This window comes from Leguminivora glycinivorella, chromosome 9, assembly GCF_023078275.1.
Source record: "Leguminivora glycinivorella isolate SPB_JAAS2020 chromosome 9, LegGlyc_1.1, whole genome shotgun sequence".
In the NCBI taxonomy this organism is placed as follows: Eukaryota; Metazoa; Arthropoda; class Insecta; order Lepidoptera; family Tortricidae; genus Leguminivora; species Leguminivora glycinivorella.
The window spans coordinates 22,308,864-22,380,952 of NC_062979.1; the positions used below are offsets into that span (position 1 = coordinate 22,308,864).

General features: G+C 39.5%; 2 protein-coding genes across 2 annotated transcripts; one reads left to right on the plus strand and one right to left on the minus strand.

Moving 5' to 3' along the window:
• Nucleotides 1–7,126: 7,126 nt before the first annotated feature.
• LOC125229350 lies at nucleotides 7,127–8,835 on the minus strand. Its single transcript, XM_048134171.1, has 3 exons — nucleotides 8,309–8,835; nucleotides 8,049–8,208; nucleotides 7,127–7,244 (listed from the first exon to the last, which is right to left on the minus strand). Exons 1-3 carry the CDS (start codon nucleotides 8,709–8,711, stop codon nucleotides 7,127–7,129), a joined length of 681 nt encoding a protein of 226 aa, XP_047990128.1. The 5' UTR covers nucleotides 8,712–8,835.
• A 22,264-nt stretch (nucleotides 8,836–31,099) lies between these two features.
• On the plus strand, nucleotides 31,100–43,127 carry LOC125229899. Its single transcript, XM_048134837.1, has 7 exons — nucleotides 31,100–31,236; nucleotides 31,651–32,292; nucleotides 32,416–32,493; nucleotides 39,597–39,659; nucleotides 40,332–40,442; nucleotides 42,016–42,108; nucleotides 42,994–43,127. The coding sequence occupies exons 1-7, from the start codon at nucleotides 31,150–31,152 to the stop codon at nucleotides 43,099–43,101; spliced, it is 1,182 nt and encodes a 393-aa protein (XP_047990794.1). The 5' UTR covers nucleotides 31,100–31,149; the 3' UTR covers nucleotides 43,102–43,127.
• The last annotated feature ends 28,962 nt before the right edge of the window (nucleotides 43,128–72,089 follow it).

The following is a 72,089-nucleotide window of genomic DNA, read 5'->3' on the forward strand; positions in this document are numbered from 1 at the left end:
CTGTCTCTTTTTTATGTTGCGCCTAATTTGTGTGTTTTAAATTGTGTATTGTATTGTGTGTGTTTGCAGTCTGCCAAATAAATGACTTATCTATCTATCTATCTATCTGTAGAATCCTTTCTACAAGTTAAACTGACTTTTATAGCAAATGAAGCACGGTGTCAATACGACAGGGTTCTAGAGTGGCCTATGATTCTAATTGGTTGACTGTACATGCGGCGATGGTCTTGGCCTCACTTTCGTGGTGTTCGACCACCAAATAGTCGTTAGCACTAAACTTTCATGACTGAACAATCGAATTGTCTTTAAGGTCCCCAAAAAACTCCAGAGCATTGAAAGCTACAACACCCACGGGTAGAAAGGGGTTGGTACATTTCTTAATACGTAACCACACGGACAAGTTAATTTCAATAAGTATTATAAAAACAGAGCCACCCCTGAGGATATAGACTCGACAAAAATGCCCTTTATCTTATCCAGCGCGATAGGTTACGGGCACTTCCAGTAATGACCGATTTCATTAAATGGTCGGCCAGACAGCATTGTGGCTCGTAACGATACTGGTATTGCAGTCAAGGTATTTACAAAGATACCTACAGAATCAGATACTTAGTATAGTCAAACACATTTCAAACTTCATACTTTTATTTGGTAAGATGCACGACGCACGTACATGGTCGAAATGAATACAAAGTATCAATGCATTGGTGTGTGGTTATGAGACGAAATAAATCAACTTACAAGAATTTGATTTGGACCCTGACAGGCGAAATCTGACCAATGTTTCCCATTGTGTACAGCGTTAACCACAGTTACTCTAAAATATTCAATTATAAAATAAAGTGATTGATTCTTAGCACTAAAAGAAAACCTAAATATATGTAATAATAACACCATCATTATTTTTGGTGGTTCCTGTGTGGTGACGGGTTAAGAATTTCACCACCCCCTTTCTTCCCGTGGGTGTCGTAGAAGGCGACTATGGGATATGGGTTAAATTGTGGCGTAGGCGAGAGGCTGGCAACCTGTCACTGCAATGTCACAGTTTCGTTTTCTTTCAACCCCTTATTTGCCAAAAGTGGCACTGAAGCTTTAGTAGTTTCATGTGTTCTGCCTACCCCTTTATGGGATACAGGCGTGAATGTATGTATGTATGTATGTATGTTATTTTTGGTAAACACTTCAAATTTCAACTGACACCTATAATTTTGCCGGTATCTGTTCCAACAAATCTTTAATAAGACTTTAAATACTTTCATAAAGTAAAATCCATAATTATGCTCTTGTTTGTATAACTGTAACAAATATCTTATTTAAGTAAATAAACCCTTAATAATAAAATCCTTATTTTAATTAAAAAAAAAAACTTAAAATTATAACACCAAAAAGCATTCTCTACAACTGCAAAACACCTAAAAAGGTCATGAAAGCAGTATTGAAAAACTCCTCGTTTAAAGTCATCTCCATAAAAACGGCAACTTGTTGAAAGCGCAGCATTCGCGTCAAATTGCCTAAAAGTCTGCATGTAAATAATCCTCGGCACTTTTATGCAAAATTTAAGGTATATTAAAACTACACTGGTACTACTATATCCAGGTCATATAGTCCAGGAGGTAGTTTAGTTTAGTTTAGTTTATTTATCTTGTTTATACAAATTTCACACAATTAAAATTTACATTTCAGCTTATATTACTATTCGTATAACGATCGTTACAAAAGAAATAATAAAATTAAAATTACAATTAAAAATGGAAAAAAGTAGTGTGAACAAAAAAATATTAAAATGTCATATTGGTAAAAATAAAATAAATACAGGTTTAGTACTACATAGTACAAATCAAAAATAACCAATGTCAATAATACAATATAGAATAATGAATAATGAGAAATAATAAAAAATAAATTACGGAAAATGTAAGAGTAAAGTTGTAGTACTATAATTAGTACATATCAATGTCAATATTAAAATTATAATAGAAAATCATTAATGTCTAAGAAAAATCGTCCATAATTTATTTTATTATTTGCATGTATTCTTTTACCGAGTATAGTTCCTTTTCCAACAGAAGGTTCTTCAGTCTTCGTCCGAACCTTTCCTCATTTTTTTTCATTTTTTATGTCAGCGGGTAGGTGCTCATAATAGGTGGGCCCTATGACTCGTGCGTTTTTTGCTTGTAGTGCTGTGCGACGCGGCACTGTACGAAGTTTTCCCGTGCTTCGAAGGCACTTTCCTTACTTTGAAGGTAGTTGAGAGAAAATGTATCTAAGTAAAATAAATACTTTACTCACAAAAATAATGTTGTGAAATCAGAGAAATTAGCTGTATAATTGACGTGGTTTTAAGCAATTTAGTAGATATTTAGATATATTTTAAAAATTATAAGTCAAATAGAGGAGACATTAGATTAGCTAATGTAATATATTCTTCTCAAATATGGTATGGCATATTGATGTTCAGTGTTTTTTTTTATTTATTTTTATTATGAATATTTAATATTTATACTTTTGACCACAGACTAGCCAAAGGCAAAGACGTGGCCTACGATGGAGTGAGCTCGCCCAGAAGATGCAGAAAAACCATTACATAAATAGACTGGGATGAAGGGCTTGTATGATGAAAACTTGCTGCCTAAAATGTAATACAGATAGATGGATTGTATGTAAATATAATAATTATTTTTCTGATAAATCTAATGTGTGTCCCACTGCTGGACAAATGCCTCCCCATACTTCCGCCAATTTCACATAAATAATAAATCCATACTAATCCATACTAATATTATAAATGGGAAAGTGTATGTGTCTGTTTGTTTGTCCGTCTTTCACGTCAAAACGGGGCAACGAATTGACGTGATTTTTTAGGTGGAGATAGTTGAAGGGATGGCGAGTGACATAGGCTACTGTCCGTCTCTTTCTACCCCCCCTCCCCCCCACAATTTTACGCGAGCAAAGCCGCGGGCAAAAGCTAGTAAATATAATACATTACATTGATAGAAAGCTTTTCAGCAATGCACAAATATTAAAAATGCAATGAAGTTTTAAAATGTACATAAAAATGGCTCCCAGTCCAGATTTCCATTAAAATATAAAAATCGGCTCCATACAACGCAAACGCGTATGCAAATGAGCATTTCAATACTCCGCCTGTATCGAAAAACCATTCCGACGTTACATGTCCGACAATAAACAGCAATTAATATAATGTTCTTTATTTTATTGAAACATAAATGGAATACATTACATTTTAATAGTTATTTGTTATACAAGGGGGCAAAGTTGTATTTTAACGCCGAGTGTGGAATTGAAAAACGAGCAAGTGAAAGGATTGTATGGTTGAACCACGAGCGAAGCGAGTGGTTCGAGAATAGAATCCTGAACTTGCGAGTTTTTTAACACACGAGTAGTAAAATACATTTGCACCCGAGTGTAACACAAAACTTTTCCCCTCACTATGGCGAGGAAACTACAACGCAAAAAAATGCGTTATTCACTGCTTCCAGCAGTTCCACAGGTGGTAAATCATCTTTATTACTAGATTCACCTACTTTTATCAATTTTAAAGCAGTTATTTTGACTTTATTCAAGGTCAAATTACTTTACCCACTAGTGGATAAAATGCGTTTTTACCCGCTGGTATTAAAGGACAAAACACGTGTTTCCGAGCTAGTGAGGGGAAAAATTCAAAAATTGGTTGTACAGTCAGCAGCAGAAGTTGCGTAGCGGGCAAGGTGTTCAAAATGAACTTGACACGATCTTATTTTTAAGACAATAAGAGCGTGTTAGGATCATTGTGAACACCTTGCCCGCTACGGAACTTCTGCTGCTGACTGTATTAACATTAGAACCCACAACAAGTAAGTTATAAGTTTGGTCCTAACTACCAGTGCGTAATTAATAAAAAAAAATTGAGCAGCAATGTGTTCAGTGTCCATTTGACATCTGGAAGACGCAGAACTAATTGACAGTCCTTACATCAAGTCAGCTAAGTATGACCACAGTATAAAACCAGTAATAGTTCAATCTTGTAACAAACGTACGCCGCGCGGTGCACACAAGCGCGTCGTGTACGTACGCAGCACATGCAAGCGGATTTGATTAAACGTGGATAAGAATAATATGCATGATGATATTTTTTGTGTTTTCTGACTGATATAATGTGGTATTATTATATACTAATACTTATAGTGAATAGTATTAAGTAACAACCTTACTTTGGACGATGTCGAGTAACATTGATAGTAATTTTGTTCAACCACGTGCTTTCGAACGCACCTTTCGGTACCTTTCGCGTCGCCGCAGCCGGAGATTAACTAAGTACTGAGTCGTCCTTATACTGTGGTATGACGTATTGAACAAATATAAATTAAAGTAGCAATACATTGCGTGCTGAATTATCTTGTATGAAAAAAATAAAAGTAGTATTTTTGTAATAAAATCATATGAAAATATGTACTGTGGGCCTTATATGTACTAATAACTCTTTAAATATGCGGTAATAACAAAAATACACACTGTATTTATAACACCCTAGCCCTCAGAGAAGGAGAAATAGTACAGAAATTTTGCACCTTAATCCCACTAAAGTACAAAGAAATTAACGCCCGCCGCCTTCCCAGCCGCAGTGACATTCGTTGACACTACGTGGGCGATCGAAGCGTAGTCTTGCTCTGTCGCCACTACAGAAGAGCGATAGAGAAAGCTAGCTACGATACGCTTACGAAGCGTAAGCAACTGTGGCGTAAGCTAGGTACCCACATATGTACAGTCAGCCAAAAAAGTGGTTTACCACTTTTCGACCTTATGTGTTTTAAGTAGAGTCGAAAAGTGGTAAACCACTTTCTTGGCTGACCGTACATATGATCCTCCTTCGAACAGTTACGTCTATTTTCCTTTACCAAAGAGGAGTTTGTTTTACCACACGTGCAAAGATATGAAGAGGGCTAAGGAACAATGAAAGCGAGATTTGGAAAAACATTTGATTCCGCCGAGAAATTAGAAACTGGCTTTATTTCCTGTTATTGGAGTGTTTTTCTTGGCGAAAGTTCTAGCCGTTTGAGGTTTTGAATATAAATATTTGGAGCGACGATTGAAATGAAATGTTTAACAAGAGTTTGATTTATTTAATATAACCGTAGTTTTTATAGCAATATGATTTTAACCATCAAAATAATGATGAATCACTTCCGAATATCTATACTGAAGGCCAATTTTTGTGTCAGCCATATTCAGATTATAATTATAGGATGTGACAACTATCCAAATCTAATTCATAATCTTTTAATAAACCCAGAATACGCCCGTGTGACACTGTAACGGCCCAGCCACGACATTGGTCTAAGCGCGGCAGCGGTGAGCGGCAGCCATACGTACGAATGAAAAGTCCCATCGCTGTGTCACGCTCCAATGTATGGCCGCCGCTCACCGCTGTCGCGCTTAGACCAATGTCGTGGCTGAGCCGTAAGGCGTTAGTGCCCGCTCATATTGAGCGTGCAGCGGTGCGGGTTTGCGGCGTGCATATCAAACAATTGAAGCTCATACAATTGTCCTGAGTCGACGCTGCATAGGGTGAACGCACGCTCGCCCGCTCCGCTGCACGCCCCAATAAACGCTCCGCTCCGACAGTAACGCCGTGTCTTGCGTGGGCGACGGTCGCGCGGCCGTCGCGTCTCATACTTCCATATCGATAAGGTTTGATTTCGTATGCGTCGCATCGCCGTCGCGCGATCATCGCGGGACCGTCGCCCACGCAAGCCACGGCGTAAGGCCACGGTCGTTTTCACCCGCCGCCCGCGGCGTGTAGTGTAAGAGGATTCACATACGGAATGAAACCTTTTACAGCATTTTGATGTTTGCTGACTGGCAGTCCCCGATTTGAATTGAGAATAATAGATAAACGTCAAGGAGAACGAATACTTGACGGGGGCATTCAGATAGAAGCAGCGATTGAGAGTGAACGCTTGTTATTTAGCTCCTAAAAATATAAAAAGATATTGAATCAAAGTATGGTTTAAATGTATGGATGCCCTTCACCAATAGGCCGTCTCTGTTACAGTAGCGTCTGACAGAAGACGCTGGACGACGCCGACAGCGGGTGTTTTGAGAACGTAGCCGCGGCGGCCAGTCGCGGCAGTTTCCGAGGATTTGTTTGCGAACGGACGTGTGTAGGTATGCTTCAGGAGGAAGAGGATGAGGATTTTTTAACAGTATTTTTTTATGGGATAGGAGGCAAACGAGCAGACAGGTCGCCTGATGGTAAGCGATCACCGCCGCCCATGGACACCAGAAACACCAGAGGTGTTGGAAGTGCGTTGCCGGCCTTTAAGATGGGTTAAGGTGGACGCCCAATATGAGCGTGCAGTCAGGCCTTACATTCATCCTCCTTGCGTTATCCCGGCATTTGCCACGGCTCATGGGAGCCTAGTATCCGCTTTGACAACAAATCCCAAGATTTGGCGTAGGCACCAGTTTTACGAAAGCGACTGACATCTGACCTTTCAACCCGAAGGGTAACTAAGCCTTATTGGGATTAGTCCTGTTTCCTAACGATGTTTCCCTTCACCGACAAGCGACTGGCAAAATTCAAATGATATTTTGCATATAAGTCCCGAAAAACTCATTGGTATGAGCTGGGGATCGAATCCGCGACCTCCGGATTGAAAGTCGTACGCTCTTACCGCTAGGCCAGGCCACCAGCGCTTGCACAAATGTACAGAATTAGATTTCCCGCTGACTCCTAATTACTCCGTCAATTTTGTTGTAATGCGGAGACGATGCAGGCCGCTGTACGAGTATAAATAGACGGTAACGCGCTACTTGTTTTACGTATTGTTCAGCACTAAGGTGCCGTAAGTAAAAGTTCTTTTATTACGCGTTTTGTTCAGCGTCAGCAAAGTGGAGATCGTCCGCAGATGGTGTTTTTTGGACATTGCTTACCATCAGGGTGGCTTTGCATTTATTTTCCACTGAAATAATTTTTTTTCGAGTCGAGTTGCTTCCAATTTATTTTTTTTATAAATGGGCTTACTATTGGCCACAGACTAACCAAAGGCAAGGGCGGAGGCGGGTCCATGTGCAAGTGATAATTTGCGACCGGTCGCTTCTTGCGGTGGGTCTGTCTCTATGTCAGCTACCTGTCCGGTAGCTGGCATGGTGGATGGTCTCGGGAGTAGCACAGGTTGCAGAGATCCCCGAGGCAAAACTGGTTGTGCTCCTTCCCGAGGTTACTGCCTGTTAACTGCCTGGTTCTACCGTAGAAACAGGTAAGAACGGAAACAACCAGTTGAACCATCGTAGGGCGAGTTTTGCAAGGGAGCGGACACAAGGACCGGAAGTAGGTGTTGTCATCCGGATGACTGCATCTCCAACTGGGCCAAGTGAGTGAACCATTGTAAAACACCCTTAGTGTAATCCCAACCTATCCATATCCCTCAGATGGGTCGCAATGTTTGCCAGCATGGCGACATCGCTATAGGCTTGACTTCTTCATGAGGACGAGTCTGTAGGGGTGGGGTGATGATGGCAAACAACGATCCATATCCCGTATAATCAGCCGTAGGCGATGACGTGGCATGTCGCAGCGGGCTTCCCATCCACAAAGAAGGATGGGAGGCGGTAGAATGCCACCCGCGTGTTTGTGCCGTGCGCGGGGACCCGTACGGGTGGAGAAGGAGATCCTGGGAGTCTAGGCGAAGCAGGGGTCTGCGGTCGTTATCCCTGTTAGGCGAAGCTCCTTTGGCTCCATATTCATCTCACACGGGCGGTCTTAGTCTAGCCAGCTAGGATCAATCGGCTGCCGTGTCCAGTCAGATGGCCACAAGGTTAGTTCTCTGGGGTGTAGGGGTCTGTAATCGGCGGAGCACGATTCACTGCGTCGGCTGAGGAGCTGACCAGGGTTTTGGCACCGTGCGGATTCACAGACAACGCATCCTGGATTACTATAGCAGACTTGGTAGCCCTAATGCTTCAATGCATTCCAAATGTGTGGCTCCGTGGTGGGTGGGGAGCCAGTTTGCTGAAATTTTTCAATGTTTGTATGGATACTAATGTACCTATAACGACGGGGGAGGGGACGCCGTACCCGTACGGGATGAGGCGAAGGCGCATAGCGCAAAGGTTGCTGCACCAGCGAATAGTGGGGCTGTCTGTGACAGATCCACGAGCGTTGGCAGCGGCAACACGTGGACGTCCGCAAGGACGGGGGCGAAGCGTAGGGGCCACGGCGGAGCTGGCCATCCCAACAGCACCAACCCGTCTCTTCCCTTAGGGTTGAAGAGTGGGGACGCAAAGCAAGCACCCCTCGGGGAGCCGACTAGCGCTGGTGCTGGGGGGATTGGCCGCGGAGCAACGGCCAACTGCGGGAGGGACGCACCGCTTCCAAATTCTGGTGGGGCGGCTCCGGGCGCCATAGACGACGCTACTGCACCCCAGGGTGCGGATGCGCAGTCGGGTGGAGGAGTAGCCCCAACCAGGAGGAAGAAGAGGCGTGCGAAGGCGCGGGAGAATAGGGACGCGCAAGTGGGGGCCGGACCCTCCACTAGTGGGGCGGGGAGGCAGCCTAACAAGAGGTCACTGGGGGCCAGTGGCGACTCTTCTCTGCTCGCTGGCGACCACAAGCGAACGAGGGTGGGGGGACGTTTGCTGAGGTAGCGGCGAGCGAGAAGATGGCTATCGTCCCAGTGGCCTTTCCTGGGGAAAAGGTGATGTTGGAGCATAGGTCGGCCATAGTGAGCGTCCTGCTCGTAGCTTTGGACGAGGCGGCCGATCCTATGCCCGACATCACACTAGGTGCTGTCACGGGGGGTGCGCTTCACATCACCTGCGGAGGAAGCGACGCAGTGGGATGGTTCCGCTCGGTGATCGGAAGAGGAGAGATCGGCGGGCGGCGCCTGAAAGTCGTGGCTGCTAAAGATCTGCCGAAGCCGGTCAAGATGGCCTGGCGTACGGCGATCGATGGCAGCCAGGACGTGTCGCTGGCTCTGCGGGTGATGCAGAGGCGCAACCCTAAACTCCGCACCGACGAGTGGAAGGTGGTCGACACCGTGATGTCGGAGCTGAACACCAGGCGCATCGTTCTGATGGACCAGGTGTCAGCTGACGTCATCAGGGAGGCCGGCTACGTTCTTCACTCGGGGCTCGACACCAGCCACTTCAAGCTCCTGGAGACGGGGAAGGAGCGTGAGCATGAAGAGGCTGGGGTGGAGCCCGGCGCGGACGGGGGGGAGGGGGACTCGGTGGCCGATGAGGCTGCGGGCGCCGCGGGGGCGGCGACGGGGGAGGACCCGGAGCGGGACGCGCCGCCTGGCCTGGCGCTCCTGCGGAGGTGGCTCGGGACCGGTCAGAGGCGGGGGAAGTGGTGCTAGTCGGGGAGAGTTTCGCCGGGCTGCGCTGGACCCGAGAGTCGTCACCGATCCTATCGGTGGCGGGCTCGGAGGACCTGCGCGGTCTGGAGGAACTCTACCTGGAGGGCACCACTTCGCCCATGTCCTGCGACAACACGGTCCAGGAGGCGGCCGCTGATCTCAGCACCGCCAAACACTAACCGCCGTAATGGAGGGGCTAAGGTGTGTACAAATAAACTTACAACACAATAAGGCCGCCACTGCCCTTCTGGCTAGGCAGCTAAAAAGCGACAAGTTCGACATTGCTCTTATTCAAGAACCATATATTTACAAGGGAGAGATAAGAGGCTTAAATGGTACTGGCGGGACGATACTGTATATCTGCCCCGAGAGTAATATGAGGACATGTATTTATGTTAAAACCGGCATTGATGCTATGCTTCTAAATGCTTTCTGTTCCAGGGATCTGACCACGGTCAAGATCCTGAATAAAGGGGGGTAAGGCACTAGTCATCTCATCAGCCTACCTTCCCTACGAGGCGGCGGATCCCATCACCACACAACTGCGGGATCTTGCTGACTACGGCAGCCGGGCGAACACTGACCTGATCATCGGCTGCGATGCGAACGCACACCACGTCATCTGGGGAAGCTCGGATGTCAACAGAAGAGGAGAGAAGGTACTGGAATTCCTGGTAAGCTCTTCACTACAACTCTTAAATAAAGGCAATGAGCCGACATTCGTCAATGCTAGGCGAGGTGAGGTCATTGATATAACGCTAGCGTCCAACAACGCAAGTAATAAAGTTAGTTCATGGCATGTCTCTGGGGAGATTTCTTTATCGGACCATAGATATATATGCTTTAGGTATACCACTAAAATCAAAGTAGAAGTTATACTAAAACGGAATCCCAGGAATACCAACTGGTTATCGTTCAAGGATGACCTTAAGGCGGACCTGGGAAACCCCAATGGTAAGCTAAACTCTATTATTGACATAGAACTTGAAGCTGACAAAATAGGGCAAGCCGTCCATACGGCTTGGACAAATAACTGCCCGGAAAAGAAAATCCTGGCGAAGAAGGTACCCTGGTGGAATCCGGAGATAGCAAAACTCAGGAAAGAAACTAGGGCTGTCTTCAACGATGCCAAAAGAAGTAATGATTTTGAGCTCTACGCGCGAAAACTCACATAGTATAGCAAGGCAGTGAGGAAAGCGAAAAGGAAAGCGTGGAAAAACCACTGCGATCAAATCGGTTCCATTCCGGAAGGCATGAGACTCACGAAGGCACTAGCCACAACGAAGTCAGTCCCACTCACCTCTATTAGAAGGAGTGATGGTGGAATGACTGAAACGGGGCTAGAGACCCTCAAGGTGATGTGTGCCACACATTTTCCAGGCTCGATAATAAATCAGAGTGTACCAGACGATGAACCAATTAGTGTTACGGAACAGTGCACTCGCACGACCAGGCATAATTGGGACACGTCGAAAAAGGTAGTAGACCACAACAAAATACAATGGGCATTATCGACATTTCAGCCATATAAAGCCCCGGGGCCAGATGGAATCTACCCCATACTACTACGAGAAGGCGCTAACGTACTTATACCCCACTTGAGTAGACTGTACAAAGCGTGTATTGCCTTCGGACATGTACCACGTGCATGGAGGTTAGTAAAGGTAACATACTTGCCCAAACCAGGCAAAGAGGATTACACAGAAGCCAAATCATATAGGCCCATAAGTCTATCATCATTTCTCCTTAAAACTTTGGAGAAACTGGTGGACAGACACATCAGGGATGGTCCGCTCAAGAGACATCCACTACACCGCTTGCAATGTGCATACCAGCCGGGCAAGTCCACGGAGACAGCACTACACCTGGTGACAACTAGAGCGGAGCAGGCCATAGAAAACAAAGAACTATGTCTTGCTGCATTTCTGGATGTCGAAGGTGCCTTTGATCGCACCACATATGGTGCAATCAATAATGCTGCACTCAAACATGGCATAGAACCTACCATCTGCCGCTGGATAGGTAATATGTTGAACAGCCGGCTAATTAAGTCCTCCCTCATGGGGGAAGAATTACTAGCCACAGCAACAAAAGGTTGTCCACAAGGTGGGGTTCTCTCTCCGACTCTATGGAGCCTGGTAGTGAACTCACTTTTGGAAGAACTAAATAAGGGCCCAGTATATACAGTGGGTTATGCAGATGATTTAGTGATACTCATAAACGGGAAATTCCCGGGAACGGTGTCAGAAATCATGAATACAGCACTGAGGCAAGTGGAGAGGTGGTGTAACCACCAACAACTCTCCATCAATCCAGGCAAAACAGTGGTAGTACCGTTTACCAGGAAAAGGGCCCTTACTGGCATGGAGCAACTAAGGCTCTATGGAAGGGTACTTGAACTTTCCAATGAAGTGAAATATCTAGGGGTAACACTAGACAAAGAACTGAACTGGAAAAGACACGTCGAACTGACCACAGCCAAGGCACTTAGAGTGTTTGGAATGTGTAGGTCAGCTTACGGCAAAACATGGGGTTTAAACCCAAAGGTACTAAGGTGGATCTACACCATGATGGTGAGACCTATAATCCTGTACGGAAGCCTGGCCTGGTGGCCAAGGACATTACTGAGCACATGCAAGGATGTCCTCATGAAGGTACAAAGGACAGCATGCATGGCTATAACGGGTGCGTTCAGAACGACGCCAACAGCAGCATTGGAGGTACTATTGGATCTCCCGCCGCTACATCTAGTGATACAGTCTGAGGCACTGAAATCGCTACACCGGCTGGCTTTAACAGGCCTCTGGAGCGATAGCATGCCGAAGACTAAACACACAAGCATGGAATACAACAATTCTATGGGAAGGCTGATGAGTATGGGCTGCGACAAAATGCAACCGAAATTCATCTTCCACAAAAACTTCAAAACCAAAGTCCATACTAGAGCCGAATGGAAGGAGGGTCTGGAGACACCCACCCCTGATGACAACACCATCATCTGGTATACAGACGGGTCCAAGATGGCATCTGGTACGGGCGCAGGCATTTATGCAAATGACTACAGTGGTAGTATCAGCATGGGCAATTATGCCACGGTCTTCCAAGCCGAGACATATGCAATAATTGCCTGTGTACATGAGAATATAGTTAGACAAATCCAAGGTAAGACTATCTATATACTCAGCGACAGTCAAGCGGCACTCAAAGCCTTCACATCGCCCAGAGTTACCTCTAGACTGGTATTAAACGGCATCCAAGCTCTTAACAAGCTTGGAAGGCAAAACAAGGTGCAACTGGTATGGATACCGGGGCACGAAGGCTTCATTGGCAATGAAAACGCTGATGAACTTGCCAAGGCCGGATCTGAAGACAACTTCATAGGTCCGGAACCTTATGTGGGCCTTTCACAAGGAACCATCAGAATGGCTATGAAAGACCAAACAAAGGCTAGTCACCAAAAAGAGTGGGATGCCCTGGTTGGTCTGAAGCATTCAAAGCTCTTTATGCAGAGGGTAGACTCTGGATGGAGCAAAAAGCTAGGGAAGCTAGGCAAAAGACAACTCCAAATTATAACGGGGGTGTTCACAGGCCATTACGGGGTCAAAGGAATTTTGGCCAAGATGGGACACGCCGACAACACTGATTGTCGCATGTGTGGCGAAGAGGAAGAGACCGTCAGACATTTAATGTGTGAATGTCACGCCCTCGCCAGACAAAGAATGAAGAACTTTGGAGCAGGCTACCTGGCACCGAAGGACTTCAGAGAGCTACCCATGAGCCTCATCATCCGATACGTGGAGATGGTCGAGAAGCTCCTGAATAGCTGAAGGATCTTAGGATCGTAGGGGTAATTGCACAAAAGATCCCGATGGGTCGAAGTGTATCCGTAAGGGCCCCCGCAGATTTAAGATAAGATAAGATAAGATAATTCTGGCGACTTGCTTATTAATTTCAATGACAATTCTCTGAATTTGAACGCGTGAGACTCAAAAATCGGCCCCCAGATGGCAGTCGCTTTGTGAAACATCGCCGTCAAATTTTGGGATCAGAGTAACTGATTCCAAAATTTGACCATTTGAATTTGCCATCTGGGGGCCGATTTTTGAGTCTCTCGCTTTTAGGATCAGTTACTTGTACTATTATATATTCTGTGATCAATTCAGTTGTCGAAACGGACCCTGCTCCCAAGAGCCGTGGCAAATGCCGGGATAACGCAAGTGTCTTCTCTTTCCATACTAGTTACTACGTTTTTCTTCCAATTGACTGTACAAGATACGAGGTTTTTTTCCCTAGTGATTTGTCTTTAGCCGATGTTACTCATTAGGAATTCTTCTGTCGGTATTTGTGTCACTCGTGACAGGGATCAGGCGATGTCGGGATTTGGGCAATTCATTATCAATTTGTAAGAAGGAAAGATTTCTTGTTAAAGTACAGATGGACCACAGAACTAGATTTACATAGAAGAAACAAGTTCATTTATTTGTATAGGGGCCGAGCGTGTCAGATTTTGTACTGAAGTTGTTACTTGCCTGTGATTTTAAATATGACAGGCCCTTGTGTGTTCATAATTTTTGTGTTTTTGCAATTATCATTTTTAATGTTTTTGTTGATTGATATACATATCGGTACCATCCTGGCAGGGTCGCCATGTAATAACAATATATGATGTGACAGATGAGTAGGGGCAGCTTCACGGTGTGAGGTGTCGTCAAATGATAGACACGAGTAGTAGGTAAAGTAATGAATCCAATCAATCCCCTTTATTGTATAAAGGTGTGCATATATATACATGTTTGGGTTGTCGCTGACCAAGCAATATGCGTTATGTCGCAGTAAACCATTGTGTTACTGCTAAACTCGGAAAGTGGCTAATATGCCATTACAACTTCAACTTATAAAAATTGACGCCAGAAAGCAGAGCTGCAAGCTGCAATTAAAGACGGACGATTCAGTGGATTTTACTGAGTTCATTTGACATGCTAAGTAGATACGTTTGCTTGATCTATGGTATATGTGACATTTGTGAGGTGGACTGTTTGTATTTTATGCAACTGGTACTATCTATCTATAGATAGAATATTTTTTTTGGCACACGTCAATAAAAATACAGCTAAGAGGAATAAGAATAAGTGTTAAGAATTAAAATTGTGATATTGTTAGTTCAAAACCAGGCAACTCTGCCAAGCCATGTTCTTAGTTTTTATCAGTAGATACAACAAACACGACGTGTTTAATTTCCCTAAAGGTATTTGTATTCAAGTTATTACCTTATTTATATTTTCTTATACCTTCACTTCCGACAAAACAATTTACCTACTGGATACATGTAGAACTCAACATCATAGTGTAATAATGGATAAATGGATCAGTTACAATAGCCCCCCAGTGGAGATTTGTCCCGCTGTACCTTACCCGAAACGGGCAATAAATGCGCGGCAGTTTGGGCCCGTCCAATGCTTTTAAAAGTTAATATAAGGTGCAGCCATTCAGTTACCTCATTAAAAATATCACACGAGGAATAAAAATAAGGCAGCTTCGTATAAATAACCACGGCCTCCGTATAAATCTTGGTTTGCAGTTGCTAGGGCTGGCCAAACGAAAATTTTTGACTACTTTTGAGTTTCCTGAAACACATGACTACACAATACTACTATAACTTCTACAATAATATGTACATTGAAGAAAAAAAATGGAAAAAAGAACGAAAAAACCGGCCAAGAGCGTGTCGGGCCACGCTCAGTGTAGGGTTCCGTAGTTTTCAGTATTTTTCTCAAAAACTACTGAACCTATCAAGTTCAAAATAATTTTCCTAGAAAGTTTTCATAAAGATCTACTATTGTGATTTTTTTCATATTTTTTGAACATAGGGTTCAAAAGTTAGGGGGGGGGGACGCACTTTTTTTCCTTTAGAAGCGATTATTTCCGAAAATATTGATATTATCAAAAAACGATCTTAGTAAACCCTTCTTCATTTTTAAATACCTATCCAACAATATATCACACGTTGGGGTTGGAATGAAAAAAAATATCCGCCCCCACTTTACATGTAGGGGGGGTACCCTAATAAAACATTTTTTTTCATTTTTTATTTTTGTACTTTGTTGGCGTGATTGATATACATATTGGTACCAAATTTCAGCTTTCTAGTGCTTACAGTTACTGAGATTATCCGCGGACGGACGGACGGACGGACGGATGGACGGACGGACGGACGGACGGACGGACGGACGGACGGACGGACGGACGGACAGACAGACATGGCGAAACTATAAGGGTTCCTAGTTGACTACGGAACCCTAAAAAGCGCATCTGGTGTGACTTGAACCCGCAACCTTTGGAATCCGTGCATTGCTTTTAATTAATTGAGCTACTGAGGTCCGATGAAACCTCGCAATTTGCGTACATGTCATGTCAGTACATGTTTTAGGATTCGTTTCCGTTTAAGATAAGCACGTAATAAGTTCATTATTTCATTAATTTGGGAAAAAAAACTTATTTACATGAAAACAGATATCAGAATGCCACCTATATGATGCTGTTCATATAATCTTGCATTTTACTCACATTTTTTTCAAGTATACCTACTTATATTGACGAGGAAGATACACCATACATCAATTCTACGTTTAAAATAAAATCTATGAAAATTAAACTTAACTCAAAATTAATAATTCTAAATGTTCCTTTCGAAGATATAATTAGATACGAAAATTAAATTTCAAAATTTCGTCGCTGCAAACCGCAATTTCTGCCAAAACTGGCAGTCGACAGCCCTAAAGAATTATGTATTTTGATGTTGATATTACTAAAAATTAAAACTAATTCAAAATCATAATTTTTCCCGTTAAATATAAAATTTCTGAAATGTCATAATTTGAGTCAACCAAACCAGATAATTTGACCGAGAAATATTTAAAAATGCTTGGAAAAGTGTGTCTCGATCCGAACGCTGCACCAAAAATTTCATAATTTCGTTCAAAACCGCAATTTCTGCCAAAATTTATCGTCAGCCCTACCAGCCTAGCGGCTACCCGCAATGAATACTCGAGTTTTGCCTCAACCCGGGTGTACGGGAATATGGGAATAAAATCCCGGATTTAATCTCCAAGTCACCGTTTAATCTTGCAGTGGTCGCGGTTAATAATAAATGTATGCAATCAGGTTATATTGCATTGTGGGGTGTGTTGCAAGTGATGGTGTTGTTTTGGGCGTTGGGAGGGTTAAGTTTTGGTGAATCATAAATTATTCTATTATGTGATTATGGTTGTTATAGTTGTCGCTATTTGTTGTGTATGAATTTCTCTATTAGTTTAACCATACTGAGTAGGTATCTACCTATATTATGTTATTATTCAATCAAATTATTTGCTACCTGTATTGTGTATTATGTATTAATAAAAAAAATGTATAACACTGCTACATTATAATTTATAAAAATAGTCCAGAGCGTTTGTACGGAGAATTGACCCCTCCTGTCCTGTATCGTCTTAATAAGTTCTTAAGTCACCTTTCTAAGTGATCTTCATTTTCTTTCTCACTTGGATCCACTCATGGAGGAAGAAAAAGTAGGTACCTTACCTATTGACAACTTATTCACGGCGCTGTAAAATATGAAATACTTAAACCAAACTAAAATTCCAAGATTTTCGTTAAAATTAAAATCCCAAATTAAAAAAAAATCCCAAATTAAATTACTATTTTAAATTAATTTAAATGGGTTAAATTGTGGCGTAGGCGAGAGGCTGCAACCTGTCACTGCAATGTCACAGTTTCGTTTTCTTTCAACCTTTTATTTGTGGCACTGAAGCTTTAGTAGTTTCATGTGTTCTGCCTACCCCTTTATGGGATACAGGCGTGATTGTATGTATGTTGTATGTATGTATGTATTAAAATCCCAGTTCCCGCTATTGCCAATATGGAACGTTCTGTATCAAACTTCAAAAGAGCATTCAATAAAAGAGCCAATATCTTCCATCCATCGCTAGTAAACAACCAGATATTAATACTAGTGTTTTAATATCTGGTCAAGTGCGAGTGGAACACACCTCCTAGGGATTCTACTCGCATTTTATTTACATCTATCTTACTTCGTTCCCTGGAAATTAAAAAAAATATATAGGCGTGAAAAGTTGCTTTGCTTTCTCGTACAAAACACACGCATTTTTGTACTAAGATTTTTTTAAAGTGAAACTTCCAATACGACTTTCAACTAACAGCGTTAAACGTTTAACGCTCAGTGTTGCTAACTCGAATTTTGAAAAACAACACATTACGAAGTTTCATTTCTTTCGCGATTTTTTTAAAGACATTTGTTTGATTTTATACAATACAATACAAATATTCTTTATTGTTCACCAATATAACAAAATTACATTAAAAAAAGCACATAACTTTAATTAACTATGGTAGACAACAGGCGGTCTTATCGCTAAAGAGCGATCTCTTCCAGACAACCTATCTTCTTTATCTTATTTTAGTTTGTAACATTTCGTTTTACTTGATGAGTTCGTGAGTTTTCCCGGCAGTCATTATTCTATAGGAACTCTAGCTATAATTATGTACCAGATATTACTTTTTGATGAATGAAAAGAGAAAACCAGACTGGACCGATCTCAATAAATAAATAAATAAATATTGGGGACACCTTACACAGATCAACTTAGCCCCAAACTAAGCAAAGCTTGTACTATGGGTGCTAAGCGACGATATACATACTTAAATAGATAAATACATACTTATATACATAGAAAACATCCATGACTCAGGAACAAATATATGTGCTCATCACACAAATAAATGCCCTTACCGGGATTCGAACCCAGGACCGCGGCTTAGCAGGCAGGGTCACTACCGACTGAGGCGTAGTTCTGTTTACCATTGCCATTTGACTACGCGAACTCTTAAGATTAATTGAAAAGTGGTTGGTTTGGTTTGGAAGATGATGGTGTTCCAAAGTGACGGAACCCTAAAAACTTGCGGAAACCAATAGGTTATCAATATTCATAAACAGTCTTGTTTCCGAGGCGAAGCCAAGCAATAAACAAAGACTTCAACTTCTCCAAACGCTTCCAAGAGCTCTTACTTATACACCAAGAGCTAGCCCGAATAGTGTGTTTATTGTTGACACACCTTCGTAAAAAAAATATAAAAAACAAACACTATGCTAAATGTAGATACAACAGGCGGTGATATCGCTAAGCTGGAAACAACTTTTGGTTAACGGTTACAGCAATAACTACAAAATTAAAATTGAAAAAAAAACCTCCGACCGCGATAGAGTAGACCGATTTTCATGAAACATGGCTAAGAACACTCCCGACTAACTCAGCTTTCTGACAAAAAAAAACTAAATCTAAATCGGTTCATCCGTTCGGGAGCTACGATACCACAGACAGACACCCACACAGACAGACAGACAGACAGACACGTCAAACTTATAATAACCCCGTCGTTTTTGCGTCGGGGGTTAAAAATGGAATTGTATATCGGAGGTTGCATAGAAAACCGGTGATCGTTGATGCTTGTCCCTTGTCCCCGTTTTTTTTTTTGAGAATCACAAATTTTTATATATTTATGAGTAACGGGTGTTTTTTTTTTGTCATTGTCTAACTTTGTCTTTGTAAGTGCGAAAAAAGTCTTCTGAAGCTTCCTTGGAACTTAGTCAATTTGTATAACTTAAATCATAGGAACTAGAGCAGTTTCGTTTCTTTTTTTTTTTACTAGCCTATTGTAGTGTCCCACTGCTGGGCAAAGGCCTCGCCTCGCTTCTTCCACACAACCCTGTCACGTGCATAATTCTGGAACTAAAACCGGACTAATTCCAATAAGGCCTATTTACCCTTTGGGTTGGAAGGTCAGATGGCAGTCGCTTTCGTAAAAACTAGTGCCCACGCCAAATCTTGGGATTAGTTGTCACAGCGGACCCCAGGCTCCCATGAGCCGCGGCAAATGCCGGAACAACGCAAGGAGGATGATGATGACGATATTCCGGTTACACCTCTTAGCCTATGGAGCTCTTACTTAGCGCGCTCATAAATTTCAGTTTCCAACTTGCGCTTGCATTGGCAACATTCGATCAATAACTTTTGTATGGCCTCTATATTTGCAAGCTAATATGCCATATTAACCTCCTGGGGTTCAATGTCCTAATACTAGGACAAAATACCTACGATGGAATTTGAATCTACGTTAAATAGAATTGAGTTGCTTTTGTTTTGATTCGTTCGATTTTAAAAAAAATTGAATTCAACCCTGTTTTATAGTACCATTGATTCAAATTTGATTGGCAATTTTTTTGTATGGTGGGTCGCTAGAGGTTAAAACTCCATAATTTGTAGCTAAACGTCTTAAGACGATACGGTAGGGGTCAATTCTCCATACAAACGCTCTCGACTATTTCCTCCCTGATTTTTGAAGATAGAGCAATGATTTTTTTCAACACAGATTGTTATTATTTTTATCTGTGTCGGACCGTTTTGATTGTTTTGATATACTGTTTTTTAAAGATTCTAGAGCCAATCAAAAATTTCCAAAAACGGACTTTTTCATTGTGGCGCAAAAAAAGGTGTGATACTCAAGATTGGTAACAATTAACCAAAAAAGCTAAACGGTCCGAAATAAATTATTTCATTGTTATTCAGATTCTCAAATTTCGTTCAGATTGATTAAGTTTTGAAGGAGGAAAGAGTCGAGAGCGGAACCTCGATTTTAAAGATTTTTGGGAAATATCTTTTGACTGAGTTGTTCTTAATATGTAGACAATTTTTTTTCGATAAATCTAGTTAATAACACTTGTATATTTAACGAAAATTCCCAAGTTGAAAGGGGGGCTCCTTTCCATTTTAGCATTTTCGCTATACGGTAGCTTCCATTTTAGCATTTTCGCTACCGTATCCTCTTAAGAAACTCAAGTTTTGATTGGATATCATGTGCCTTGTTGTTTAGACTTAAGGAGCTATATTGAAGGGAAGCGTTGTGTGACGTATTGATAATGGGAAAATGGATATGGCGTTGATGTAGTTTGATCACTGACTTCATTCTACTAGATGGCGTATTCAGTTGCCTATTTCTATGTTGTTGTTCCTTGGATCTCTTGGATTGACTCATCAGACAGAAACTAATTTCAGTGCTACTGAAGCAAATTAGAGTTAAGGCATATCTTGTAATTGAAACGCCAAGTAATGCTGATGAGACTTTGGCTTACATGATCATCGCAGTCGAGATAATCTTCATCAAATTGCAACCTTAGTTGCTGATGATGATGTATGATTCGCACTGTCATAATAAAATGCAAAATCTGCCTTTCTGCTCTTCATACTTATGATAGAGACAGTTTAAGTCTCCAAAAAATAACTAGACTGTTATACCAAACTAAAATCTTTACAAGATATTATATAATACATACCTTGAATAAGACGAACATGCCAGTGAACTTATAACAAAGTCACATCACTCTAGGTCCTTGGGATCGCAGCGCAGCGGGAAAAAGTTTTTCACAGAAATCGCGAAGCGTCTGGTTGAGGTAACTGGTGACCGAAGAGCTGGCGACTTCCTCGCGCAACGTATCAGCATTGCGACACAGCGAGGAAATGTCGCCAGTATCCTTGGTACAATGCCTCAAGGGCCTATTTTAGACATTGGCTAGTTTTTAAGTTTGGTTTTAGTTTCTTATCTAAATATATAAAAGAAGAAGCTGACTGACTGACTGACTGACTGACTGACTGACATATCAACGCACAGCCGAAACCGCTGGTCCTAGAGATTTCAAATTTGGCACGTAGGTTTCATATGTAGTGTAGAGGAGCACTAAGAAAGGATTTTCCAAAATTCACCTCCTAAGGGGGTCAAATGGGGGTTCAAAGTTTGTATGGAGAAACAAGATTAGTTTGACTATTTTATTCGAAACTTCACAGGAAGATTCCTTAACACATATGACTAAATACGTGTTTCAGGTTTTTTGAAAATTTAACCCCTAAAAGGGTGAAAAGGGGGTGATAAAGTCAAAAAATCAATATGGGTATCGTTTTTATGGTTTATCGGGTCGCTGATCACGATAAATACAACGTTTTTAAAATCTAACGAGGCGGAAGTGAAATACCTTCTCCCCTGTTGTGGTGCAATTGGGTTTAAATATCAAAAATATATATAAAAGAAGATATTGACTGACTGACTGACATATCAACGCACAGCCGAAACCGCTGGTCCTAGAGATGTCAAATTTGGCACATAGGTTCCTTATATAGTGTAGAGGAGCACTAAGAAAGGATTTTTCAAAATTCGCCTCCTAAGGGACTCAAATGGGGGTTTAAAGTTTGTATGGGGAAACAAGATTAGTTTGACTATTTTATTCGAAACTTCACAGGAAGATTCCTTAAGACATATGACTGAATACGTGTCTCAGGTTTTTTGAAAATTTAACCCCTAAAAGGGTGAAAAGGGGGTGATAAAGTCAAAAAATCAATATGGGTATCGTTTTTATGGTTTATCGGGTCGCTGATCACGATAAATACAACGTTTTTAAAATCTAACGAGGCGAAAGTGAAATACCTTCTCCCCTGTTGTGGTGCAATGGCGTTTAAATATCAAAAATATATATAAAAGAAGATATTGACTGACTGACTGACATATCAACGCACAGCCGAAACCGCTGGTCCTAGAGATGTCAAATTTGGCACGTAGGTTCCTTATATAGTGTAGAGGAGCACTAAGAAAGGATTTTTCAAAATTCGCCTCCTAAGGGACTCAAATGGGGGTTCAAAGTTTGTATGGGGAAACAAGATTAGTTTGACTATTTTATACGAAACTTCACAGGAGGATTCCTAAAGACATATGACTAAATACATGTTTCAGGTTTTTTGAAAATTTGCCCCCTAAAGGGGTGCAAAGGGGGTAAAGTCAAAAACACAATATGGGTATCGTTTTTATGGTTTATCGGGTCGCTGATTACGATAAATACAACGATTTAAAAATCTAATGAGGTGGAAAAGAAATTTTGTCCCCTGTCGTAGTGCAATAGGGTTAAAATATCCAAAATAGCCATAAGAGGAGCACTAAGAAAGGATTTTCACCTCCTAGCATGATAATTTGACAGGGGCAAGAACAGGGACAGGGACAGGGACAGGGACAGGGACAGGGACAGGGACAGGGATAGGGATAGGGATAGGAATAGGGGACGGGACGACGGGGATAGGGGATAGGGATAGGGGAGGGACGGGGACAGGGACGGGACGGGGACGGGGACGAGGACAAGGATAGAGATAGGGACGGGGATAAGAATAGGGATTGGGGTCGGAATAATCGGTCGGCAATCGATATCTAGGCAGTGTAAAATGCAGGTGGCTCAGTGGGAAGGGATTAGTAAGTAGGCATCGGCAAGTATCCTGCATCCGTGATAACTATTATATTCAATGTGCTGTAAGAAGATCGTTGTTTGCTTGCCTTTTATAAGTTTACGTTTGCAATAAGTATAAGCTAAATGGAAAAAATATTGTAAGCGATAATGCAAGGAAGTACTTTTTACCCTACCGACCATAGCGTCGAGATACTGGCTATGTGGGTTGTATGAAGTTTCCCGAGTATAAATATTTATATAGGAAAATACATACATATTCGTACCTACTACCTACGCTGTGGTCGCTGTGTAACAATTCTACAATCATTGCAAGATTTTCTTTTAAAACAATAGTAATATGTGTAAGGTACAGTCAGCCAATAAGCAGTGTAAGGTTCTTGGCTGACCGTACAGCAAATAGATCAGTTACAATGACCCCCCAATGGAAATAATCGCGGACAGATGTACCTACAAAGAAACCTACGGATCCAAATGAAAATCTTATTTTTTGTAAACGTTTCAATAAGAATACTTTTATTACGCGGGCGAAGCCGCGGGTAAAAGCTAGTATAATATGTTCATGTAAATAAAGAGTTATAGTCATTATAGTGAGAGTTCAATTTTGTCAATGTGTTGTTTTTTTTTTTCAAAATATATTCAACTGTGTCGAATTGCTGTCGAAAGCTTGCCAATAAAAAATAAAATTGAAGGTTACGCTCTATCTAGCAACAGGTGATCTGTCCTGAAGTCACGTGTCTTGTGTTACCGAGTTAACCCGTAGCTGTGAAAGCTTACAAACGAGGGAGTTTGATTCAGCGTTCATATACAGGGGCCGATTCGTATTGAAAAATATGTTACGGTATGATAACACTGTAACCTTCCTTTCTTTCTGTTTTCTTTCGTATTTGACGTTGTTAGCTAAATGAATTCGAGGTCACAAACGGATTTGTGAGTGTGACCTCTATTACCAAAAACGCAGCTTTGTCAGAAATCTAAAAAACCGCAAATTATAGTTTTTTTTTTTATCATTGGCGTTTGTAGCCGTAACGAACTAGTTTTTGTCTGCTTATTTTAATTTGATATTTGCCTATATGATGAAACTAGAACCACAGTATAATAAAGAGTACTATCGTACAGTATGGCCACTTTCGCTCCCCGCTGTAAGTGCCGCCCACCCCCTCTCGGTTACCTCACAGTTACCGCCTGTCAAAAACGCGAACAGTCGGCCTGTCATATTTCACTCATACAAGCATAGTACGCGTTCACCTACACGAGCTAAGACTGTGTGCTAGGAACGCGCCTGTTTCATGTATTTGATCGCCAGTGTCCGAGGTGTGCTAGAACTATCTCTGTAGATCTAATAGTTTTGGAGGCAGAGAAAATCAAAGTAAATCAGAATTCGACCTAATAAAACATTAATAACCATAAAGGATCTCACGAGAACAACATTATTACATAATCATGTTAATCAACAATAATACCTTTACCGGATTAAAAACATATCATTCACTCCTCTATTTGCAGGCCACCCGCATTTTGATTCATTATATCTATATCGTCCATACTGACAAGTATAAACCTTATTTCAAAGACCATTTAAGTCCATCTGTGATCAGTTATAAATGCTGATATTGCTGATGCTATTACCAACGTCAGTCAAGTGAACTTAAGTAACATATTCTAAGCTCTGTTAAAAGTGTATAAGGTGCAACTAAGACTGATAATTTTCAGTGTAGGTGGGCCTGAACTTTGGACAAAATGACCCATAATTTCCTAGTTACGGCTCAAGGGAGATAACTCGACCTAACGTATTAATCTGGAGCCATAAATATTGCTCAAAAAAGACCACTTTGTACTATCCATTTTCTTGATCAATGGTGAAATGTATTTCATTGTAATAAAATTCAAAATTATAAGTTTAGAACATGATATGGACGGGATCTCACTAGGCATATTTTTGATCGTTGGTGATTCTTATGATCTTGAAATAAGATTTATAATTGTAAATGTTTATGATGGTAGTGAAGAATTCTCAGGCGATGTTGAATAAGGTCTAATTGGAAATGTCAACGATAGAGTTAATTTATATTTTGATTGCATAGACTTATAGCCTGAAGCTACAGAAAATAGGTTTGCGTTTTACAGAAGTTATAAATACTTATTGAGGGCCGAAGATGGGCAAAAAAGGGACTATCAATATTTAAGCTGCTTGTAGGTAGACATAAGGTTTTGAAGGACAATTTACAGGATACGACTACATCATGTTTTTATTGAATTCCGTTAACTTTAAGGGAACATTCTTTAATTCAAATACGATCAATTTCTCAATTACAGTTATTAAAAAAATTAATTTAATTACTGAACACGTGTGTGGCATCCCTTACCACTTCCTAATGTTATTTTGTTTTGATATGTGCCGTCAAATAATTGACAATGACTTTAATGTTATGATTAAGGTCCTCTCATACTAATTAATCCATTTTTATGTATAGAAAGGAAAAAAAAAGTTTTTTTCGAATTTAACAAAAAGCGATATACAGAGTGGTTCCTATGATGATGAACCTAACTTCGTGTCGAATTTAACGGAAAACAAAAAAAAAACACGAATGGCGAATAAAAAGTTTCTTTCTGTAGCCACATACAAAACTCAAGTAGTCACGTAAGTTTATAAACTGGACCTAAATATTAAAACATGGACATTTTAAATGTGGATGTCAATTGCAATGAAACAAATAACTGATTACAGTGATCACATTTGGCCAACATCCTTGGGTTGCTCGTCCAATGCTTCCCAAATTCCTAAATTGTATCCAATTCAAGATAAACCTATTACAAACTTTCGCCATAAGACGAGATATCTCCATCGATCGTCATAATATATTCAGCAACAAGCACCCTTGTTAAACTCCGGTATCTGACGCCCCCGCCATTTGATCTCTGCCCCATCAAATATTTAGGCCATTTAATCCCGAGTGATGTTTGGTTCAAACAGTGACGTGTAAGGAAAGATGGAGTAGTTCTGTGTTCAAATGTTGAATTTTTCGGGTAGTATGCGAAAAGTGGCTGTGACACGGTCAGTGCCAACTGCCAACTAAGATACAGTGAATAACACAGAAACAATTCACCGAAAGTCTAATTACCTCTATGACATCCTGATTAACTTTACTAAATTATTTTTTATTTGTGCAGTTCGTGCAAATGATAACGTTTATTTATAGGTATTCTTTATACGTAGGTACCTAAGCTTAGAAACACATCTTGTTTTTAACTACCATTCTGTAGAGTTTAGAATGGTAGTTACTTCTAAAAAATTATGTGATCCGCTACTTTTGTTGCTAACTGTAGGTACTATAAATGAAATAAAATTGTCATTTGGAAATGATCTGGGTGTTAGGGATGGTTTTCCATTCATTCGGTTACCCTTGGAGTTAATATCAAAATCATAAACTATTTCAACATGTTGTTGTTGTTGTAGTCCTAAGGCACCCCAGAGGTGCAAAGGGCCTTCACAAGCTCGCGCCACGCCTTTCTATCTTCAGCGACCCTCGTGGCCTCGCTCCAGCTCAGACCAGCCGCTCGCAGCTCATTTTCGACGGACCGCTTCCATGAGTGAACAGGGCGCCCGGGGCCACGGCTTGCATTCTGCGGTTTCCAGTCGAAAGCAATGCTCGCGTTATTTCTTCCCCCTCTCCGAAGAGTGTGTCCAATCCATCTCCATTTCAACATAGACAGAATAAAACATGTAACAGGAAAAACATCAAAATTCGACCGGGTTTTGTAATAAAATAATGTAAAATGCCCTTTGAGCATTGTAGTCTGCAATAAATTGTGGTGCTTGGTGCTTAGGAATAGTTTACCAGTTTAAAACAGTTTCAATAGTTTAGGGGCGCCACAAATCAACTATCGCAAGAAATCTTCATAAAAACCTGAATATATTTTACCCTTCGTCCGCTATCTCATTCAAAAGTTCCCAAATGATAAAAATCTGGACCCGAACGATCTGTTGTGGAACGTCGTAAGCGCCATTAGCTTTGTATGGATATAGGATGTTTTGGTGTTAGGAGGGGAAGTGTCGAGTAAATTTGTTAGAGTCGTTATCCCGGGTCCAGGGTCTTTATTGGACTAATTGCCATTTGCATAGTGCTGCCATATAGGATATCATTGCAGATCCCTGACTCCATACAAGCACAGTATAATAAAGAGTACTATCGTACAGTATGGCCACTCCCGCTCCCCGCTGAAAGTGCAGCCCACCCCCTCTCGGTTACCTCAAAGTTACCGCCTGTCAAAATCGCGAACAGTCGACCTGTCATATCTCACTCATACAAGTATATTGCGTGTTCACCTACACGAGCTTAGACTGTGTACTAGGAGCTCGCCTCTTTCATATATTTGATCGCCAGTGTCTGAGGTGTGATACAAGCACAAATCACACACCACTGTTGGGATATATGCGTTTGGTGAATCTTACTGTCTTTGCGACCGGTTTGGCTAAGTCGGTAGTGACCCTGCCTGCTGAGCCGCGGTCCTGGGTCCCCGGTAAGGGCATTTATTTGTGTGATGACCGCAGGTATTTGCTCCTGAGTCTTGGATGTTTTCTATGTTATAAGTATTTGTATATTATATATATCGTTGTCTGAGTACCCACAATACAAGCCTTCTTGGGCTTACCGTGGGGCTCAGTCAATCAGTGTAAGAATGTTCTATAATATTTATTTTATATTTATTTATTTGTCAGTGTTTGGGGCTTGGTCGATCAGTACATAAAAGTGCAATACAAGTGCGTAAAAAAGGAAGTTCGAAACGAGTGGCGATAAATTAAAACACCCGAAGGGAGTGTTTTAAATCGACACGAGTTACGAATTTCCTTTTTGCACGTGTATCGTACGACGTTTTTCAGTACAGATGAGCCTCCGAAGTTTCGACCTGGCATATTATAATGAACCACTTCTCGCACTAGTGCGTAAAAAAAACTCCATCTGTACTGAAAAATATATTATTATTTGTAAAGATATAGATAGATAGATAGATAGATTTTTATTGGTATTAATCATACACTGTCAGTTTACAATCATAAATTACAAAGAAAATAACAATTCATTACAGTCACATTAAATGTTCATAAATTAATTAACAAATAATATTGTTGAAATTATATAACACAAAATTAAAACATACAAATTAATGACATTATTATTGTGGTATACATTAACCCGTGTGGTTACGGCTTAAGAATTTCACCATCCCTTTCTTCCCGTGGGTGTCGTAGAAGGTGACTGTGGGATATGGGTTAAATTGTGGTGTAGGCGAGAGGCTGGCCACCTGTCACTGTGGCACAGCAATGTCACAGTTTCATTTTCTTTCAACCCCTGCACCTTGTGGCACTGAAGCTTTAGTAGTTTCATGGGCTCTGCCTACCCCTTTATGGGATACAGGCGTGATTGTATGTATGTTGTATGTATGTATATACATTAATTATCAGTATTTTATTATGCATGTGGTAACAGTCGTATTGGAACTTACTAAGGTAAGATAATCGCATATTTTAGTTGTCCAAAAGAATCTGCTTTGCTCTTTGATACCGTTTTATTTCATAGTATGGCGGTAAGCCCGCATTTTTTAATTCTGGCTTGAATATCTAAATAAATAACCCCTCCTGAAACTATAATAATAATTAAATTGATCTTGGACACGGCGCGGATAGTCCGACGGTTCCTCTCTCTGCAGCCCTAACCACCGGCAGCTTGGGCCCTGCCCCGCTGCTGGCGGCACCCTAGGTTAGGTTTTTTTATAATGTGTTTATATGTTTTTTATATTGTTTTGTATGTGTTTTTGTATTTTACTTTTATATACATATTATAAACAGCCTAGCCTAAGAAAGAAAATAAATACTGATTATAAACTAGTATTTTACATATAACATACATATAATCACGCCTGTATCCCATAAAGGGGTAGGCAGAGCACATCGTTTCTGTGCCACTCTTGGCAAATAAGGGGTTGAAAGGAAACGAAACTCTGACATTGCAGTGAGAGGTTGCCAGCCTCTGGCCTACGCCACAATTTAACCCATATCTCATAGTCGACTTCTACGACACCCACGGGAAGAAAAGGGCTGGTGAAATTCTTAGCCCATCACCACACGGGCCACTAATAGTATTTTACGTTTGGTATTTATTTAACAGACAAACCACTGCTTATAGTGCTTATGTATTTTCTGTGCACGAGTCTCTATTAGGGGTCATCACTATCTGTTTTAAAACAAATATGGGGTGGCGTCGGACGTATTATATGCGCAGCGTGCGTAGCCAAATGGCACAAACGCTCACGAAACGAAACGCTCGTAGATATCTATCTCTGTCGCTCTTGTGTATTGACAGAGCCAGACTACCTTTCGCGGCGTTTCGTTTTCGTTTCGCGTCGTAGAAATGCCATTCGGCTACGGGGCCTGGATTTGCGAGATGATTCCAGAATTTAAATATGATTTGCGGCGCTCGATATTAATGCAATTAGTAACACATGTGCCACTGAATTAATGTTTATTGAGCCATTGTCACATTTTCCAGCTTCCAACAATAGATTGTGTTGGATTTGATTTTGAATTGTTGTTGAACACAAAATAATGGAACTCAATGAAAATGAAATGAAACTATAAAACAATCCTGGTTGACTAGTAAAGAATGCATTAAGGCATTAAGACCGCCAATTGTACAACTTATGTCGTGCAATAATGTTTGAATAAATAAATAAAACAAATAAATACAAGGTACGAATATTAATTCCGGTGACTTTGAATTACTAGCCGATCACGAACTGAGATATCGAAACCAACTACCACTAAATCATTCGTAAGATTTTGTATACGTTTCAAAAGAAAACATTTGAATGGTTCTATGTCTTAAGTAGCAGCAAATAGAAATACGAAGGAAAAAACCGGCCAAGAGCGTGTCGGGCCACGCTCAGTGTAGGGTTCCGTAGTTTTCCATATTTTTCTCAAAAACTACTGAACCTATCAAGTTCAAAATAATTTTCCTAGAAAGTCCTTATAAAGTTCTACTTTTGTGATTTTTTTCATATTTTTTGAATATTTGGTTCAAAAGTTAGAGGGGGGGGGACGCACTTTTTTTTCCTTTAGGAGCGATTATTTCCGAAAATATTAATATTATCAAAAAACGATCTTAGTAAACCCTTATTCATTTCTAAATACCTATCCAACAATATATCACACGTTGGGGTTGGAATAAAAAAAAATATCTGCCCCCACTTTACATGTTGGGGGGGTACCCTAATAAAACATTTTTTTCCATTTTTTATTTTTGCACTTTGTTGGCGTGATTGATATACATATTGGTACCAAATTTCAGCTTTCTAGTGCTAACGGTTACTGAGATTATCCGCGGACGGACGGACGGACGGACGGACGGACGGACGGACGGACGGACGGACGGACGGACAGACAGACATGGCGAAACTATAAGGGTTCCTAGTTGACTACGGAACCCTAAAAAGGAAAACATTTCAATTAATACTAAATTATAATACAATTTGGTATTAATATTTTCAAGGTATTTACTAGGCTGCAGTATATTATTGGACTATAGTTTTATGGTTCTACCTACATACATGAAGTAAAAGTAAGAACCGTAAAACAATAAAATATAACACTTCCGAATCTCGAAAACAGATCAAATAAACCCATAAAAGATTTATCGCACCCAAGATACCTCCTCGCGGTACACCTTAAAAGCGGTATGTAAAAAACTACAGAAATCGAGGATCATGTTACAGAAATCCATTAGGCCAGCAATAAAAATAGAACACGTCCCTAAATTCAGTCATACGAAATAAAATGTCGATAAAGGAACGCGTCACTGATTTAGGTGATAAGCTTCTAATGCATGATTAAGTTTTTTTAGGTACTAAATGGCGTCTTCTTATCAATTTTTTTGGTTTTTGGGCGCCAGATTTTTGCCAAATAGATAAATTTGGGATCTGACACAAGAAACACTAGGTCAGGATGCAAACTAAAATATAAAACCTAACCAGAAATGCATTGGCTATACGGAATTTCAAGTCATCTATTTATTTCTTAGTAAGTAAGGTATCGATCTGTCGCATACATGATACAGTCACCGGCATAAATAACTGATGATTTTTGTACCTTGTCGCTTTAACTTCGTGTATGAAATGTCATGCGAAATTGTCAAACGATTAAAAGCGACAAGGTACAGAAAGCATCACTTATTTACGACTGTACATGAAATTAACAACGCCTTCTTGACATAATAATAAAAGCATAACTCTTGTTTGAAACTCGGGATAAGAAAAACAATCAATTCTTATCAGTTCAGATATACTATATGTAGTCATATGCATTCCAGAAATGGTCTGTTAATTAAAATCCGTAATTGAAAACGCACAATCAATAAACACAGTTAGTTTAAGCTCACCAATTTCATCATGCGCTCTGTTACTTTGGTCGTATTTTGTGTTTTTTGTTCCATTTCGTTAGTCTCTAGTAAATATCCTATAAAATACAAGATATTGGTGAGATATATTTATATTACTGAAATATCTGATAATGTCCGTAATACTTGAATCATGTTTGATTATTACTACTACCAACCTACAAAACATGCAACACTTTAATGTTCATCTAAGTACTCGTTAAATTTGTAAAATGTTTCTTCTTCGTATATATCTTTAAGAGTTTGTGTTTATGTTATTAGTATATATCATCTCATCTGAGTTTTGCCAGAAGAAATGGCAATGAGGAGGCACACTGACATTTTATCTAGTGTCTAGGCAAGTCACTGTTACTCATATGTGTGAGAGACAGAAAAATATCTTCTTCTCGCTCTCACGTATGAAATTAGTTATCAGTGCAATAGACTAATAAAGTGGCGCCATCTTTCATAATCTTTGAGTGTGCCTCCTCATTAAAATATTATTTATTTACAGAGAACAGGAGAGGACGGTGATGAAGCTATTGATGATGATGCCAGCGGTGATGTAGATATCGGCGTTGATGATGATGCTGATATTGTCACGTTAAGTGGAGATAATGACCGAGATGATGGGGTAGACGACGATGACGATGGAATTAATGATAGTGGTGAAGCCAAAAAGTTAAGTAAAGGCAATGACGTCGCAGACGCAGATGATGAAATCGACTTAGGTGGCGATAAAGGTGTCGCTGATGATGATGAAAATGACGGCGTCGATGACGGTGAAGGTGGTGTTGCTGACGGTGATGTAAGTGGTGTTGCTGATGGTGAGAAAAGCGACGGGTCAGATGGTTTACACGGACATAATAATAAAGTTAGCGGCTTACTTCCTGAAGACGAACCTACTGCGATCCATGATAGTGTCGAGGACGAGGTTAACCAGGGAGTTGAAGACGATGAGCTTTTAACTAAAAAAAAACACAAACACGGCCCTAAGTTGGACCTTAGCAGTGAAGACATGGCATTACAGAAACAGTACGAAAAGGAGCTAGAAGCTGGTGATTGGGGAGAGTTTATGGGCAATAGCCATTATGACGACGCGAAGTATTATAAAGACTTGAGCCGCCGGTTTGTTCCTATCTACCCTTATTGGAAGGTAATACATAATCTTTTGTAATGTTTTTTATTAACGAAAGCAATTGGTGCAGATTAAAACGGTTTTCTAGTAGTAATAGTATTTCTGATGATGATGAAAATGGACATGCACATTTTGTTTCAGAGGAAGGTCAAACATAGCAAACATAAACATAGGAAGCCTAGGAAACCGAGTCCCGAGCAAATCATACAATATCTTATGGTAAGATAAATACAAATGTAAGAAATATAATCATCATCATCATCATTTCCGCTATTAATCGCCCACTGCTGAGCATAGGCCTCCCTTCGTGTACGCCACTTATCCCGGTCCTGTGCTAATCTCAACCAGAAATGCCCCTAGACCAGGAAAAATAGCTTGACCTGGACATAATTCGATAACCGTAATTTTCTTTTTCTGTCGTATAAAGTATCATTAGTGATAGTTAAAATACAAATTATTAATCAAATTAGGGTTCTGATTCAATTTTAAAAAAAATAAAAACGAACTTTGAATATTTTTTGATTTTATAACTAAAGTATTAAATGTAATCCGGAAAAAGTGCTTGTATTATGTTGTGACACCTGCATTTCATATAAAAACATCTAATTTTTATAAATAATTCATACAGAACTATCATTTATAAAGAAGGTTTAGTAAGTTACACATTTTCAGGCGTATTTCACTAGAAAATATTGTTAACCGTAATCCTGCAATTTATTATGAATATAATATTACGTGTGTTGATAAATTATTAAAACTTATACCAATACTTTTGGCGCTTGTTCAAAATCTTAAATATTGATAATTTTAGGAAAGGAAAAATACCTAACTAAATTGAAAGATGGTAAATTTTGCCGTTAATATATTCTTAGTACTATACGAAATCAATTAAACAACAAATATGTAAGATTCATTACTTAATTGATATTTTTCTTACTTGCGCTTTAATATGAACGTTATTACCTGCAGAATAAGGTCGTGCACAGAGTAGGTATAGCTAGTATAGTAGTAGCGGGAACGGGCGGCGAGTCGTCAACACGTGTTTCATATCAAGGGCGCCGCGTTTTCAAAACGCTTCGATAACAAATATTTCACCGTCCAGTATAAGAGAGCTCCCTTATTACAAGTGACAAAAGTCATACAAATCAATTAGTCCGATAGGTCACGTTAAACTGGTCAAGTCGTTAGCTCAATAATAGTACCTATCGAGCTTGACGAGATGCTTGGATCACAACAACGTAATATGTATGAAAGCTTGCGGCGCTTAAGACTGTATTCTTTCGAGTCGTGTGTAACGTATTTTGGCGAGGCAAATTTGAAGCACAGTGCGTGTCTGTCTCACTCACTCTTACGGTAAACCTAATGAACTGTTTCACTTTCAGAGGATTTTTGAAGTAATTTGGGTAATATGACATTGTCGCGGTGAGGTCTTTCCGGTACAAATTTATCGGTGGATCTTTTCGGATTTGTGGATGATGAGCCGATGCGATGTCGCTTCATTTTGAAGTGTCGACTCTCGCGAGGGAGTTCTTAGAGGACCGCGAGGAGCGCGTGTGACTGTTGAGTTTTTGAATGATTTGAAGTTTGTGAATGATTTTATTTTGTGTGTATTTGTGTGGGCATGAGGTGTTTGTGTTGCGAGAGTCAAATCAATAATATGAGTGGTACAAATTTTATTAGGGGGCCTCATGTGTGAGAAACTCAACACTCGAATGCTGCGTAACAATGCGAGCCGAAATCGCCTAATCGGAAGTGTCCGACTTGGTATCGACTAATCTATACACGTTGTAACATGAGAAACCAGAAATCAAAACCTGGTTTCTGGTATCTAGTACCCGGTAACCGGTAACCGGTAACCAGTAACCGGTATCCGGTATCCTGTATCCTGTATCCGGTATCCGGTAACCGGTATCCGGTATCCGGTAACCGGTATCCGGTAACCGGTATCCGGTAACCGGTATCCGGTATCCGGTATCCGGTAACCGGTAACCGGTATCCGGTAACCGGTAACCGGTATCCGGTAACCGGTATCCGGTAACCGGTATCCGGTAACCGGTAACCGGTGACGGGTCTCCGGTATTCGGTGACCGGTAACCGGTAACCAGTAACCAATGACCGTTAACCGGTATCCGGTAAACGGTGACCGGTAACCGGTAGACGGTAACCGGTAGACGGTAACCGGTATCCGGTAAACGGTAGACAGTAACCGGTAACCAGCATCCGATATACGGTATCCGATATCCGGTTTCCCGTGTTCGGTTTCCCGTTTCTGGTTTGGTTTTGGTTTTAGTTTTAGTTCTGTTAGTTTAAACAAAAACAAAACTGAAAACGAAAACGGAAACCGAAACGGGAATGGAAACGAAAACCGAAATCGAAACCGAAACCGACACCGAAACCTACACCAAAACCGACACCGAAACCAAGACCAAAACCGAAACCGAAAAAAATATTTAAGTTCCTAGAAGTAAAGAGTGACAGAGATAGCACTATAATCATTTAAGTTCCTGGTAGTAAAGAGTGACAGAGATAGCACTCATGTTAGTCAAACTCGTGGTATGTGCACTTCCCGTACACAGTAAAGAGTGACAGAGATAGCACTATAATCATTTAAGTTCCTGGTAGTAAAGAGTGACAGAGATAGCACTGTAATAATAAAATTTATGTTCCTGGTAGTAAAGAGTGACAGAGATAGCACTATCATAATTAAAGTTCCTGGTAGTAAAGAGTGATAGAGATAGCACTCATGTTAGTCAAACTCGTGGTATGTGCACTTCCCGCACACAGTAAAGAGTGACAGAGATAGCACTATAATAATTTAAGGTCCTGGTAGTAAAGAGTGACAGAGATAGCACTATAACAATTTAAGTTCCTGATAGTAAAGAGTGACAGAGAATAGAGATAGTACTATAATAATTTAAGTTCCTGGTAGTAAAGAGTGACAAAGATAGCATTTTTGTTATTTAAATTTCTGTTAGTAAAGAGTGACAGAGATAGCACTATTGTTATTTAAATTTCTGTTAGTAAAGACGTAAAGAGTGACAGAGATATCACTCACGTTGGTCAAAGACGTGGTTTATGGACTACTATTTGGACCCCCCAATGTCACGCTTTTTTAATCCTTTAACATGGATTGTCACATTTAGTATGACGTAATATATGAATGACGCCTAAAGATTGAGAGGGACAGCAATATTGTTCTTCAAATTCGTGGTAGTGAGAACAGGGTGCGTAGCCGAATGGCACAAACGCTCACGAAACGAAACGCTAGTAGATATCTATCTCTATCGCTCTTGCGTATTGGCGCGACAGAGCCAGACTGCGTTTCGTTTTCGTTTCGCGTCGGAGAAATGGCATTCGGCTACGGGGCCTGAACAGAGACAGCACTATGTATCGCGCGGCCGCCGACTACGCAAGTCGCCGCGTAATTATAATAACCGTTCGGCTCCTTTTTAGATCGTGTACAGTCAACAACACAGCTGGCAAGACAAAGTGCCAAAAATATGTATAGAGTATTTTATTTCCTGTACAAGTGTTGGTACTTGGTACATTAAGGTATGTGTATACATATATTTGGCACTTTATCTGTATTCACAGCTGAGTTGCTGACTGTACCAATAACGATCAACTATGAACTTTTGTGGTTTGTTTTAAATAGTTCTATGCAGATATAGATTAGAATACCTATTCTATCGGTACTTTTTGTATAGGTTATTATAATAACTGGACAAAATAATTATAATTAGTGCCGGCGCACTCCGCGATCACGATTCTTTCGCCGAGCTACAAGGCCTTGATATATAGGATGTATTATTTTATCAGCAACAAAAATATGTGATGATATTGAATTAAGGCAAAACAAGACATATAAACGCTCTCCATTATTTCCTCCCTGGTTTATGAAGCTAGAACAATGATTTTTAACACATACGAAATTCGTACACTGTAATAAAGTGATGATACTATAAATATACTCGACATTCAAAGTCGATAATCTAGTGACGTGAGAAGTTATTGATATAACAGAATTTTGCACAAAATAGGCTCACCCTTTGATGTTGAAAATGCCGCCACTCTATAAAACAAACAGACCGCACACGAGCAGCCGACATTAAATTCTATTGCACGGCGCGAAGGTCGAAAGCCGCGCCCGCACCTGGGCGTAGGTAGCGAGATCGGGTGCACGTGCGCTTACCTTTGAAATCGCCGACACACAGGTGTCGCCGTTCGCCCTCTCTTTTCATTTATGTTTCTGTTTCAATCGGTTAGCCGTTTGCCGGCCGGCAATAAAGGTTGTTTTTTTAACCGACTTCAAAAAAAGTAGGAGGTTCTCAATTCGACTGAATGTTTTTTAGGGTTCCGTAGTCAACTAGGAATCCTTATAGTTTCCCCCTGTCTGTCTGTCTGTCCGTCCGTCCGCGGATAATCTCAGTAACCGTAAGCACTAGAAAGCTGAAATTTGGTACCAATGTATCAATCACGCCAACAAAGTGCAAAAATAAAAAATGGAAAAAAATGTTTTATTAGGGTACCCCCCCTACATGTAAAGTGGGGGCTGATTTTTTTTTTCATTCCAACCCCAACGTATGATATATTGTTGGATAGGTATTTAAAAAAAACCGGCCAAGAGCGTGACGGGCCACGCTCAGTGTAGGGTTCCGTAGTTGTCCGTATTTTTCTCAAAAATTACGGAACCTATCAAGTTCAAAACAATTTTCCTAGAAAGTCTTTATAAAGTTCTACTTTTGTGATTTTTTTCATATTTTTTAAACATATGGTTCAAAAGTTAGAGGGGGGGGGGGAACGCACTTTTTTTTCTTTAGGAGCGATTATTTCCGAAAATATTAATATTATCAAAAAATGATCTTTGTAAACCCTTATTCATTTTTAAATACCTATCCAACAATATATCACACGTTGGGGTTGGAATGAAAAAAATATCAGCCCCCACTTTACATGTAGGGGGGGTACCCTAATAAAACATTTTTTTCCATTTTTTATTTTTGCACTTTGTCGGCGTGATTGATATACATATTGGTACCAAATTTCAGCTTTCTAGTGCTAACGGTTACTGAGATTATCCGCGGACGGACGGACGGACGGACGGACGGACGGACGGACAGACAGACATGGCGAAACTATAAGGGTTCCTAGTTGACTACGGAACCCTAAAAATGAATAAGGGTTTACTTTTACTAAGATCGTTTTTAGGGTTCCGTAGTCAACTAGGAACCCTTATAGTTTCGCCATGTCTGTCTGTCCGTCCGTCCGTCCGTCCGTCCGTCCGTCCGTCCGCGGATAATCTCAGTAACCGTTAGCACTAGAAAGCTGAAATTTAGTACCAATATGTATATCAATCACGCCCACAAAGTGCAAAAATAAAAAATGGAAAAAAATGTTTTATTAGGGTACCCCCTACATGTAAAGTGGGGGCTGATATTTTTTTTCATTCTAACCCCAACATGTGATATATTGTTGGATAGGTATTTAAAAATGAATAAGGGTTTACTAAGATCGTTTTTTGATAATATTAATATTTTCGGAAATAATCGCTCCTAAAGAAAAAAAAAAAGTGCGTCCCCCCCTCTAACTTTTGAACCATATGTTTAAAAAATATGAAAAAAATCACAAAAGTAGAACTTTATAAAGACTTTCTAGGAAAATTGTTTTGAACTTGATAGGTTCAGTAGTTTTTGAGAAAAATACTGAAAACTACGGAACCCTACACTGAGCGTGGCCCGACACGCTCTTGGCCGGTTTTTGATCATATTAATATTTTCGGAAATAATCGCTCCTAAAGGAAAAAAAGTGCGTCCCCCCCCTCTATATTTTGAACCTTATGTTTAAAAAAATATGAAAAAAGATCAAAAAAGTAGAACTTTATAAAGACTTTCTAGGAAAATTGTTTTGAGAAAAATACGATAAACTACGGAACCCTACACTGAGCGTGGACCGACACGCTCTTGGCCGGTTTTTTTGTTACTCGATATCTCCGAGAATCGTGGACCGATTTTCAAATTATTTTTTTAATCGAACGGGTATAACCCCGAGATGGTCCTATTGGCACCAAGTCCCAGGCGGCGCGGCGCGCGCCACGCCGCCGCCACGCCGCCTGGGGCGCGTCTTACGTCCTTCCTATACAAAATGTACTGAGGAGACGATTTTTGAATTACACTCAGGTGGCGTGGCGCGGACGTCCGTCCGCGCCCCGAGACACGCGACGCTCTGGTGTGGCCGGTACCTTACGTCCCTAACCTATTAACCGATCCGCCGCGGTGACGCGGCCGGTGCGCGGCGCGCTCTCCCAGGCCCGCGCCCCGCGCGCTCCCCCGCCCCGCGACAGCCGCTCTACGACAACTTTGCACCCTTTTAAATTACTGACATTTACAGTTTCTTAAGCGCGACCTTCACAGTATTAATTTTGATAAAATCATGATTATAGTACACAAAAACCTGGTCTTAAGCAAAAAAATCTCAGTTACAATTTATACCTACTGAGAAATTCATGTTTATTTAAGCGTTAAAAATATATGTTTAAGATCGGTGTTAAATGTCTATATATACTTAATACAATGCAAATTGATATATATATCATGGTCACCATTTTTACCTACCTAGATATTCACATTAAATGAAAACGGTAAAAAAAAGTACACAATCAGATTTATTTTCTGTGTAATATCGCTAATAACTGATCGCATCTGAGTGCACCACAAAGTTAATCTAACAAAGTTTTCGGTTAACTATTTTGCTGTTAGCGAAAAGTGGGATAATGTACTTTATCTCATGATTTTTATAAGATATGAATACGATCGTCTTTTTTTTTATCTATGTACATAATTACTATTTGATGCTTAATAATAATACCCAATAAAATATCAAAAAGGACGAGTTATTGAATTATGTCCAGGGTACCTTACTTTTACTCCACTACCCGTAGTTTTTCGAATGTCGTCCACCCAACCTACATACTAACTATAGGCTACATTTCTTCTAGTTAAATCAGCTTATTTTCAAGAATTCGAACGATATGCTAATATGAGTATAGAATTAATATGAAACTTAGTGACGTCACATCCGACTAAATAGAAATTGGGCTTTAAAATAACTACTGTCCATGTTTTACAATATACATATATACATACAATCACGCCTGTATCCCATAAAGGGGTAGGCAGAGCACATGAAACTACTAAAGTCTCATTGCCACTCTTGACAATTAAAGAGTTGAAAAAAAAACGAAAATTGTGACATTGCAGTGACAGGTTGCCAGCCATAATTGTAAAACATGAAGAGTAATATTACTTCAATTTTATTTATTTCAGTCCTCCAAAAGAATTCTAAGAAACAGCGATGCCAATGAAGACAGAGATATAGTACCAATAGAGGTAAGTAATCATAAAAACAAATCCTATCCCTCACTTTTCAGGCCAGTCTTCCCTTCTATAATTATTTTCATGGACTAAAATATAAATGACTAGTAAAAAGTGAAGATCATACTAATTCGAATGACTGAACTTACAGAGACAATACATATAGACATACCTATGATTGTAACCTCCTGGACGGAGATGGCAAATGAAGAAGAGGATTTTGTAAATTTTGTAAGGCACAGCGGGGAAAATCCCGACTGGGAGACCATTTTAACTGATCCATTTCTTTCATTATTACACATTGAGTTCCACATGTACTGAACACGCGTGCCACACATGGAAAATATGAATCAGTTGCATTTGCCCTCCAGTCGGAATTGCCCTGATGTACCTTAGACAAAATGTTACTCGCTCGTCAGTTTTTAACCCCCGACGCAAAAACAAAGGGGTGTTATAAGTTTGACGTGTCTGTCCGTCTGTCTGTCTGTCTGTCTGTCTGTCTGTGTGTGTGTCTGTCTGTGGCATCGTAGCTCCCGAACGGATGAACCGATTTAGATTTAGTTTTTTTTTGTCTGAAAGCTGAGTTAGTCGGGAGTGTTCTTAGCCATGTTTCATGAAAATCGGTCCACTATGTCGCGGTCGGCGGTTTTTTCAAAATTTTAATTAACGAATATTATTATATTTTAGGCGCCTCGGGATGTAGTTGTGGCTGTAATGAAAAACGCTACACAGAAGTATGCGTCCAACCCCAGCGAGTCTACGGAGGAAGTCATCAGATCGCGTATGTTGAGGAGCGGTGTAAGTACTCTTATTAACTCTAAGACCAAATTAAATTAGTTAATTAATTAAATTAATTTAATTTGGTCTTAGAGTGAATATGGTGGCGCCATCTCTCTTCGCTAACTCGTAATCACATGGTTTGATTCAGTTAGGAGGTCGAACTAGTTCGGTTCCTTAGCCTTCGGTAATTGTGTCATATACTTGAAAATTTCGACCCTTGCCGCCGTGACCGATTGGCCGAGTGGTTTGAGGCATCCGTGGCTATAACGGAGTACGCTGGTTCGAATCCAGAATCGGACACTTGGAGGCCTTGGTCATTTTTTCTTTGTATATGACATTTATTTCAGTTTATACTCTTATTAAGATGGCTATCATGTGAAAAATAGTGAAATCGCAACCGAGCGCTTAATAGTACTGTGTGTGGTATCAAATTAAAGGGCTTTGGGAGTAGTTTATAAATATATAACATATTATAGGACTTTTTCTACTTGGTCTAACAAAATATGAGAAAATGTGGTAATAATAGTGACGGTGAAGGCTCTTTTTCAAAAAATTGCCAAAATTTATGTGTGCACAATCTTGAAACATCCAGCGCGCCAGATGACGTCCGGACGTCCGTGCGCTCAAGGCCACGTCCACGGCTTACGTCCGATAGTTTGCACAATTCAGTGTATATAAATAAATAAATAAATAAATATTATAGGACATTCTTACACAGATTGACTGAGGCCCACGGTAAGCTCAAGAAGGCTTGTGTTGTGGGTACTCAGACAACGATATATATAATATATAAATACTTATATACATAGAAAACATCCATGACTCAGGAACAAATATCTGTGCTCATCACACAAATAAATGCCCTTACCGGGATTCGAACCCGGGACCGCGGCGCAGCAGGCAGGTTCACTACCGACTGCGCCAGACCGGTCGTCATATTCATTACCTAGATCGCAGCAATGGACGGCGTCCGCCGGACGCGTCCCGTAATTTGTACCTAGCTTTGTTCCACTATTAAGTTGAGTTCCATATAGTATCCACTACACACGCGTGCCATTATAATAAAACCGGTGGACACTCTATTTAATAATTTGCAAACATTTTCAAAAATTGGAACTTTTCATACTTAAAAAGTCAGAAAAAAAGATTCATTACATGAAATACTTCCAGTTTGAGGCATTCAGCTCCATATACCATTTTTTGGTTGCGATTTTTGTATGAAATGGCTTATGAAAGAATTTTTAACCCCCGATGCAAAAACGAAAGGGTGTTATAAGTTTGACGTGTCTGTCTGTCTGTCTGTCTGTCTGTTTGTCTGCCTGTCTGTGTGTGTGTCTGTCTGTGGCATCGTAGCTCCCGAACGGATGAACCGATTTTGTTTTAGTTTTTTTGTCTGAAAGCTGAGTTAGTCGGGAGTGTTCTTAGCCATGTTTCATGAAAATCAGTCCTCTATGTCGCGGTCGGGGGTTTTTTCAAAATTTTAATTTTGTGGTTATAATATTAAATATTTGAAAATTGGATCAGTTGCAATTGCCCCCAGTCGAAATTGTCCCGCTGTACCATATTTATTTATATTATTAATTATTACCAGGACTATTGGGACAGCGTATATACAGAAGATGGAAACTATGTGAAAAAACCTGTTCTAAGAACAAGTAATAAGAAACATAAAAAACAAAAACTGGTATGTTACCATGTTTTACTAATGCTAGAATAGTACATTGCGATACAAGTGCGTAAAAAAGGAAGTTTGAAACGAGTGGCGATAAATTTGTCGACGCAAACACGACGGGGTGTGATAAGTTTGACGTGCCTGTCTGTCTGTGTGTCTATCTGTAGCATCGTAGCTCCCGAACGGATGAACCGATTTAGATTTAGTTTTTTTTTGTTTGAAAGCTTAGTTAGTATGTTCTTAGCCATGTTTTATGAAAATCGGTTCACTATGTCGGGGTTTTTTTTTTTCAAAATTTTAATTTTTGTGGTTAGGTTATTGTGACGAGTGGCGGAAAACAGGGGAGGCCTTTACCCAGCAGCGGAACACACTATAGGCTATTAAAAAAAAAAAAAGTTTATTGTATATTTCATTACATAATCAGACGACGAGTCAGACGACGCAACGGAGCCACGCTGTTACGTCGTCGCCCAAATCTAATGTTTAATTTTTTGTAATATTTATCGTTTATGTCTTGTTTTTAACCCCCGACGCAAAAACGAAGGGGTGTTATAAGTTTGACGTGTCTGTCTGTCTGTCTGTCCGTCTGTCTGTCTGTCTGTCTGTTTGTCTGTGTGTGTGTCTGTCTGTGGCATCGTAGCTCCCAAACGGATGAACCTATTTAGATTTAGTTTTTTTTGTCTGAAAGCTGAGTTAGTCGGGAGTGTTCTTAGCCATGTTTCATGAAAATCGGTCCACTATGCCGCGGTCGGAGGTTTTTCAAAATTTTAATTTTGTGGTTAGGTTATATATTTTTTGGTTTCGCAGTGCCTTAGTGTAAACTGTAATGCTGTGTTACTTTTTTGATTAAATAAATAAATAAATAAATAAATAAATAAATATTTTCTTATTTTGCAGGACATGGAGCCATTCACATCAGAGCTTGTCCCTGGCACCAAATTGTATGATCTGCTTTCTAGAATAGTAAAGAAATCACCTAAACTTTTGTACTTTATCAACAAGTAATACAAATAAATAAGAACCGTACAATATTTTGTTTCTTCTTCTTCTTCCTCGTTCCCTCAATGCTGAGGATCGCGACCACAAGTAGCGTGTCTCCATTGAACGCGGTCTTAAGCCATGTGGACTGCTCGGTATAGGCTGCCGCCAGTCGACTTCTTCACAAAGTCAGACCATCTCTTACGAGCCCCACCCCAAGCGCCTTTACCATTCATTCTCCTCAAGATGATACACTTCTCCTTCTATTTTGTTTAGTTTCTCAACAAATAATATAACATTATATTAAAATCAAAAATTGCCTATCTATATACAGGCCACAGTTGCCACAGTTTCGTTTTCTTTTAACCCCTTATTTGCCAAGAGTGGCCCTGAAGCTTTAGTAGTTTCATGTGCTCTGCCTACCCCTTTATGGGATACAGGCGTGATTGTATGTTGTTATATACAGGGTGAAATAAAAAGGACTAAGAATGATCATGATGTAAATACTATCGATAGGAATAAATGACATCTTAAAAGGCTGTAAAGAATAAAACAGCGGGTATAAGGCCATATTAAAGCACTTAAAATGGAAACTTAATTTGATATTGAGATTTTTTTAATACCACGTCGGTGGCAAACAGGTATACGGCCCGCCTGATGGAAAGCGGTCACCGTAACCTATGGACGCCTGCAACTCAAGGGGTGTCACTGTCACATGCGCGTTGCCGACCCATTAGAAACTTGTAGACTCCTTTTTTGAAGAATCCCATACTGTAGTTCATCGGGAATACCTCGACGCTCATTCCACAGCCGGAGCGTTCGTGGGAGGAAATTCCTTTGAAACCGCACGGTGCGCGACCATTTAGGTTGCAAGGTGTGTGGATGAGCGCCCTGTCGATGGCGAGCGGTGCGATGAGATAAGATGTACATACTTAAATTGAAATGGTAGTAATTATGTTGATAAAAACGCTAGGAGTCTTCATAAAGTCTAACTTAACTTTGACATTGTAATATCAAGCCGTAAACCAAATTTTGAGTATACTTACAGCCAGTAAACATTTACAAGCACCTTTTTTATCATCATTATCAGCCTATCCTCGTCCACTGCTGGACATAGGCCTCTCCTAATGCACGCCACTGCTCCCGATCTTCAGCTAATCTCATCCAGCCAACACCAGCCAACTTGCGGATGTCGTCACTCCATCTTGTCACAGGGCGTCCTGCACCACGTTTACCGAGTCGCGGTCTCCACTCAAGAACCTTTCGGCTCCACCGACCGTCTGTCTTTTTTATATTTACATTTATTTATTCAATTACAATCATAAGCTTACAATGTGGTACCAAAGCGCCTATAATTATATACCACATAGTGGCAAATTGCATTGTAGCGAAGGCGAGAGGCTAGCCTGACACTGCAATGTCACAATTTCGTTTTCTTTCAACCCCCTAATTGACAGGAGTGGCACTGACACTTAAGTGGTTTCAGTGCTCTGCCTACCTCTTTATCGGATACAAGCATGATTGTAGGTATTTATGGTGGCAAACAAGCATACCCGCCTTGTGGTAAGCAACATTTAAAGTCAGTATCAAATCAAGTCAAACATTATCGAGTTCGACTCTTAAGACGTATCTTTAGAATCAACATGTCGCCACCCACGCCTGCCATAATGTTGTGAAGATCTAGGCGCCGTGATGTGGCAGTTTTGAAGCGGTACACGTGGCACTTTGTAGGCTTGTCTTGAGATCAATGTGAAGATTTTTGTCTTAGCAAATTTGACAAGAAAACAAATTGTATTTAAACATAATACAATCAACTTAAATTAAATGAAAATAACTGAACCCTTTTTAACCCCCGACGCAGTTTGACGTGTCTGTCTGTCTGTCTGTTTGTCTATCTGTCTGTGTGTGTGTCTGTCTGTGGCATCGTAGCTCCCGAACGGATGAACCGATTTAGATTTTTTTTTTTGTTTGAAAGCTAATCGACTAGTAGTCGGGAGTGTTCTTAGCCATGTTTCATCAAAATCGGTCCAATATGTCGCGGTCGGGGGTTTTTACAAAATTTTAATTTTGTATTTAGGTTATTAATGACAAGAAAACAAACTTGAATATAAAAATGTAATTAAAAGTTATGTGCTAAATAAATTAGTCAATAAGTAGTTCCTAACTATTTCTGTAAAACAAATTGCAAAACCTGTAAATCGCACTCACAGACTAATACCAAGACTCAGCCGCAGCCTAGTTTGGAGTCTGATAGACATGTATCGCAAATCTAGTAATAAGTGTTTGTTAAATAAACTATTTTGTTTTTTTTTTTTTAATTTTCAGTGTTAAGTGTCAATGTCACTGTGAAATAGGCCGCTGGTATCAATTTGGTTCAAGTAGTCTACTGAAATATTCTAGCTCTACTGATAACGTGGGAGCAACAATTTTCCTTTAACTGATAATGGTTGCAGATAGATTATCTAACATTTGTAATTTTTGATGATTGCTTAGATGATTTTGTGTTTTTCTTACAAATTCCACATACAACAATTCGGTGGTTTAGTTTCAAATTTCTCACAATTTGCTGCAACCCTTTCTGCTGCAGAAAGTATTTAATCCGCCTCTCGCAGAAGACAAGAAAATTAAAATAATGAAGAAATATCTTCAGACTTATCCTCAGATCCTCATGCAGCCATTGACGACAGCCCACTCGCGTCGTTGACAGTGACAGTCGACAAACAAACGTTGGTTCGTCCAACTTTAATTGATGACAATCGTATAATGGACAAGATAAAAGGAGACGCCATCTTAGGAAATAGTCATAAAGAGTCAATGACGTACCTATTTACAATGAATGTTGTTGATGGTAAACCCAAACAACGATGGATGGATTGTGTGAAAGAGGATTTTTTTTAATACTACGTCGGTGGCAAACAAGCTTACGGTCCGCCTGATGGAAAGCGGTCACCGCAACCTATGAACGCCTGCAAGTCAAGGAGTGTCACATGCAGATATATGTAGGAGGTAGGGCATAGCGAATGATATTCCGCTCTGTGTGGTAGGGCACAGCGCAGCGGATATCATCTCGCTCGAATCTAGAGCAGAGCCCAACTGGGGAAGTACCTCCGCCTTACAGAAGACCGCAGCCAAATAGCACTAGACCCTACTCATAGTGTTCTGTTCCTACCGGTGAGTAAGGCTGCCAGAGCTCCACAAAGGGTGCGGTGTGCTGGTGACGGAAGGATTTTCGGAACTAATTTGTTCCGTCTATTGTCCTTTGAGTCGTCGGCAACCCGAACCCTCCTTGGAACTTGTACACTCTTTTTTGCTGTGTACTTAACACAGCAAAAGGGATGTACAAGCTTTTAATGGGTTGGCAACGATATGAGAAAGAAAGAATTGAGAGCTGAAAGATAGAGGAAATGGAAGAGGAATACAAGTTGTACCGATTCCACATAACGTGGAATAAGGGTAGGAAGAAGAGAAAACATGTAACTACAATATTCAGATATCTTTAAGTGATGTCATCTTACTTACATCGCCAAGACAATGTTAATATTTTATGATTTGATATGAAGAGGGTTGTATTAGGAACCAGTTTCAGTTTCAGTTTCATTTATTTGCTTTATCAGGTACATTACAATACATAGTTGTTATTTGTAAAGTAGGAGGTACATGATACCCTGTCAGGGCATTGCAAAAACATCCTAAATACTGTAAGAGGTTTCGCATTCAGAATGAAACCTTTTACAGCAGTCATGGTCGCTGACTGGCAGTCCCTGATTTAAAATTGGAACAGTATAAGAACGTCAAGGAAAACAGACACTTCAATGGGGCATTCATATAGAAGCAGCGATTGAGAGTGAACGGTTGTACTTAGCTCCTAAAATATAAAAAAATATTGATTCAAAGCGTTGTTTAAATGTTTGGATGCTCTCCACTGATAGGCCGACTCTCTTACATGGTGGAGGCACTAACGTCTGAAAGTTTCCCCTAGTTTCGGTTTCAGAGTTTTCAGACAACGAACCCCAACCTCACAGCGCGAGGAAGCGCATGCCAAGCGATAAGCCAAACGCGCTTTAAGAAGAAGGAAAACAAAGTGACCATCGTCGCCAATACGAAGAGCTATTCCGGGTGATATATTTCTTATTATCTAATATTCAGTGTCACCCATTCAGTAGTTAGAATATAGCTGTGCAAAATTGACGTAAAAATGGAATGCGAGACATTCAACAGAGCAACGGGCGCTCAAGATTGTGTTATTTAAGAAACTCTACGACTCCTCTTCGGTGACCATGGGCGTCGACGCAAATTGCGTGAACATCAGCTCCATCATACCTATATACTTAATCATACACATATGCAGTAAATCTTCCTAGATATGTAGGTTACATTAGATAGGCAATGTAAATTTAGTTTCAATCTTTTAATTATACATTATAGTGTAGAACTTACGGAATAATTGTGATTAGTGAACTAAAATGTACATTATTTCAAAGGAAAAACGACTTGTGACAGAAAATGTCATTTGCCTATCCCTAATGTTAAAAAGGATAATTATTTGTAAATAACCACATAGAACAAATTATTTTGGCGCAATATATAACATGTAGAATACTATACATATTATTTATGCAATGTTTATATTAGAATAAAAACTATTTGATAGGCTTATTTATTCCATAATGTTTTCCTATAGCTACCAATAAGGTTAAGTTATATGAAAATATGTAAACTGTGGAATAAAACACACCCCAAACTGTAAATATTTAATAAATAGATATAATTGTTTAAAGTTATAGAGTAATACGTCACAACACCCTTATAATTTCCTGACTACAAAGAACAATGTTCATACACATTTTTTTTACATGTATCAAGACAAGGCCGACTAGATGACCAGTTGATCCAGCTGTTCACGGTGTGGCGAGATGGCTGGCGGTCATATGCAACCCCCACTTCGTCGTCATCACCAACGTGCAGCGCACTGCAGCTGCAGCAATCTTCATGAGCCGTTCGGGCTCCACTTCACTTCGCAACCGGCGCGGCGGGAAGATTGGCGGCCATGAGAAGCCCCCACTTCAACGCCACCGCCAACAAGAATCGGCATCTTCAAAATTTATTATGTTTTTTCATGTGAAATAAACGTTTTGCCTTGTTTTTTTACTTGAAGTTAGGTGAATTTGCTAACAGCTGTCATGTCAATGTCATCTAGTCATGGCCACAGACAATTAGCTGTCAGAAAGTTCAAAATAAAAGGGTTTAGTCGATGGGCAGGGGTTAGGTTTTTGCCATTGGTTTTCCTAACCATAGTCCATATCTGACTAATTTGCGAGGACCTTGGCTATAGTCCAACTATCCAAATTATGGCGGTCTCAACCGTGGACTAGGCAACCACGCAAAGAGCGTTAGATGTTGGCTACCTTGAATGAGGCTGTCACTATTGGGTGTTAGGAGATTTTTTTTTTTTTTTTTTTTTTGTGTGTAGGGGGGCCTGGCTTAGGTAGGGCCAACCGGTAGTTAGGGTAGAATAGGATAGGATAGGGTGTAGTATTGTGAACAATGGCTGCTTCTAACATAAGGGGAGGGATATGTAAGAGGTTTCGCATTCAGAATGAAACCTTTTACAGCAGTCATGGTCGCTGACTGGCAGTCCCTGATTTAAAATTGGAACAGTATAAGAACGTCAAGGAAAACAGACACTTCAATGGGGCATTCATATAGAAGCAGCGATTGAGAGTAAACGGTTGTACTTAGCTCCTAAAATATAAAAAAATATTGATTCAAAGCGTTGTTTAAATGTTTGGATGCTCTCCACTGATAGGCCGACTCTCTTACAATACTAAGTTTATATAAATATAAATATTATCATTATCATGCATTAAAAAGAGATAGAAAAAAAAATTATTAAATACTAAATATACATTCAAGGTTTTAGCAATAATTAAGATTTCAACTATACAATATGTCAGCAATATTTATAATTATTATAATTATGCACATTAATAAATATCAGTACAAAAATTGTCATTCATATATTCCTTAATTGAGTAATAAGCTTTATAAATAAGAAATCTCTTTAACTTTTGACTAAACATGCTCAGTTTGCTTTCCGCCTTTATAAAGTCAGGTATTTTGTTATATATTAATATTGATTGATAGTAAGGTCCTTGTTTGTATGGACGGTGTTATGGAATAGCGAACTAAGCGCCAAAATCCGAAAAAAAAGTTATGAATGCAGTTCGGATATAAATGTGATAATCTATAGTATTGACTATTTATTTGTTGAAAAATAATGCTTACAGCCTTATTTTAAGGGGTAGAATCAAGCGACACGTTAAAATTTGTATGGCACTGTGTACTAAGTCATTACGTAAAAACGAATTGAACGCCAAATTTACTTTTACAAATTATAATAAGCGTAGGGTAAACTGACCAGTAACTGGCCACTTAAGCAATTTGGCAACTTTGAGTTTATTTTTTACCGAATTTTGAAGATAAATTATTTTCTTTGTGACACTTATGTACAAAAAGGATCATGGTCTTGTTTTCTCTGTAAGTTGTTTTAAAATTAAACAAGGTTTTCATAGATAAATTTAAGTTTAATCAAAAATTGACCGATTTCACCAGTAACTGGTCACAAAATTTAGTAACTGGCCGTTAGTATACCATTTATTGGCCATATACACTATGATTGGACAATTCGCTTGTAATTATTAAATTATTTATCTATTATCACAACATGCGTATGAACTGAACATTATATAAGTCACTCTTGGGTTATGATGATAAAAATATAAAGAAATACGTATTTAGCAATAGTAATAATGGCTCACTTGGACCACTTATACTGTATTTACTTTAGCATCGTTATTTTGTCAAGGCCTAGCTAAATACCATGTTCTTTGGCTTCTTTAAAAATTGGTATAAGCAGATCATTGACATTAACGTCTGTTGGGTCTGTGTTGCTTTCCTTGTAGCACTTATGAATAGGGAAAAAAAATGAAACGATTCATTCAGCGGGTACAGAATGCGTGTGCTCGTTTCTGCTTCAATATCCCACAAAAAGCCTACATCACTCTGTTTTTGAATGTACATAGCATTCTGAAAATGCTCCACCGTCACAAACTTCATCTGGCGTGTCTTCTTTTTGGTCGTGGTTTCTCTGTTTTTGAGCAAAGGTTAAAACCTGTTTCATTAAAACTCTTCGAGGGTCCTGAATCACTTGTACCTATTAGTTTCTCTTCTTTTAAATATTGCCTAATTTCATTGAACGATTTCTCTAAAACACAGGCGCTAGTATTCGTCACTCCTTCGGAAGTTCGGATTGAAAAAATAGGATGACGTTATATAAAAGCCCTTAAACCATAGATACTTCTCCCGGTTTACCATTACGAAATGGGTTTGTTCTGGGATTCACCTCCAAAAAATTGTTAATGCAGGATTGCGAAGCCTAAACTGAATACTACTTCTTGGTACCCCAAATCATTTAGCAGCTGCCCGACAAGAACCATCATTCTATAGGGCAAATTGAACAGCTTTATCTATAGCTGCTTTATCATATTTTCGTCTTTTTGGCATAGCGTATATGATTATTGACATAATATAACCTCGAAACCTGTAAAACAAATAGTATCCGCTCAGTAACTGGCCACGCAACTGGCCACCTATGCTAGTTACTGCATTTTATCACTGAATGATACCAGTATTTTTGTATTGAAATCTGCACTTTATAATGAATATGAATATGGTCGATTTTTTTAAAAAGAAGAATATTACAAAAAAATACTAGTTACTGGCATACGTGGCCAATTTCTGATCTTATTACAAAACAAACATTTAGTAACTAACCACCCCCCCAAATTCAAATTTTAATTCATTTTAGGCAAAAAACGAATTATAGGCATGTTACTTACCTTACAGACATCTGAAATAACACAATAGAAATAAGTACACTACCGAATTTTGTACAAAAACACAATTTTTAAAAAATCAAGTCCGTTAACAAATCCTTAAGCTATGATGGTACTTTTCAAAATAAGTGCGCCGACTGTAAACAAAGTTACAACAATTTTTACGTTAGGGTCAATAGGATATTAAATGTGTACTAAAACGAAAGCTTATTGATGTAGTAATGTCTTTCAATATCGGTAGATGGCGTATAATGCATTGAACCCTTATTTCGAAAAAATGAAACCTATGGGTGCCAGTTACTAAAGGTGGCCAGTTACACCTTGGTTTACCCTATAAATAGTCAGTTTAGATTCTGGGGCTGCCAGCTTATTCTGACGTCGTGCACTTTTTTGGAACTCATACATAAATATGTGCTTCCTTACAAACATACTAATTTCGTATATGTATATGCATGGTAGAGTCAAGAAATTCATATGTATAAAGTGGTCTTTGCAACTTTCTGGTAAATGAACATTCATGATAATACGCAGACATTTTTTTTGTTCGAGAAACATTTCGTGAGCATTTACGCTATCTCCCCAAAGGATCACTCCATATCGAAGCCAGGCATAGGCGTAGGCATAATATGCGGTGCGCGCGCATTCTATGCTTGTGCTTCTTTTTGTTATGCTTAGCGCGTAGACGAAGCGCGAAAATTTTGTTTTTAAATTTTGTATATGCCCTTTCCAATTTAAGGCCGTGTCCAGTTGTAAGCCTAGGAGGTTCACTTCGTTTACTTCCTCTATTTCGATTTCGTTGCATAAGCCTGTTAGGTCTAAAGGTTGTTTTTGATAGGGCTTGAATTGTATCAGTTTGCTTTTTTTAGGGTTTAAGTCTAGACAGTGGTCTTGCAACCATTGTTCTGCTTGTGTAAGTGTTGATTTGATCTCACACTCAACGTCATAGTTCTTGGGGCATTTAAAGAGTAGGGATACGTCATCCGCAAAGAGAATGCTATAGTGATTTAGGGCTTTGGGCAAATCATTTATATATATTATAAACAGGATGCAGCCTATAACACTTCCCTGTGGTATGGATGAGTTTATTGTTCGCGTTCCGGATCGAATATTTTTGACTTCTCCTGTCTCTTTATCATAGTAAGAGATTTCTACTAGTTGAGAGCGATTGCTCAAGTAAGACCGTAACCAATTGTGGGCGTTTCCCCGAATGCCAACTCCATATAATTTTGTTAATAGAATTTTGTGTGACACTTTGTCATACGCTTTGGTCATATCGAGGAGCAAGCCTACCGCATATTGTTTCTCATTTATATAGTTTAAAATTTCACTCACATATTTATACACCGCGAGGGTAGTACTACGAGCTTTACGAAAGCCGTTTTGGTTCTCGTCTAAAATTTTGAATTTTTCTAAGAAGTTATAAACCCGGTTTGCTATGGTCTTCTCAAATATTTTAGATATTATTGGGAGTAAAGCGATTGGTCTGTATTTACTGGGATTTTCCTTGTCACTGTTTTTCTTTAGAATTGGTCGGATTATTGCTGTTTTTAAACTGTCTGGAAAAACTCCTTGTTCGTAGGATTTGTTAATTAGGTCAGTTATAACTGGGGTTAATTCGTCGCTACATTGCTTTATGACAGCTGATGGTAAGTTGTCAAAACCAAAGCTGGGTTTGTTTGGTAAGTTCTTAATTATACTGGTGACTTCTTTTTCCGTAACAGGACTTAGATACATGGAATTTGTAACTGGGTTTACGACCGGTCGGCCAGTCTTCTCTGATAGCAGTGATGTCTCGCCTACACTAGCGAAGTAATCGTTAAACATATTTGCTACAGCATGAGGGCAATGTATTGTGGTGTTTTGGTGTTTTAGCGTAATATTTTTTAAATTACATTTAGGCCTAGCTCCTGTAATGTTGTTTACAATATTCCACATCGTTTTTGTTTTATTATTTGAATTTCTCATTTGTTTTTCGTAACTTTGTCTTTTTGAAGCTTTTATACATTTCTTTAGGGTTGCTCTATATTTTTTATAATGCTGTCTTAATATGGTACTCTTGGATTGGTTTAACATGATTTTTAATATTCTTTTATGCCTACAAGAGGTTTTTAAGCCCTTTGTAAGCCATGCTACTTTATTATTACTTCTTAGTTTAATATTTACTTGAGGTATATGAATGTCGAGTAATTCTTGCAATTTTTGATTAAATTTATTGTAAATTAGATTGATGTCGTGATCCCCTATTACAAAATCATGCCAGTTTATTTCTTGTAATGCTAACTTAAATTGATTAATATTGTTGTCAGTAAAAAGCCTTTTTTTCATATATACATGTGGTTTGTGGGCGGTTTTGTTTATATTAAACTTATAAATTATACTTTTGTGATCTGAAATGCCTTGATCTACGACAGATATACTGTACTGCCCATGATTTGTGAATATTAAGTCTATGCACGTAGAGCTCGTTGTTGTTTCTCTAGTCGGCTTATTTACAATTTGAAATAGATTGTGTTCTGACATTATATTACATAGTTTACAGGAATCCTTAGATTTCTGTAATACATTTATGTTAAAATCTCCTAGTACTATTAGGTGCAAATTTGTTCTGTACTTAAACTTATTTAGTATTTTATACAAACTATCATAGAAGAGATCCATTTCTCGGCCGACTCTATATAGAGTTATCACCACTACATTTGGTTCTAGTTCCACAGCACAACATTCTATCACATTATCTATTGATAGGTCCGATACGTCCGTCCGCTCTTTGTATTGTACTCCAGTTTTGGTGAGGATAGCTACTCCTCCTCCTCTTCGGTTACTGCGGCAGTGGGCTGCAGCAAGAGTATAGTTTCCAATTTTTATAAAGTCCTTTTGCTGTTCCGAAATCCAGGTCTCCGTCAGGCAGACTACTTGGTAGTTGTTGTCATGTAAGTAGCTTTCAATTAATTCCGTTTTGTTTTTTATGCTTTGTAGATTTTGAAGAAATACACTAAAATTTTGTGACGTCTTATTCACGAAAGGAATGCTTACTGTTGCTGGTACTTGGAAATAAAGTATGAGGTGCATCCGTATTATTTTCCAAGTTTCCTTTTTCCAAGTCCTGAGAGGTGGCGTGCTCATTTATAAATTTATTATCGTTTTCATGTTTTGATTGAGTGCTCGGCCGGGTTTCTGAATAACATGGAGGTGGCAGATTTATTTCTTCACCGTTTACAAACAGCCTGTTATTTTGAAGAATAGCATATTTGCCTTCACGCCTCGCATTTATCATATATTCCTTTAGTTGTTTTCTTTTCAACAACTCTTCCTTGCTCATAATATCCGAAACGGCGTAACCGGTTTTTCTGAAATAATGCGAATTTTCAATTACGTATTTCTTCATGCGACTACTTAGAAGTTCAATAATTACCGGACGGCATTTTCTGCCAGCCCTGCCTATCCGTTTCACTGATTCGATGTATCCATTTATGTCTATATTCAATATGTCTGCGAACATGTTACTGATGCGGTAACATATATCAGACTCTCGTTCTCCGTAGTGCTCGTCTAAACCGTGAAGTACAATTTTTTTGTGGTTATTGCCAGAATTTACAGGGTTATCCAAACAAAAGTTTTCGAGTCGGCCCCTTAATTCTTTTAATTCTAGTTTAAGTTCTTCGTTTTCCTGTTCAAGAGCGATAATTTTATTATTTGTTACGTTCATTTTCTCTGTAAGAACTTGTTGTTGATCTGAGATTGTATTGTATTTTCCTGTAAAGTCCGTAGTTAATTTTCCGATTGCTACATTTATTTCGGTTTGAATTGATATTTTCATGTTCTTATTATACTCGGACAGTTTCGAGTCTAAAAGCTTATTTGCTTCTTCTAATTTTGAGTCTAAAGTTTTTTGATATTCTGTCAATTTTGAGTTCAAAATCATGGTAATTTGCTCTAAGGCAGTGCTTGATTTTTTATTTCGGGGAGAGCACTCAGTATCTGTGTCCCCGGGAGCTCTTTCCTGATCATCCAGCACGATGCTGTCTATTGACATGTTTGTGTCGTTCATCGTCATATTTTCTAAAGTACTCCGAACTGGCGTTGAGTCCAATTTCCTCCTTGAAGTCACGTTTTGGCATGGCTGGCAACGCCACGAGCGTTTTAGTTCATGTTGTTTTTCCCTAAACGTTGCAGTCGTTATACATAGGCACTGATAGTGATACCTGTCCTTGCATCCGACGCAGATCAATGTCTCCTTTTCGCTTGTTAGGGGTTTGGGCAAGCTGCACAATGCATTTTGTATGTTAAGAAATTTGTTTACGTCAAAGCGATCTATGTAAGGCTCATAGCTTACTAGCTCGCGGTGGGACCAGTGCCTTAGTAACCGTGGACTGGTCACCCACGGCGAAGCTAAGAGGTACCCAGGGCCGGCTTGTTGCTGGGCGAGCTGGCCCGAGGAGGATGCTCCAAATGGGCTTGTAAAGCCCACTTGAGACGCATTTGGGAGGACTGCCGTGGGAGGGAAGATCCGGCAATATGGGATGCCGCTCTGTGCCCTCCCACGGTAGCCGAGGTGGGATCGCAGGGGGAGAGGCGTGATAGTATAGCAATGCGCCACTCTCCCTACCCCCTGCGACCTTGGCGGGGCCGCTCCGCTGTAGCGGCATTGGTGGGGCCACAAGGGAAGAGGAGTGCCGGTATTACGGTGCGCCGTTCTCCCTATCCTTTGCGGCCGACTTGGTTAGCGGTGGAACCAAAGACCATGTCCACCGCCGGGCGCCGGAACTCTTCTGGCGCCCATGGAACCTGCGGGTGATGGATCGGGAGTCCCATCACCCGCCTAAACGAGGTTCCGAGCTGGAAGGCCCTCCCGTGTTCCGAGGGCCTTCAGCGCAGTAAGCTGCCTAAGCAGTCTTCGAGAAGGGCCCGCAAGGGCAACGCTGACGGGGTATCGGAGGCCTACAACAGAGTGCCCCGATGAAATGAAACCCCGTCCAAAGAGCGAGCGGCGGAACGCCCCAGGGGGTTTAGTCCGTGCGAGTCGGACATACCCACTGGCTTCTCCCGGGCCAGTGGGATCCATAACGGATTCCCCCTGGGTCAACAAAAAAAAAAAAAAGAACCAATGCACAAAAATCAATCTCAAAGAACATAGGTACTTAAACCAAATCTTCCTTAAGAATCATTTTGTTCAAAGATAAAACCCGCCTGAAAATCCGTTCAATAGTTTTTTTTCAATTTCATCTCGACACTCATACAAACAGTTTATTGCGAGTGTGTTTGCATTAGATTGCGGGCCGAATTATTTTGTATGGACAAAATTTTCATTTCAATTGTTAAGTAAAACTTATTTAATAGTAATAGCATTTCTTATTACCTACTAACCGTTAAGAGGTTCGCCCGTATTAGCTTTAAGCACTGTATGTATAACAATTTTTCCTTACAACTAGGGAACAAATCAAATTACTTATTGAATATTTTTCGATTTGTTCTTTTTTTTCAAGTAATCACACTACTATATATAAATGGCCCTTGTCGTGTCGTTATAGTGGGCCTTGTCGTTTTTTCTTTCATGTATGATATCTATTTAAATTTATAATTTTTCCTTATTTAATCAAAATATATAAATTCTTACTTCGCTGGTAGCCTAGCGGTAAGTACGTGCGACTTTCGTTCCGGAGGTCCCATGTTCGAACCCCGGCTCGTACCAATGAGTTTTTCGGAACTTATGTGCGAAATGTCATTTGATATTCGCCAGTCGCTTTTCGGTGAAGGAAAATATCGTGAGGAAACCGGACTAATTCCAATAAGGTCTAGTTTACCCTTCGGGTTGGAAGGTCAGATGGCAGTCGCTTTCGTAAAAACTAGTGCCTACGCCAAACCTTGGGAATTGGGATTAGTTGTCAAAGCGGACCCCAGGCTCCCATGAGCCATGGCAAATGCCGGGATAACGCAAGGAGGATGATGATATAAATTCTTATAGACTTTAGTTTCATACCAACCGGATATTAGCAGGCAAGACACGAAACTGGCCGAATCTATTCCATCCAAATAAACGAAACGACCAACATCTAAGGAAACAGGTCAACTGACGTATTTCCCGTTGATTGCCCTAAATAATGACGACAAAAATAATCGGAAATAACGATGTCTTCCCTTTAAAACGGCCTATGAGTGTTCCTATTGGACGCCAGAGTCGAACGCATGATCTTGTTAACCCCCGACACAAAAATTTTGAAAAAAACCCCGACCGCGACATAGTAGACCGATTTTCATGAAACATGGGTAAGAACACTCCTGACTCCCGACTAACTCAGCTTTCAGACAAAACAAACTAAATCCAAATCGGTTCATCCGTTCGGGAGCTACGATGCCACCCAAATGAATTGATAGACTCATTAGAAAGTCAAACCTGTAGCCAAGCTCGTTATATACTGAAAAAACACTTATTAAAAACGAAAAAACTTAATTATGTATAAATAAAATAAATAACAATTCTAATGTAACTAGACTCCTTAACTCAAATAATCTTTTCAATTTAAGATTAGCAGTTAAGTATGTACGTTTATAAATGCATGTACGTTTCTTAGAAATAAACAGATTAAATAAAAAAAAAATTAAAAAATGTATGCCACAAACAGACACACACATAGACAGACAGACAAACAGACAGACAGACAAACAGACAGACAGACAAACAAACAGACAGACAGACAGACAAACACGTCAAACTTATAACACCCGTCTTTTTTTCGTCGGGGGTGAAAAACGACGGGGTGTTATCATTTTCACGTGTCTGTCTGTGTTTGTGACTGTCTGTGGCATCGTAGCTCCCGATCGGATGAACCGATTTAGATTTTAATCTGTTTTGTTTGAAAACTGAATTAGTCGGGAGTATTATTAGTCATGTTTGATGCAAATCAGTCCACTATGTCGGGGTTTTTTTTTTTAATTTATTAGTGTGACAAACAAGAATTGGGCCCGTCTTTCGGTAACAGACTAACAGTCCAGAGGTATAACATGAGTATTAACGGTATTGCCTTGAATCGTCCCGATCGTCTTTTTCGAGATCTTAAAAATTCCCGTACACAAGCGGGGACTGTTTCGTCGTTGTCGTAAAAATAATAGGTAAATTTAAACTGGGTTGTCAGCATTGGACTCAGTAATCGATAGGAATGAGTACCCCGATATGGCCACCCGAGCGGAAACTTAATGGCCAATATTGAAAAAATTGGATCTCCTATTATTGGGTAACATGTTTTTTGTTGAGTTTTTGATCGTTAGTTACCCTTGCTATTGTTTATAAAAAATAAGTGGGTGGGTGTGTAAAGAGAGTTAAAATGGGCAGTGGTTCAGTATACGTATAAAACCCCTAAAAAAAATCTTCGTTTCATGAAGACCTTTAAAATTTTTTCGTATGTTTGATCGTAGGATTCGCAGGTTAAGGTAGGATGGGCGTATACTTTTAAATGGTTTTTAGTAATAGTTGCAAAATCTAGGTTTAACCTAAGAATTATGTAAATTTATGAATTGATATAAAGACAATAGTGTTTACTTAATTGTTATTCATACAAATGCAAAGTAAATGAGAATACTGTCTTTAATGAAGTATGTAGTTGTAACAAAAGGTTTAATATGTGAATATAACTAATAAAATAATAAAGGCTTGTAAAACTACAGCATGTTTCAGTTTCCTTTTTTAACTACTTAATGTGGTGTTTGCCTATAATTAGTTGTGCAATAAGCTTAAGGCTGCTTTCAAAAAAAACGTCAAAAGAATGTAAAATTGATAGTTTTAGTCGGTGAAATACTACACTTTCCGTTATCCAATAGATTTATTTAATTCAAGTTCCAATTAGAGCATCTTATTATCTTGATTTTTATAAGACTGGATTTTTGAAAACTAACTCACTAAATTAATTAAGAATTTTTCTCTAATGCACGTTTAGAAAAACGCACGTATAGAGCTGAATCAGTCGATCTTATTTGTAAAATTTGGACAATTTTGAATATTAAAACGGGTAAATTTATAATTCGTATATCCTGTACCACAATCATTTCAGACTAGATTTTTATTTTAAGTTTTTGAAAAAGAGCTAAACTAACCTAAGGCGAATTCAATTTTTTTCAGAAATTACCTAAAATTAAGTGACAATTTCTTTGAAAATCTACATCAAATCGAAGTAAGTTTTATACTAAATTAATCTGCAACGTTTACTTAAATTGCTGTTATGCCTTAGTGATTATAAATTGCTATTATTGATTTTTGCCAATTTTTTGAAAACGAGCCTTCACCGGTACAATTATTACCACTTTTGGACATTTTCTCATATTTTGTTAGACCAAGTAGAAAAAGTCCTATAATGTGATATATATTTATAAACTACTCGCAAAGCCCTTTAATTTGATACCACACACGGTATGATCGAGCGCTCGGTTGCGATTTCACTATTTTTAACACGAAAGCCCTCTTAAGTAATAGTTATTTGTTATACAAGGGGGCAAAGTTGTATTTTAACGCCGATTGTGGAATTGAAAAACGAGCAAGTGAAAGGATTCTATAGTTGAACCACGAGCGAAGCGAGTGGGTCGAGAATAGAATCCTGAACTTGCGAGTTTTTTAACACACGAGAAGTAAATTACATTTGCACCCGAGTGTAACACAAAACTTTTCCCCTCACGAGGAAACTACAACGCAAAAAATGCATTTATCACTGTTTCTAGTAGTTCCACAGGTGGTAAATCATCTTTATAACTACATTCACCTACTTTTATCAATTTTAAAGGAGTTAGTTTGACTTTATTCAAGGTCAAATTACTTTACCCACTAGTGGATAAAATGCGTTTTTACCCGCTGGTATTACAGGACAAAACACGTGTTTCCGAGCTAGTGAGGGGAAAAATTCTTAATTAATGTATACCTAACAATGTACCCGCTATTGAAAGAAATATATAAAATAAGGCTTCTTTATGAATAAAGGAGTACCTTAAGCCTGCTCTAAATGGGTAAGGATCCCTAAAAGAGGTTCTTAGAAACCGTTTAATTTCACATATTTGACGAGGGAGAAAATTGAGATACATAATTGTTCCAAACCGATCAACTATGTAATTTGTTTTATTTTTATAAGCGACCCGCATAATGGGAGGACAACATAACTAACATGCGCTTTCAACTCCGGTAGCCTTACTACACTGCTTTAGCAAATATAATGTCTGTGCACATATATTATTTGTTGAAGCACTAAAAGCTATATATTGATTTAAACTAACACGATCTTCACTCATATTATTAAATTAAAACGGGACTTAATCTCGTAAAACTTACGTTTTATATTTAACCCGACGTTTCGGACATGACATTACGTCCGTGGCCTGACCTAATGACTAAATTGAACCGAATTCTCTAAATGAAATGACAAGCACATTTTTATAACTGGTCCAGTTGAGAGCAATTTTCTATCAATTTGTACAACATGACTGATTGTCATAGTTCTTTTTAAAGAAAATATTGTTTCAGATATGACGTAAGATTGTTTGATGTTGACTAAAATAGCATCGTGACTTGGCAAAGTGAAATGTCACGCCACTTAATTATAAGAGCAAGTTTTGTTGTGCGTTCATGTTTGCTTGACCTTCTATGAACATAAATAACGAATACTAAAGTAATAAAATATGTATAAGGTAGTGTCTTAAAATTAATGTTACGTCGGTCATCCATGCCTAAAAGTAGATTTTTAACTAACAATCACTTATTATATTATTTATGTGACAAAACGTTATGTGTTTGCACATCTCCGTGACAAAATATGTGACTGTTGACAGTTTTAATAATATACAGTTTAATAATTCATTCTGATGGATTTTAATATAATAGAAGCCAATTTAAATAACCAAATAAGCAACATGTGACGCCCCAATCACCAAACTTACAAATTAATTATCATTTAAATTACAACGATCAAGCGCACACGCAGGAATGGCGGCGTTGGGCGTGGTCCAACGCTCACATCTGATTGGTCGCTCGTTTAATATTAATTAACATTCGTTAACAGATGCCTTGATATGCGGTAGCTCATTCGTTTTTGTTGCAGTAATGTTATTATTGTTGTATTTTTAGTTTATAAGTTAATTAGTGCCTACAGTTTTTATAATGATGTTGCTTTGGCTACATTGTTTGTAGATGTATTTTCTTGTTAAAGGTGCATTTCTATATTAATTGATAGACTTATTAAGTGTTATATTTTGAAGAAACAGTTACCAAGGTCAACAGTCTCAAGGAATAAAATCATTGTTCTCTACAAAACAGTAGATGCTTAAACCGCTCGGCCACCCGGATCATCGCAACATGGATTGAATTTATTGAAGTATTTATATATATTTCTTAAAAGTTTATGACGCATTCCAAAAAGTAACATAAATTTAAATATTTATGTTAAATATTACAGTCGTCAGCAATAATTTGTTACACAACGAATAGGCGAGACGACTAAAAAAACTAATTAGTCCGTCAATTAGATTATCAAAGAATTTTAGACACGTATTTTTTATTTTTTCTCGTAAACAAGTTTCGCGTGACGTCACGCCTATAGGTACAATTTTTACTTAGAAGTGACGTCACAAGCCCCCACTCCGGAACTTTGATGCTCTATATCTTTGTATTTTTTCATTAATTAGAAAAAGCGAAAAATATGTGTTCAGTATTTTTGAACGATCTAACTGACGGACTAAACAGAATGCCATTTTTGTATGTAGTCGTCATCCCAATTGCGCAAAACTTATTTAGGCAGCCTTTCGAATAGCAAACATTTTACTTCAGATGACAATAATGCAATATCTCAGTCAACATTTTACCTTTATCTTTTAAACACTAGTGCAGTAAAGTTTTAAATTACAAAACATTAAACCACGTTAACTGACCGTATTACCAGCCAGATCACATTGCAGCTCATAAATATTCTATCGCATTAGAAGAATTCCCGGCGAAGACAAATCGCCTTTCCATTCATGTTATTTGTGAAGCAAAACAGATGCGATATCGCACTGGTATTGAAATGGAAGTTTGTGAAAACTAGAAACTGAGTCTTAGAAAAATACTAGTTTTATCTGGCGAAAACGCGTTATCTCCGAAAGTTTTGTGAATTAGAGTGCAGGTAAGGAAAACGCTTTTTTACTTAAAACTTGATTTTATAGTAGCATTTGTATTTTTTAATTACATAGTGTGTTTCGACGAGAATTACATATTATTCACCAAGTCACAAGTTACAAAATGGTCCATTAAATTTTCGCCACAGACATGTATGACAAATGTTGACAAATCGCGACACGAAAATGGAGATGGATGGGACACACTCTTCGGAGAGAGGAAAGAAATAACACAAGCATTGCTCTCGACTGGAAACCGCAGAATGCAAGCCATGGCCCCAGGCGCCCTGTCCACTCATGGAAGCGGTCCGTCGAAATGAGCTACGCGGCTGGTTTGAGCTGGAGCGAGGCCACGAGGGTCGCTGAAGATAGGACGGCGTGGCGCGAGCTTGTGAAGGCCCTTTGCACCGCCTTAGGACTACAACAACAACAACAAACTGATATCATATCGATAAGGTTTGATTTCGTATGCGACGCATCGCCGTCGCGCGACCATCGCGCGACCGTCGCCCACGCAAGCCACGGCGTAACAGTAATTACCCGAAAATGTACAAATTACCTACTTGTTTACATTTTTTAAATACCTAAAAGTACAGTCAACAAATTTGAATTCTAGGTCACTGTAGAACGTTTGCACAGTAAACGTCAATGTGACTTCTTATGACAAATAGAAGTTTTCTATTATAGAACACGGTTTAAATGAGACAGGGTTCTAGAGTGGCATATGATTTAAATGTCTTTAAATGCTTCTTATGCAAATTCCACCGAGATAAACACGTTCATATTGCTCATGAAGCAAAATCACTGAAATACTAAAGCCGTTCTCTGTAACGAAGCAACAAAGAAATGCCTAAAGTTTCGCACACTACTTAAGTAAAACTTAAGAAGTATGCCTGCGTTTGCAACTTGTGTAGTTAAAGGGAAAACTCCCAACCACTTTGAAATAATTCCAGAGTGCCGTGGCGCAAAACGATTAAATCGAATAAAACGCTATCATCCATACTAATTAGGGATGTTACGAATATTTGCATTCGCATTCGCATATGCGAATGATTCGCATTCTTTTAAACATTTGCATTGACATACGCATTCGCTTCAAACGATGCGAATGTTTTGCGAATGCGAATGTGTGCAAGTCGCAGCTTGTTCCTCGCCCGCGCCGGCCGCTCCAATTGCTACTTGTCGACTGTCGACTCGCGCATGCGCAGATAGGTCAAATTCGTACGGCGTGAAGTTCGTACTCGGCATTTTGACCAATAGTAAGCATTTTAAATTTTTTACCTAGCGGGTTGTTGGTGATTGCTTGGTTTTTATTTTGGTTTTTTATGAAATTCAGCGATATTCGCATTCGCACATTCGCATTCTGAATATTCGCATTCGCATTCGCATTCGCGAATGTGACACATGCGACATTCGTGACATCCCTAATACTAATACTATAAATAGGAAAGTGCGTGTGTCTGTTTGTTTGTCCGTCTTTCACGGCAAAGCGGAGCGACGAATTATCGTGATTTTTTAAGTGGAGATAGTTAAAGGGATGGAGAGTGACATAGGCTACTTTTTGTCTCTTTCTAACGCGAGCGAAGCCGCGGGCAAACATATTTTAACCTAACAAGTAACAGAACCACTCAATTCCCGGCCATTATGTAAATACCCGGGAAACGCAGAGGTCGCTTACCTGCGAATGTGTTTACGTCGCCAGCGAACTGATGGGGAACTATAACTTTCCCGTATGATTAATCCATACTAATATTATAAATGGGAAAGTGTGTCTGTTTGTTTGTCCGCCATTTACGGCAAAACGGAGCGACGAATCGACGTGATTTTTTAAGTGGAGATAGTTAATGAAAATGAAAATGAAAATGAAAATGAAATATTTATTTTTCAAGTAGGCATATTACAATGCGCATATGAACGTCAAATAAAGCTACGCCGGCTCTAACCCTACGCCTCAGCCTCGAGAAGATTTCAGTCCCCCCTCAGTTGGGAGGGGGGTATCCACTATGGGACCGGCAAGAAACTCGGCGGGCAACTTCTTTTCAAAACATTACATCTTATAACTAACATGCATTAAATAACAAGATACAATTTAACATGCAAAAGTATTCATCAAAGAATATGAACAGACTAGGTACTCTATGGAAATTAATTTCAATAAATTATATTATTGCTTAATAATACGTCGTTCTTCTTCAGAGAAAACATATCAAATTGTCACAGAAGAAAAAGATAATATGAATCTCAATATCATTAAATATGTAATTTACCTACACAACATAAAATATAAAATATTTGATGTGCTTTCTTATCTGAACTGTGTCCTCTATACATAATACAATGATTTTAATTGCTATTCGTTTTTTGTAGTTTCTGGTTCGGGCCATGCATGTTTGTCTGTCAAATAGTCCTCGACTCTGTAATAAGCCTTTAACATCAATGATTTTTTTAAGTAGTTCTTAAGAGCTGGGAGGGGTAATCTCAAAGCAGTGTCAGGTAACTTATTATAAAAATGAATGCATTGCCCAACAAATGACTTCTGTACTTTACGGACTTCTGTACTTTAAAGGGATGGAGAGTGACGGAAAGCTAGTAAACATATATATTACAGGGTATGTGGCCAAAGGCACAAACTCTCGCCTATCGCTTAGGTAAGCGTGCCAGAGCGAGACTGCGTTTCGTTCGGCATCTAGCGTCAATTGTTTGGCTATGCCGGCTGATATAGTGCTAAAAGCTTTTCCTTCGTATTTTTCCGGAAACGTTCGCATTTGTCATGCTAGTACAGACAGTGTCAGTAGGTACGTCTTGTACTGAGACCGACTGAAATAGCATGACACGTTCGTATGTGTCTGGAAAAATGCGAAGGAATAGTACATTACATCAGAGGCCGGGAAAATGAGGATTTCCGGCCAAGTGGGTATATACGATACCGAGTAACAGGATAGGGATACGAGGCCGAGGCCGTTTTCACGCCGAGGCATGTATAGTACTTTTCTCAAACATACAATGAAATAAAAAAAAAATGCTCTAAAGGACAATATTTTATAAAAAAAAGTTACTTTGCAGGCCTAGGCCTAAAAAATAATATGAAATCCCTTTACAGTCCTCTCGAGTTGTTGCGCCCAAAAAGCGATACTTCCCAGCCCATTTTAAGGAACGTAAAGACAATATTTCATTGCATGTTTGAGAAAAAGTATTTCACACTACATCTGTACTTGTTGTTTACAAGCAAAAGGTACCACATTGCCTCGTAAGCATAAAGGGGCTTTAACAAAAAAATTATGAATGGGAAAGTGTGTGTGTCTGTTTGTTTGTCCGTCTTATACGGCAAAACGGAGCGACGAATTGACGTGATTTTTTAGGTGGAGATAGTTGAAGGGATGGAGAGTGACATAGGCTACTTTTTGTCTCTTTCTAACGCGAGCGAAGCCGCGGGCAAAAACTAGTAAGTAATATTTTTAAGGCGGTGTGCAGTAGGCTGCTGTAGATTTGACCTCATCTATATAATGGACCCAAAAATCTTCCGAAATTCGCATTTGCAGAAGAATCCGATTATTAAAAAAACCGGCCAAGAGCGTGTCGGGCCACGCTCAGTGTAGGGTTCCGTAGTTTTTCGTATTTTTCTCAAAAACTACTGAACCTATCAAGTTCAAAACAATTTTCCTAGAAAGTCTTTATAAAGTTCTACTTTTGTGATTTTTTTCAAATTTTTTAAACATATGGTTCAAAAGTTAGAGGGGGGGACGCACTTTTTTCCTTTATCAGCGATTATTTCCGAAAATATTAATATTATCAAAAAACGATATTAGTAAACCCTTATTAATTTTTAAATACCTATCCAACAATATATCACACGTTGGGGTTGGAATGAAAAAAAATATCAGCCCCCACTTTACATGTAGGGGGGGTACCCTAATAAAACATTTTTTTCCATTTTTTATTTTTGCACTTTGTTGGCGTGATTGATATACATATTGGTACCAAATTTCAGCTTTCTAGTGCTTACGGTTACTGAGATTATCCGCGGACGGACGGACGGACGGACGGACGGACGGACGGACGGACGGACGGACGGACGGACGGACAGACAGACATGGCGAAACTATAAGGGTTCCTAGTTGACTACGGAACCCTAAAAAATGGATTGTTAACTTTTTGGCCATATTACGTAATAATTGATCATAATTCACTTTTTGTCGTAAGTCTCAATTAAAAGCTGAATATCTGGGCAACCGAGCTTCGCTCGGTTCTGTTTCGTATCCTTGACATGTGTCGCCATCTAGTTCAAAAATGAATAGTACCTACATCGAGCGAAAGAATTCTCAGCCTTAACAACACAACTACTCCACACGAGATGGCGCGCATTTCGCCACAAAAACTCAAATAGTGTATTTTTCTATTCGTTTTAGCCTTGACCTGTGTCGCCATCTAGTGTTTGCAATAAATAGTACTTACATCGACCGAAAGAATTCTGTCTTAACAGTACAACTACTGCACACGAGATGGCGCGCGAAGAAAAACGCATGAAAACTCGAAAATTCGCGTTTTCCGGGACCTAAGGATAAGTTAGACCGATTTTTCACCCCCAAAAACCCCCACATAACAAATTTCAGCGAAATCGTTCGAGCGGTTTCCGAGATCGTCAGTGTAAATAAATATATAAATAAATAAATAAATAAATATACAAGAATTGCTCGTTTAAAAGTATAAGATTTATGTGCATTTGATAGACTGGCCATTCCTGATTATAGTATTTGGATACATTTAAAAATGAGCTTTATGACGATTAAGATAAAGGTTATACTCGTGCTTACATTAAATACATAGTAGATTTCCACAGAAGGTTTTTGCTGTAGACGCTCGACTTATATTTAATAACCTAATCTAAAAAGGTACCTTACAGTTTTATGTAAGTATACAAACATCTAACGTCCATTTTAGGGAAGAGGGGGTTTAGAAAGAGACAAAAAGTAGCATATGTCACTCTCCATCCCTTCAACTTCTTCTTCCTCGTTCCCTCAATGCTGAGGATCGCGACCACAAGTAGCGTGTCTCCATTGAACGCGGTCATAAGCCATGTGGACTGCACGGTATAGGCTGCCGCCAGTCGACTTCTTCACACAGTCAGACCATCTCTTACGAGCCCCACCCCAAGCGCGTTTACCATTCATTCGCCCCAAGATGATACACTTCTCCATATTATGCATTGGTGATCTCATGATGTGACCGAAAAATCTAAGGGTTCGCTCCTGGCATATTTTGGAGAGGCGTGTGGTGATATTAAGTTCTTCCAAAACAGAGATGTTAGTTCTTCTAGCTGTCCAAGGTATACGTAGCAGTCTTCGCCAGCACCACATCTCAAAAGCGTCAATCTTAGCCACGTCACAGCTTTTTAGGGTCCAAGTCTCGGCACCATACATAAATATCGAGAAGACAAGTGCTCGAACCAATCGCACTTTAGTTTGACGTCGGATTCCTCTGCTCTTCCAAATTTTATCGAGGTTAGCCATAGCACTCTTCGCCATACCGGCTCTACGGCGTATTTCGTCAGTGCTGCCACCGTTGCAGGTTATCAACGACCCAAGATACATAAACTCGCTAACTTTTTCGTACTGGCGAAGTGCGTCGGTAACTGGAAGTATATTTGCCCTGTCAACTACCATTATTTTAGTTTTGGAATGGTTTATCTTAAGTCCGAGCTTAGCGCTTTCATCTTCAATTCTGTTCAGAAGATCCGCCATCTCTACTTCACTCGACGCAACTACTGTCGTATCGTCTGCGTACCTCAGGTTACTGATCAATCGACCTCCAACTGAAACACCTCCTTCCCAGCCGTCAAGTGCCTTCCTCATGATCTGTTCGCCGTACAGGTTAAAAAGCTTGGGTGACAGAATGCAGCCTTGACGGACGCCCCGTTCTGTATGGAAATCATTTGATTTCTGATTCTCCAGCTTCACGAAGCATGAACCCTCAAGGTACAGATTCTGTATTAGGTAAGCAAGGTGTTCAGGTACACCCATCTCCACCAGCACATCAAACATGACCTTCCACTGAACACAGTCAAACGCTTTAGCGTAGTCAATGAAGCATAGGACCATCGGCTTCTTGTACTCACGACACTTTTCGATAAGAATACGGACGTTCAGAATTTGTTCGCGAGTACCCTTACCAGCCACAAAGCCCGCCTGTTCACTCGGTATCTGGCGATCCACGTAGGACGAGAGTCTAACGTTTATAATGCGTAGGAGAACTTTGCTAGCATGCGACATTAGTGACAATGTTCGGTAGTTTTCGCATTTCCTTGTGGATCCCTTTTTGTGCAGTGGTACTATTGCTGACTGTGTCCAGTCCTTTGGCCATTGACCACTTCTCCATATCTTGTTGCAGATTTGATACATGATCTTTGTACCTTTGCTGCCCATATGCTGTAACATAGCCGCTGACACGCCATCAGGACCCACAGCCTTATGCTTCAATCGTTTTATGGCATCTTGCACTTCTGAAAGCAGAAGGTCTGGTTCCCTTATGTGGTAATCCCATCTTCTTTCATAGCTAAGTCCCTCTTCATCCCTATAGAGTTCATAACAGTAGGTTCTCCATCTCTCCAGAACCTTATCTAGCTCTGTTAATGTGTTACCTCTACTGTCATCGATTGTCCAACTCTTTGGTTTGAAGGTACCAGTAAGTGTTTTTACCTTTAGAAAGAGATCCCTGGTCTGCGACCTGTCAGCATGTTTCTCAATGTCACCACATATGTTGTTGATGTGCCTGTCTTTGTCTCTACGAGTGGATTTTTGAATTTCAGCATGTAGTTGGTTGTAGCGGTTCATTCTACTCTCAGAGTCAATACCTTCACTTTTCAGCATCTTCCTTTCCTTAATCAGTTCCCATGATTCTTCGCTAATCCACTCTTCCTTCCTTTTCACGGCTTTGAAACGCTCCTGACTCTCCTTTGCGGTATCCAAAATGACCTTTTTGAGGCCATTCCACTCGGCGTCACTGGAGTCAAATGGGTCCCAGTCTAGGGATTTGATCTTTATATCCAGCGCCTCGTGAAAGTGGTCTAGAGCCGGTTTAGTAAGACAAATGTTTTTCTGGGGTTTCTGTCGAGTACTTTTTAATCGAAGTCTGAAATCAGCCACAACAAGTTGGTGGTCACTTCCACAATCTGCACCTGGGAGAGTTTTAGCGTTAGTCACCGATGATCGCCACCTAGACTTAATCGCTATGAAATCGATCTGATTTCTATAGCCTGCTGGAGAAGTCCAAGTGTATAATCTCCTTGGATGGTTCTTGAACCAGGTATTCATAACAGCCAGCTGATTTTCTACGCAAAAATTAAGAAATTTTTCGCTTCTATTGTTCCGTTTGCCCAAGCCAAAACCGCCAATAACTGTACCAATCAATGGATCTCCCACCGTGCAACCAACTTTCGCGTTCCAGTCACCCTGTACAATAGCAATTTCTCTAGATGGTATCGTGCGCAACAGGGAATCAAGTTCGGCATAAAATTGGTCCGAGAGTACTTCATCTGCCTGAGAGGTGGGTGCATATACCTGTATAATATGGATTGGTACTGGGCTGGCATCGAGTTTTACTGCAATTATTCTGTCACTTTGGGTCACATATCCTTTTATACATCCCTGTAGTTTCCTCGAGATGATGAAGCCTACTCCATTATTACTATGATCTTCAGCTCCGATATAATACATGGTGTTCCCGTTACTAGTAGTAAAATGACCTCTACCGCGTTTATGCACCTCACTCAGCCCTAAGATGTCGATGTTACACCTTTCCATTTCTTTCTCGATAACTTCCAGCTTTCCTGGTTTCAAGAGGCCTCTGACATTCCAGGTCCCAATGCGAAGATGTTTACGTAATTGGGCCTTTTTTCTTCCTGTACCATTACCAGTAGCATAATTTCCACTTCCCGTCTGGTGGTCCGCAGTGAAGTGGCCGGTAGCAGACTTCCCACCATGCGACCCGGAATCACAATGGCGCCGAGGGTCAGTCGGATCACATGACATCGCACATCTATTATAGGAACTTTGCATTGTGGTTTTCATGGGAGGAATAGTGCAGTAGTTTCCCCTTGCTTTCTGCACCAGGTATTTTGAGGGCTACTTAAGTCCTCAGGCCGCTGAAGCCCCTTCCAACTGGTTGCCCAGCCAGGTGTATGGTTATACCGCCATTTGCTCGGTCGCCAGAGCCTCGTTAGTTATCTAGCAGGGGGCACCACGATGGTTGATGAACCATCGCCGTTGGCTATTCGTACGAACCACCAACGCGAGCAGGAGAGGTTGACAATTGGGTTCGGTCGAGATGTTGATACCGTTCACCCCTTACCCCCCAATCCCATCCCTTCAACTATCTCCACTTAAAACATCACGTCAATTCGTCACTCCGTTTTGCCGTGAAAGACCAACAAACAAACAGACAGACACACTTTTCCATTTATAATTTAGTATGGATGCAGGTTATGCTTTGTTATATTTTATTACAATAATAAAAGGATTTCATTTCAGAAGACTAACTTCATCTATCGTTTACATACATACATACATACAATCACGCCTGTTTCCCATGGAGGGGTAGGCAGAGCACATGAAACTACTCAAGTTTCAGTGCCACTTTTGGCAAATAAGGGGTTGACAGAAAACGAAACTGGGATCTATCGTTTAATGTATAAAAATGTTGTTTTGTTATTTACACTAATATTAAATTACTAATTAAATGTCATTTATGTTTACACTCCTGACAAACATGAAATTAAACGTCAAAAATAGTCATGTTACTTTAGAAATTCGTATCTCACTGAATGAGTAAGCTTGGTCGCGCTTATAAATCATCCTGTATTTACCTAATTACTTCTACCCTTTTTACATACAGTGTTTTTTATCACTAATACATATTTTAATTTATCTGTCAAAAAAATACTTATTTAGTAAAGATGGTGTTTTTTTTACGCACTAGTGCGAGAAGTGGTTCATTATATGTCAGGCCGAAACTTCGGATGGCATCTATACTGAAAAAATGGCTTACGATACTCGTGCGAAAAGGAAATTCGTAACTCGTGTCGATTTAAAACACGCACTTGTATCGTAATGTACTAATTTAGAACTCTGACATGAAAGTCAAACCTCTGCATAACCAACTATCTGTACCACCATAACATGTTACAGTTTTCCAAAAACAGGCCTCTATACCCGGCGGGATTGATAATTTACCCATCCAAGGACTATGATTAGGGTCGTTACACACGAGATGATTAGTGGGTGCTGACGTCACCGTCTCGTGTGAACAGGGCCTAAGATCTTCACCTTTGTACGCAAACTCACTGACCTGTTATAAACCTACGAACAAGGTATTAAGGTTGAATATAGGTCTAGTAAATGTGTTGAAGTAGGTATACATTTTAAGACGCATAAGCCATTTTGAAGGTAAGGGTCGCTCTAAAAGTTTTTGGTTTAAAAGAACAAACAATGTAGGTCGTTAGTAAAAAATGTGGTTATTATGACATAACTAGGGATACCGGATACGGGTTTCGGATGGGTTTTTAACCATTGGTTTAGCGAATTTTTGTTTTTGTGGCCAGTTTTAGCGGCGTGCTTTTTGACGTAAAAACTTTTAAAATACGATTAGTTACGAAAGTTATATTGCGTAACAAGAATGCAAAACAATACTTACGTGTAAAATATAATGTACCTTATATAATAGTAGATATTACGTACTTTCATTTTAAATCCTATATGTATTTTCACATAAAAATTAAATGTTATTCGTAAAACTGGCACTTGAAATAAAAATGTACATTTTTTTACTCTAAAAAAAATACTTTTTTGCAATGAGTTACTAGTTATTTCTTGACATCTACTCTATCAACGAGGATAGTTAGATTATGTCCTATAACGGCACCATCAAAATAGCGTTTTGTTCTGAGATATTTTTTTTTTAATGCTTATAACTCTGAAAGTAGGCGAAATCCAGAAAAGTTTATATGGC

Bases quoted from the DNA above. Each gene is read 5' to 3' on its own strand.
- LOC125229899 (XM_048134837.1), top strand. From the start codon at position 31,150: ATGCGCTCTGTTACTTTGGTCGTATTTTGTGTTTTTTGTTCCATTTCG. The intron at 32,293-32,415 runs GTAATACATAAT...ATTTTGTTTCAG, and splicing joins CTATCTACCCTTATTGGAAG to AGGAAGGTCAAACATAGCAA. The intron at 42,109-42,993 runs GTATGTTACCAT...CTTATTTTGCAG, and splicing joins AACATAAAAAACAAAAACTG to GACATGGAGCCATTCACATC.
- LOC125229350 (XM_048134171.1), bottom strand. From the start codon at position 8,711: ATGCTCCAACATCACCTTTTCCCCAGGAAAGGCCACTGGGACGATAGC. The intron at 8,209-8,308 runs TCGGCTCCCCGA...GCCGTGGCCCCT, and splicing joins CCCCCCAGCACCAGCGCTAG to ACGCTTCGCCCCCGTCCTTG. The intron at 7,245-8,048 runs GTACATTAGTAT...TTTCTACGGTAG, and splicing joins CCCCTCCCCCGTCGTTATAG to AACCAGGCAGTTAACAGGCA.